Source organism: Ranitomeya variabilis, chromosome 4, assembly GCF_051348905.1.
Source record: "Ranitomeya variabilis isolate aRanVar5 chromosome 4, aRanVar5.hap1, whole genome shotgun sequence".
Classification (NCBI taxonomy): Eukaryota; Metazoa; Chordata; class Amphibia; order Anura; family Dendrobatidae; genus Ranitomeya; species Ranitomeya variabilis.
In genome coordinates, this window is record NC_135235.1 from 206,062,510 (window position 1) to 206,134,598 (window position 72,089).

Consider the following 72,089-nt stretch of genomic DNA (forward strand, 5'->3'; position numbering starts at 1 on the left):
GCATACAGATGAGCCATGCATACAGGGGGGGGGAATATGAGCCATGCATACGGGGGGGGGGAATATGGGCCATGCATACAGGGGGGGATATGAGCCATGCATACAGGGGGAATATGTGTGGTCATTATACAGTATGGAGCATCATGTGTGGCTATTATACAGTATGCAGCATCATGTGGACCCATTATACTGTATGGAGCATCATGTGTGGCCATTATACAGAATGGAGCATAATGTGGCCATTATACAGTATGGAGCATCATGTGTGGTCATTATACAGTATGGAGCATCATGTGCGGTCATTATACAATATGGAGCATCATGTGCGGTCATTATACAGTATTGAGCATCATGTGTGGCCATTATACAGTATTGAGTATCATGTGTGGCCACTATACAGTATGGAGCACTGTGTGGCCATATTTTTTGTTTATAATTATTGTATATGAAACAGTGTGATCAGCAGTGCTAAATGGGTGTGGTTGGGACGTGGATATGGGTGTGACTAATTATGAATGGGTGTGGTCAGAGGATGGCCTAAAATTTGCCACTTTGTCCCTCTTTCCCATCTTCAAAAGTTGGGAGGTGTGTAGAGTGCTATTAACTGCATAAAGTGTATGAGAACATGATGCAAGGAACCTGATTTTTTTTTTTTTTGGAATGGCCCACACAGGGATGGTTAAGTTAATGCATTGAGGCGGTAAGCCGGTCTGAACAAATGAGTTTTTAGGGCATGCTTAAAACTGTGGGGATTGGGGATTAATTGTATTAACCTAGGTAGTGCATTCCAAAGAATCGGCGCAGCACATGTAAAGTCTTGGAGACGGGAGTGGGAGGTTCTGATTATTGAGGATGCTAACCTCAGGTCATTAGCAGAGTGGAGGGCACGGGTAGGGTGGTAGACTGAGACCAGAGAGGAGATGTAGGGTGGTGCTGAGCCATGGAGTGCTTTGTGGATGAGGGTTGTAGTTTTGTACTGGATTCTGGAGTGGATGGGTAGCCAATGTAATGACTGGCACAAGGTAGAGGCATCGGTGTAACGGTTGGTGAGGAATATGATCCTGGCTGCAGCATTCAGCACAGATTGGAGCGGGGAGAGTTTGGTACGAGGGAGGCCGATTAGTAGAGAGTTACAATAGTCCAGACGAGAATGAATAAGTGAGACAGTAAGAGTTTTTGCAGAGTCGAAAGTAAGAAAAGGGCGAATTCTAGAAATGTTTTTGAGATGCAGATAAGAAGAGCGAGCCAGTGATCGGATGTGGGGGCTGAATGAAAGCTCGGAATCAAGGATGACCCCAAGGTAGTGGGCATGTTGCTTTGGAGTAATGGTGGAACCGCACATGGAGATGGCAATGTCAGGTAAAGGTAGGTTAGTAGAGGGAGAGAACACGAGGAGTTCAGTTTTTGACAGGTTCAGTTTCAGATAGAGGGAGGACATGATGTTAGAGACAGCGGTAAGACAATCACTGGTGTTTTCTATTTGGGTATTTTGAGAACACCGATTGCATTAACAATGAGGCAGACAAGGCAGCCCACGACCAGTCAGGCCCTACTGGCATTTGCCAGAATTGCCAGATTGCCAGTCCAGCACTGATATATGCCCTTCATCCTGGTATATATGTCCCTTATTCTGGGCCCCATCCTGATATATATATATATATATATATCCCCCATCCACGTAAATGTTCCACCCTGATATATATGTCTTTTATCCTGGTCCCATCCATATATATATATATATATATATATATATATATATATATATATATATATATATATATATATATATATATATATATATATATATATATATATATATATATATATATATATATATATATATTGTAGGGATTTCACTCACTCAGGTGCGATGGCTGACACTTCAGGAGGCACGTTCCTTTAAAAGTTCTTAGGTTTATTACATCATAAACCACGTGGCAAAATCACAGCAAACAAATAGCCTTTAGTTCAGGAAAAGGAAAAACAAAGTGTCCAGTCTTTCAGGCTCAGACCTGGAACTTTAACACACTCTGGAGGCTAGCAGCTCCACACATATCTCCTGTGTTAAGCATTAGCCTGTCTTATATAGAGCTAACCACACCCAGTAACCCATCACATGATTAGCCATGTGGTCTGACATCACCACAGGTCCTGACAGACATATAGGTAGCTATAGTTACATCACAGTGGCAAGCCATCTATGCGACACATATCTCCCATCGATTAGACACCCTTTAGCCACGCTACATACCTCCCCCCTCTGCCTAAAGCCATGGGGCTTGGCACTTTCCCCCACTAGACAAGGGATTCTTGACAGGGCATCAGCATTACCGTGCAGCTTTCCGGCCCTATGTTCCACATGGAAACAGAAGTCCTGCAGGGCTAAGAACCAACGGGTGACCCTAGCATTTCTACCCTTCAGTTCCCTCATCCACCTAAGTGGGGCATGGTCAGATATCAATCTAAATTTACGTCCCAGCAGATAGTACCTTAATGTGTCCACCGCCCATTTTATGGCCAAGCACTCCTTCTCAACGACTGAGTAGTTCTTTTCAGACGAGGACAATTTCCTACTCAGATAGAGGACAGGATGCTCCTCCCCATGTAGCTCTTGGGAAAGGACTGCTCCCACCCCGACATCTGAGGCATCTGTCTGAAAAATAAACTCTTTTTTGAAGTTTGGGGCCATCAGAACGGGTTGCTTACACAAAGCCTCTTTCATTTCTTGGAAGGCTGACTCTGTTTCTTCGGACCACTTAACCATTACTGATTTTGTCCCTTTTAGCAGGTCAGTCAGAGGCGCAGCCATCGTGGTGAAGTTTGGGATAAACCTCCTGTAATATCCCACGATTCCCAGGAAGGCTTTAACTTGCTTCTTGGAAACTGGTTTTGGCCATGTTTGAATTGCCTCCACTTTACTGATTTGGGGTTTTATTTCTCCACGACCCACTATGTATCCAAGGTACTTAGCTTCTTCTTTACCCAAGGCACACTTCTTCGGGTTTATTGTAAATCCGGCCTCTCTTATAGCATCAAACACCGCTTGGACCTTTTCCAGATGACTCTCCCAGTCCGGGCTAAAGATGACGATATCATCCAGGTACGCAGCAGCGTATGCCTTATGGGGTGCAAGGATTCTATCCATAGCCCTCTGGAAGGTCGCCGGAGCTCCCTGTAGGCCAAACGGCATCCGGACATACTGGAAACATCCATATGGTGTAGAAAACGCCGTCTTCTCCTTGGCTTCCTGTGCCATGGGGATCTGCCAATACCCCTTCATCAAATCCAAGGTGGTTATGTACCTGGCAGGTCCAAGCCTTTCGATGAGCTCATCAACGCGGGGCATGGGATAAGCGTCAAACTTGGAGACCTCATTCAACTTCCGATAGTCGTTGCAAAACCTCCACTCTCCATCAGGTTTTGGGACCAGGACAATTGGGCTCGACCAACCGCTCTTGGATTCCTCAATGACTCCAAGCTTCAACATACGCTCCACTTCCTTGGAGATAACTTCTCTACGAGCCTCAGGAATACGATAGGGCTTCACGTTCACCCGCACATGTGGCTCTGTTAAGACCTCGTGCGCTATGACCTTCGTGTGTCCTGGCAACTCTGAAAACAGGTCCCTGTTTTTCTGGAGTAACTCCCGGCACTGTTGTTTCTGGGTCTTCGATAGCGTCTCCGCTATAGTAACCGCTCCAACCTCACCTTCTGGGTTGCTTAACAATGATGGAGTTACTGTCGGCTCTCTATCTTGCCACGGCTTGATGAGGTTGACATGGTATACTTGGAATGGTTTCCGTCTTCCTGGTTGGTGAATTTTATAATTTACTTCACCAAGTTTCTCGACAACCTCATATGGCCCTTGCCATTTGGCCAAGAACTTGCTTTCCACCGTCGGAACTAACACAAGAACTCGGTCTCCCGGATTGAACTGCCTCACTCTTGCAGACCGGTTGTAGATTCTGGCCTGAGCTTCTTGTGCCTGGAGGAGGTGTTCTTTCACGATAGGCATCACCTTTGCAATCCTCTGCTGCATCAGGGCCACATGCTCAATGACGCTTCTGTGGGGCGTGGCTTCGGCTTCCCAGGTTTCCTTGGCTACATCCAGGAGTCCTCGCGGATGTCGGCCATATAGAAGCTCAAACGGTGAGTACCCTGTGGAGGCCTGTGGAACTTCAGGAATGGAAAACATCAGATAGGGTAAGAGACAATCCCAGTCTCTACCGTCTTTCTCTATAGCTTTTCTCAGCATGCTCTTCAGTGTCTTGTTAAATCTCTCAACAAGACCATCTGACTGGGGATGGTACACCGAGGTCCTCAACTGGGAGATTTTCAGGGCTTTGCATAACTCCCTCATCACCTTGCTCATGAAAGGTGTCCCCTGGTCAGTCAGGATCTCCTTCGGCAGACCTGTCCGGGAAAAGATATGGACCAACTCGCGGGCTATACTCTTCGAGGAAGAATTTCTCAAGGGAATTGCCTCAAGAGTGTGGCATAGTCCAGGATGACTAATATATACTGATGGCCCCGGGCTGATTTAACTAAGGGACCAACCAAGTCCATGGCAATTCTCTCGAACGGTACCTCAATAATGGGCAGTGGCACAAGGGGGTTCCGGAAATGAGAAGTGGGAGCAGTTAGCTGACATGTAGGGCAGGACCTGCAATAGTTCACTATTTCTCGGTGACACCCAGGCCAATAGAATCTCTGCACAACCCGTTCCTGCGTTTTTTCCACCCCTAGGTATCCACCCAAGATGTGTGAATGGGCCATGTCCAACACCTTCCGTCTATATGGACCCGGCACTACCAACTGCTTTACCAACTCCTCCCTTATTTTCGTGACCCGGTACAACAACTCCCCACTCATCAGAAAATGGGGAAACCTTGTGTCTGCCCCCAGCTCCTGTACCACCCCGTCAATAACTGTGACATTATTAAAGGCTTCCCTCAGAGTGGGGTCCCTATGTTGGGCAGTCCCAAAATTTTCACCGGTTACCTCTAACTCCATAGTGTCAGATGCAGGGGACACTTCCTCCTCATCCCCAACCAGCACACAAAAAGGAAACCTGTCTGTCTCTGGGTGTGGTGACACCATTCCAGGGTTCACTGGTTCCCTACTCTTGCTAGGGAGCTCAGAACCTTTTCCCCACAAATCCCAAAACAAACAGAAATCCCGGCCAATAATTATAGGGTGCAACAAGTCCTGCACGACGCCGACTATGTGGGACTCAGTGCCACATGCCGTTTCAATGTCCACCCTGGCCACAGGGTAGTCCTTTGCATCACCATGGATGCACCGCACTCCGACCTTCTTTCCCGTGAGCAGGTGGAGAGGAAAAGTGGCCCTCACCAGGGTCACTAGGCTCCCCGAGTCCAACAGTGCCGTTACTGCTCGACCATTCACCTTTACAGGACACGCTTGAGGTCCCTCGTTGGGCGGAGAGTTCACACTGCAGGCTGGATACGCATAGTATGAACAACGGCGTCCCATGCTGCAGTCCATCTGCTCAGTGGTCTGGGAACAACGGGCAGCTATATGTCCTGGCCCGTGGCACCTCCAACAAATAATATCACCCGTAGGGACCTTGGGCACCACCTCCCCCGCCCTTTGTGACCTTGGACGCACTACCCCTTTTTGGGACTCCGCTCCCTTCTGGGACCCCCAGTACGGCATGGGTTGTCTCCCGGAGGAGCCTTCCAACCCTTGGTATCTCTCGACCAGTCCGATCAGTTCATCGGCATTCTGGGGATCACCCTGGGCAACCCAAGTCTGTATGGACCTCGGGAGGGAATGCACAAACCGATCCATCATCACTCGTTCTACCATCTGTGCAGGCATAGAGGACTCTGGCTGCAGCCATTTCTGGACCAGGTGCAACAGGTCAAACATTTGGGAGCGAGGCAGTTTGTCCTGGTGATAAGCCCAGGAGTGAACTCGCTGTGCCCTAACAGTCAGTGTCACCCCCAAACGTGCTAGAACCTCGGATTTCAATTTGTGATACTCTTTGGCATCCTGCAAGGTCAAATCATAGTACACCTTCTGGGGTTCTCCCATCAGGTATGGCGCCAGTACCTCTGCCCACTGCTCTGGTGGGAGTTTTTCCCTCTCAGCGACCCTCTCAAACACCGTCAGGAAGGCCTCAACATCATCCCCGGGGGTCATTTTCTGTAATGCGCGTCTTACCGTCTTCCGGACGTGGGTGTCATCAGCCAAACCTGGGGTTGGGGCGCTCGTCTTGCCCTGGATGGCGGTTGCCAGAAGCTGCATCTGCTGCCGTTGCTCCTGCTGGTTCTGTTGCATCTGCTGCCGTTGCTCCTGCTGGCTCTGCCGTTGCTCCTGCTGGCTCTGTTGTATCTGCTGCATCAACAGCCTGTTGGTCTCTTGCTGCGACTGGATGAAGTGTTTCAGCAGGTCCTCCATTTTCCCCGGCAATGCTTGCTGACTTACAACAGACTTGACCCAGGACATCCAATAACAGACTCTTCGTTTCTGCTGGGAACGCTGCCCGCACGTCTACCACCAATTGTAGTGATTTCACTCACTCAGGTGCGATGGCTGACACTTCAGGAGGCACGTTCCTTTAAAAGTTCATAGGTTTATTACATCATAAACCACGTGGCAAAATCACAGCAAACAAATAGCCTGTAGTTCAGGAAAAGGAAAAACAAAGTGTCCAGTCTTTCAGGCTCAGACTTAGAACCTTAACACACTCTGGAGGCTAGCAGCTCCACACATATCTCCTGTGTTAAGCATAAGCCTGTCTTATATAGAGCTAACCACACCCCACCCAGTAATCCATCACATGATTAGCCATGTGGTCTGACATCACCACAGGTCCTGACAGACATATAGGTAGCTATAGTTACATCACAGCGGCAAGCCATCTATGCGACACATATCTCCCGTCGATTAGACACCCTTTAGCCACGCTACAATATATATATAATATATATATATATATGTAGCGCCCCCACTGCCGCAGGGCCGAGGGGTACCCGGTACCGGGCCTCTGAGTCTCTGTTCTGGGGTTGTCACGGTGGCTAGACCCGGCCCGTGACCCTGCTGAGGGGCGTACAATGAAGGTGGAGGTATGGTGATGATGTTATGATGTGGTGCAGGTCGCAGTAAATAACAAGGACACCAGGTTGCAGTCTCTTTACCTCTTTACTGAAGGCTTCAGGATCCTCAGTCTGGAATATGGTTAACCAGGCTGCGCAAGTCCGGCTGGTCCGATGGCACCTCCAGAGTTCCCTTTGCAGGTGGAAATCTGTGCCTACCTTCCTGCGCTTGTGTGTTGTGGTCCTCCCCTGCTGTGCTTACGGGATAGTCCCCACAACTGTTGTGTCTGTTTCTGAAGTTCCCTCACAACTCGATTATGATGTTCTGCTTCGTTCCCCAGATGATATGGCTAGGACGCACCCGTATGACGGGTAGGCTCGGAGGTCTTCCGGGACCCTAGAGTCGCCCCTCTCCAAATGTTGCCCCCTATGTCTTCTTAGGTGATTTGAGTGAGACAGCCCGCCTATAACTGACTGTCCTGCCGTAGGTTTGAAGTAAGGCCTGGAGCTTTATACTTCCTCGGCGTTCCGGCCACCGGCTACGCGCCTCAGTAGGATGTTGCCTCAACTTACAGCACGACTCCTACTGGTGTTTCTCCTTGTTGCGTTGATCTCGTTTCTCACTCAGCACAATAAACCTCGCTTCTTGTCCTTTCTTGGGGTACCGCCGCGATGAAGTGCAGACGCGGTCCCGTAACGTTCTCTCTGTTCGCTAGGCCTCTGTCAGGATCCCACCCCTGACAGGGACCCCCCTGAATCTTCCCCTGCAACACCCTCTGCCACAGGATGTTGCCTGGTTCCAACCCAGTCAGCTTCTAACTAACTTCCTACCTAACCCCCAGTTTTACCAGATTGTGAGGAGTGGCCTAATACATAGCACCCTTAGCTCCCCCTGGAGGCCAGACTGTGAAGTGTATTGGTGTCTGTGATACCTGGTCAGGTGAACTCCTTCAGTGCCATCAGATGTACCATAGCCCCCCTTAGCGGCGGAGCATCAGTACTGCAACGACCAGGACTCTGGGGCGCTGCATATACATCCCCCATCCTGGTATATATATATATATATATATATATGTACACTGTGTGCATAATTATTAGGCAAGTTGTATTTTGATCACATGATACTTTTTATACATGTTGTCCTACTCGAAGCTGTTCAGGCTTGAGGGCCAACTACCAATTAAGTAAATCAGATGATGTGCATCTCTGTAATGAGGAGGGGTGTTGTCTAATCACATCAGAACCCTATATAAGGTGTGCTTAATTATTAGGCAACTTCCTTTCCTTTGGCAAAATGGGTCAGAAGAGAGATTTGACGGGCTCTGAAAAGTCCAAAATTGTGAGATGTCTAGCAGAGGGATGCAGCAGTCTTGAAATTGCCAAACTTTTGAAGCGTGATCACTGAACAATCAAGCGTTTCATGGCAAATAGTAAACAGGGTCGCAAGAAGCGTGTTGGGCAAAAAAGGCGCAAAATAACTGCCCATGAATTGAGGAAAATCAAGCGTGAAGCCGCCAAGATGCCATTTGCCACCAGTTTTGCCATATTTCAGAGCTGCAACGTTACTGGAGTAACAAAAAGCACGAGGTGTGCGATACTCAGGGACATGGCCAAGGTAAGGAAGGCTGAAAAACGACCACCTCTGAACAAGAAACATAAAATAAAACATCAAGACTGGGCCAAGAAATATCTTAAGATTGACTTTTCAAAGGTTTTATGGACTGATGAGATAAGAGTGACTCTTGATGGGCCAGATGGATGGTCCAGAGGCTGGATCAGTAAGGGCAGAGAGCTCCACTCCGACTCAGACGCCTGCAAGGTGGAGGTGGGGTACTGGTATGGGCTGGTATCATCAAAGATGAACTTGTGGGACCTTTTCGAGTTGAGGATGGAGTGAAGCTCAACTCCCAGACCTACTGCCAGTTTCTGGAAGACAACTTCTTCAAGCAGTGGTACAGGAAGAAGTCGGTATCGTTCAAGAAAAACATGATTTTCATGCAGGACAATGCTCCATCACATGCCTCCAACTACTCCACAGCGTGGCTGGCCAGTAAAGGTCTCAAAGAAGAAAAAATAATGACATGGCCCCCTTGTTCACCTGATCTGAACCCCATAGAGACCCTGTGGTCCCTCATAAAATGTGAGATCTACAGGGAGGGAAAACAGTCCACCTCTCGGAACAGTGTCTGGGAGGCTGTGGTGGCTGCTGCACGCAATGTTGATCGTAAACAGATCAAGCAACTGACAGAATCTATGGATGGGAGGCTGTTAAGGTACCTTCACACTAAACGATATCGCTAGCGATCCGTGACGTTGCAGCGTCCTGGATAGCGATATCGTTGTGTTTGACACACAGCAGCGATCAGGATCCTGCTGTGACATCGTTGGTTGGAGAAGAAAGTCCAGAACTTTATTTCGTCGCTGGATCTCCCGCTGACATCGCTGAATCGGTGTGTGTGACACCGATCCAGCGATATCTTCACTGGTAACCAGGGTAAACATCGGGTTACTAAGCGCAGGGCCGCGCTTAGTAACCCGATGTTTACCCTGGTTACCAGCGTAAACGTTAAAAAAAAAAAACACATACTCACATTCCGGTGCCCGGCGTCCGCTTCCCTGCACTCCTCCTGCATCCTGTGTAAGTGCCGGCCGTAAAGCAGAGCGGTGACGTCACCGCTCTGCTCTGTGGGAGATGCCGGAGATGTTCGGCGCTGACACAGGATGCAGGAGGAGTGCAGGGAAGCGGACGCCGGGCACCGGAATGTATGTGTTTTTTTTTTTTTCCGTTTACGCTGGTAACCAGGGTAAACATCGGGTTACTAAGCGCGGCCCTGCGCTTAGTAACCCGATGTTTACCCTGGTTACCAGGGGACTTCGGCATCGTTGGTCGCTGGAGAGCCGTCTGTGTAACAGCTCTCCAGCGACCACACAACGACTAAACAGCGACGCTGCAGCGATCGGCATCGTTGTCTGTATCGCTGCAGCGTCGCTTAGTGTGAAGGTACCTTTAGTGTCATCATAAAGAAAGGTGGCTACATTGGTCACTAATTTTTTGGGGTTTTGTTTTTGCATGTCAGAAATGTTTATTTCTAAACTTTGTGCAGTGATATTGGTTTACCTGGTGAAAATAAACAAGTGAGATGGGAATATATTTGGTTTTTATTAAGTTGCCTAATAATTCTGCACAGTTACCTGCACAAACAGATATCCTCCTAAGATAGGAAAATGTAAAAAAAAAACCCCACTCCAACTTCCAAAAATATTAAGCTTTGATATTTATGAGTCTTTTGGGTTGATTGAGAACATAGTTGTTGATAAATAATAAAAAATAATCCTCTAAAATACAACTTGCCTAATAATTCTGCACACAGTGTATATCCCACATCCTGGTATATATGCCCCTTATCCTGGTCCCATCCTGGTATATATATATCCCCCATCCTGGTATATATATATATCCCCCATCCTGGTATATATGTCTTTTATCCTGGTCCCATCCTGGTATATAAATATATATAGATATATATATATATATATCCCCCATCCTCTTATAGATAGATAGATAGATAGATAGATAGATAGATAGATCTCCCATCCTCATAAATGTCCTATTCTGGTATATACAGTCATATGAAAAAGTTTGGGCACCCCTATTAATCTTAAGCTTAATGTTTTATAAAAATGGTTTATTTTGCAACAGCTATTTCAGTTTCATATATCTAATAACTGTTGGACACGGTAATGTTTCTGCCTTGAAATTAGGTTTATTGTACTAACAGAAAATGTGCAATCTGCATTCAAACAAAATTTGACAGGTGCATAAGTATGGGCACCCTTATCATTTTCTTGTTTTAAATACTCCTACCTACTTTTTACTGACTTACTAAAGCACTTTTTTTGGTTTTGTAACCTCATTGAGCTTTGAACTTCATAGCCAGGTGTATGCAATCATGAGAAAAGCTACTTAAAGTGGCCACTTGCAAGTTGTTCTGTTTGAATCTCCTCTGGAGAGTGGCATCATGAGCTCCTCAAAACAACTGTCAAATGATCTGAAAACAAAGATTATTCAACATAGTTGTTCAGGGAAAGGATACAAAAAGCTGTCTCAGAGATTTAACCTGTCAATTTCCACTGTGAGGAACATAGTAAGGAAATGGAAGAACACAGGTACAGTTCTTGTTAAGGCCAGAAGTGGCAGACCAAGAAAAACATCAGAAAGGCAGAGAAGAAGAATGGTGAGATCAGTCAAGGACAATCCTCAGACCATCTCCAGAGAGCTGCAGCATCAACTTGCTGCAGATGGTGTCACTGTGCATCGGTCAACTATACAACGCACTGTGTTTTTTTGCCGCCATGCATAACGCCTTTTTGTATTACCAAACAACTCAATCTTGGTTTCATGAGTCCACAGGACCTTCTTCCAAAAAGAAATTGGCTTCTCCAAATGTGCTTTTGCATACCTCAGCCGACTCTGTTTGTGGCGTGCTTGCAGAAACGGTTTCTTTCGCATCACTCTCCCATACAGCTTCTCCTTGTGCAAAATGCGTTGTATAGTTGACCGATGCACAGTGACACCATCTGCAGCAAGTTGATGCTGCAGCTCTCTGGAGATGGTCTGAGGATTGTCCTCGACTGATCTCACCATTCTTCTTCTCTGCCTTTCTGATGTTTTTCTTGGCCTGCCACTTCTGGCCTTAACAAGAACTGTACCTGTGTTCATCCATTTCCTTACTATGTTCCTCACAGTGGAAATTGACAGGTTAAATCTCTGAGACAGCTTTTTGTATCCTTCCCCTGAACAACTATGTTGAATAATCTTTGTTTTCAGATCATTTGACAGTTGTTTTGAGGAGCCCATGATGCCACTCTTCGGAGGAGATTCAAACAGGAGAACAACTTGCAAGTGGCCACTTTAAGTAGCTTTTCTCATGATTGCATACACCTGGCTATGAAGTTCAAAGCTCAATGAGGTTACAAAACCAAAAAAAGTGCTTTAGTAAGTCAGTAAAAAGTAGGTAGGAGTATTTAAAACAAGAAAATGATAAGGGTGCCCATACTTATGCACCTGTCAAATTTTGTTTGAATGCAGATTGCACATTTTCTGTTAGTACAATAAACCTCATTTCAAGGCAGAGACATTGCTGTGTCCAACAGTTATTAGATATATGAAACTGAAATAGCTGTAGCAAAAAAAAACATTTTTATAAAACATTAAGCTTAAGATTAATAGGGGTGCCCAAACTTTTTCATATGACTGTATGTCCCTTATCCTGGGCCCCATCCTGGTATATATATCCCCCATCCTGGTATATATGTCCCTTATCCTGGGCCCCATTCTGGTATATATCCCCCATCCTGGTGTATATGTCCCTTATCCTGGTCCCATCCTGGTATATATATCCCCCATCCTGGTGTATATGTCCCTTATCCTGGGCCCCATTCTGGTATATATCCCCCTTCCTGGTATATATGTCCCTTATCCTGGGCCCCATCCTGGTATATATATCCCCCATCCTGGTGTATATGTCCCTTATCCTGGTCCCATCCTGGTATATATGTCCCTTATCCTGGTATATATATCCCCCATCCTGGTATATATGTCCCTTATCCTGGTATATATATCCCCCATCCTGGTATATATGTCCCTTATCCTGGTATATATATCCCCCATCCTCGTAAATGTCCCTTATCCTGGTCCCGTCCTGGTATACAGTATATGACTCTATATATGCATCCGAGAACGCACATCCAGTTGAAGTTTGTGCGGGCATCAGCTGGCCCCTGACCCGTGCGGACCTTGTTGCGACCTCTGTGACTGCGGCCCTTACACCCGACTCTCAGCAACACAAGTCCCCAGGGAAGTTTGCAAGTCAAAGTATCAATGTAGAAGTGGTCAAGAGCTGGGAGACATATGATGTGTGATACAGTCACCAGTGACACCTTTCTCCCCATTGTCCCTGATCCAGCGAGGTATCCTTTGATTTGGGAAGTTTTCCCTTGAGGTCTTGTGTATGTCACAGTAAGGTTTCCCTAGCGGTTGCATCTTTTCACATTTATGGCATTTGTGCTGCACTGTCTGTTTCTGGGTTCACAATGAGTGAACTGAGAATCCATCAGTGAGAGCGTTCTGTCTTTTTCTGAGCTCCTCTCAGTTGATTTCTGACAGACCACCTCAAAGTTAATCGTGTAGGGTCTGTAAAAGCCAAGAGGTGCAACATTTTTTATGAAACCCAATTGCAAACATGATTTTTAACCCCCAAATACAGGCAACAAGGTTAACAATCCCTTGAAGTCTAATTCATATTGATAACTAGGAGCTGGATTAATGGACTGGAGTGAAGGAATGCAAGTGTCTCTGATCAGTGACCATTCAGGTGTCACAGCCCTGTAACTAAATCTCACGTCAAAGACAAAAAAAAGGACACCTCAGCGCTCCAGAGTGACACACGGCTAAGTTTAGGGTGAGGACTCATCCTCCAATAAGATTTGGCTGATGCAATACTGTGCGGGTGAGCGGGCGCCATCTTTCTGGAGACCTCAGAGCACAGCGTGCAATGGGAATGTGCACAACAAAATGGCGGCAGCACTGGAGACAAAACTGCGCGCGGTCCTCTAGTGTTTGTGGTGAACCTTCCACGCGTGTTCGGCTCTAGTGACATTTATTCTGCAGGTCCTGCGGGTTTTATAATCATCTCTGCTAATAATAACGGTATGTATCCTGCTGGTACAGACGGACAGGGGCGGGAGAAACCGAGGGCAGATACTGACAAGAGGGGAACTGTCAGAACCGACTGTCATAGAAAGCACGTGGAGGCGGGGACAGAGCTGACGGGGAAAGCAGCAATGCCGAAGGTTTATAAAAAGAGTCTCAATGAAAAAATATCTTTCTTGACAAAAGTAACCAATCACAGTGCGGCTTATATATTTGCAGAGACGAATTCTCAATGAAAGCTGCGCCGTGATTGGTTGCTAGGGGGCAATAAGGATTTGTTATTTGTTGCTAGGGGCAATAATGGCAGCTTTTCTGTTTTTCGGTCACTTTTTGGGTTATATGACATTTTTGTGATTGAGTAATGCAGGTGTCACTGTACGAATGGTCACTTGTCTCAGAGCGCCGCTGTCGCTAAGCTACGAGCTGTCGCTAAGGCGCGTAATAGCGTTATTACGTCATGTTCAATATGCAGTAAAAAAAATAATATGTCAGCAAGATTATACAGGTCCGTATCCTGGCAGGATCCCGAAATTGTGGCTTTTTTAATTTAGTGGTTAAAAAAATGTAGTTTTTATCACTAATTTCCAAGACCAGTGATGTTTTTATTTTTCCGTCGCTGGATCTTTGTGAGGCTTTGTGTTTCGTATGCGATTTTGACATTTTTATTGATACTATTTTGGGATTCATACAACTTTTTGTTGTTTTTTTGGTCTCCCCCAAATATGTAATGTCTGGCATTTTTTTCCTCTCTTTTCAGAATTTTACTTACAGTTTAATTATATTTTTAGAATTTTATATATTTTTTTCTTTAGTTTTTAACGTACAGTTTAATTTTATATATTTTTAGAATTTTATATATTCTCTTTTCAGTATTTTATGTACAGTTTTATTTTTTTTAGATATATATATTTTTATTTTATTATTATTTTTTTTTCCCTCTATTTAATGAACATTTTCATTATTTTTTTAGAATTTTATATAGTTTTTTTCTCTGTATTTGACGTACAGTTTTATTTTTTTAGAATTTTTTTATATTTTTTCTGTATTTAACACTCAGGTTATTTTTTTAAGAGCTTTATATATTTTTTTCTTTTACTTTACGATTTGACGGTATCGAATATGTTTATTTTTTTTTTTTTTAATTATATCTTCGAACTGGGAAAAGGAAAGTGATTTAAAGGGGTTTTTCTCAAGTTTGTAAATTGCCCAGTATTCATGAGATGGGGAATAACTTCATGACTGGTGGTTGCCGTGTGAATGGAGTGGCGATCAATCATGCGCACTGACATGTAGCATTACTGTTGCTTATACAGTGCCTTTCAGGGAATGCTGGGAGTTGTAGTTTTTCAACAGCTTCGTTATTATGATTCCAGCAAACGATAGGAACCTCTATTTCCATCCCAACATCCTGCCGCCGTCCATGGTCGACAAGCATAACAGAGGCAGTTTTTTAGTTCAGGACGAGTAAATCTTGCATAATGCATTCTCCTAAGAGAAAGGATGTTCCGGATCCTATAGTGCTGGCAGAACTAACACAGTGTGCGGTTATGGCTGGTTTTTATTTGGATCCTGATGCTTAATATACACCAAAATCTTGGAAAAAGCTCCACTTGATCACACCCTTAGAAGTACCATATGTTATGGTTCTCAATGGCAAGAGAACATAGCCCAGCAAACATACGAACTAGCTCTTGGAAGGATGGAAACTAAACTGACCATGAACTAAACCTGCCGCACAACTAACAGTAGCCGGGTAGCGTAGCCTGCGTTTTATCCCTAGACGCCCAGCGCCGGCCGGAGGACTAACTAATCCTGGCAGAGGAAAATATAGTCCTGGCTCACCTCTAGAGAAATTTCCCCGAAAGGCAGACAGAGGCCCCCACAAATATTGGCGGTGATTTTAGATGAAATGACAAACGTAGTATGAAAATAGGTTTAGCAAAATTGAGGTCCGCTTACTAGATAGCAGGAAGACAGAAAGGGCACTTTCATGGTCAGCTGAAAACCCTATCAAAATACCATCCTGAAATTACTTTAAGACTCTAGTATTAACTCATAACATCAGAGTGGCAATTTCAGATCACAAGAGCTTTCCAGACACAGAAATGCAAAAACAAACAAGGACAAAGTCCAACTTAGCTGGGAGTTGTCTAGCAGCAGGAACATGCACAGAAAGGCTTCTGATTACAATGTTGACCGGCATGGAAGTGACAGAGGAGCAAGGCTAAATAGCGACTCCCACATCCTGATGGAAACAGGTGAACAGAGGGGATGATGCACACCAGTTCAATTCCACCAGTGGCCACCGGGGGAGCCCAAAATCCAATTTCACAACAACCATAACTTTAGGAGTTATTCTCGCCCCGCTGATATTTGGCAGCCTGTATGACAGACCGGGAAGCGAAATAGCAGCTTAGGTTACGGCTTTGATCCGTAATGACCAGGTCTGGACGGCAAATATGTAGTTGGTGTGTGCGCCTCTCAGATTACTGACCGTCTCTTGCCGCCCGCATTTTTCATCCATTTATAACAGGATTATTTTTTATCTCTTTTGAATAATTTAGCAAAGTTCAGTGCTTTCCATGTGACCACCCGGCACTTTCATGCATTTGTATAAAAGGCTAATAGTTTTAATAGGAATTGTGCAATACATCATTTACCCTGTCTTGGCGCTGGTGGGATAGAAACTTTTGCGTCATCGTCCCTCCAACACCCTGTGATCATCCTATAGTCCAGGAACCTGTCTGACAAAGCGGAGAGCCCCTTTCCACATCAGTAGGCATAGGCAGGTTCTTTCCGTAGTATTTTAATGATTAGGTGGTTCCGGCTGCCCCCAGGGGTGTTGTGTCTTAGGCAAACAAAATATTTTGTACTGTTGGAAACAGCGACACGCGCTCTACTCTTCTTTCTCAAGGAGAACTGTAGGGAATGTATGGAGCAGGGGATCGAGGAGACCTCTGCTCCGATCAAGCTGCATGGATAGATTGTCATGATGAGTGAGGGTCCCAGCGGTCGGACCACCAGCGATCTGTACTATGGATAGGGAATAATTTACTATTTTTGGGAATAGCCTGTCATCTAAGTCATGCTGCTCGAATAAAGACAGCATAAATCAAGTGTGTTTTACAGAAAATATGCTTTAAAAAATGGTCAGATTCTCCCCGCACCTTAGATGGACAGGTCTCTCCCTATGGGTGCGGGACGGGTTCGGGCAGCATGAATCCGATGACCAGATTTCTTTCCAGGCCTTACCGTCCGGCTTTGTGATTCGGCACAGTGACTTTTATATTACCACTCAAGGAGCCTCTTAGGACCCTGTTTGGAGTAACGGGGGGGGGGGAGGCCGTCGGGTATCTTCTACCGTAATCTCGCGCCTGTATTTGGGATTACGTTGCCCCCTCTGTCTTACATCTCGCGTTATATAATCTCCACCGCTGTGCCGTGGGCAAATTCTCTGTAAATTATCGTTCACAAGGACGGCGTAAATCGCTGCAGATAATGATATTCCGCATTGTACGCGGATTACAGACTTCATGCCGGCAGCGGACGTGTTGTAACTCGCCGAAGGAGAGGACGGATCAGTCCCGGTGGAATTCTATACGTTCAGGCTCAGGTTGGATTTTTAGTTTGTGTTTCCTAAAAATGCAAATAATTTGCTATTTTTTTTCCTATTTTTTTAAACCTCTCCATGGGTGGTCTCAGCCATTCATTTAGACATTTAAAAGAAGATCTGTAGATGTTTAAAGGGAACCTGTCACCTGAATTTGGCGGGACCTGTTTTGGGTCATATGGGCGGGGTTTTCGGGTGTTTGATTCACCCTTTCCTTACCCGCTGGCTGGATGCTGGCCGCAATATTGGATTGAAGCTCATTCTCTGTCCTCCGGAGTACACGCCAGCGCAAGGCAATATTGCCTTGCACAGGCGTGTACTCCGGAGGACAGAGAATGAACTTCAATCCAATATTGCGGCCAGCATGCAGCCAGCGGGTAAGGAAAGGGTGAAGCTAACACCCGAAAACCCCGCCCATATGACCCAAAACAGATCCCGTCAAATTCAGGTGACAGGTTCCCTTTAAGATCATTCCCAGCAAGGCCCCTTCCTTCGTACGGGGCGAAGACTTTTGTATCCTCGTGGATATTCGTTGGCCTCCGCTTTGTGATCACCGCGCCCGAATCGTAGAGATGCATCGAGTGGACGGGAATCCCTGGAGGACCCAAAACATCCATCCTATTTGATTTCCATAGGTACCATGCAAAGCTTAATTTCCCCTCTGGGGCGCTGTAGGGAAATTGAGCACGGATTTATGATACTCATTTTGGAGGAACCTTCTTAAAATGTGCAGACCATATCAGGAAGGAAACGTCTGCGTCTGTAATCCTCAGGAAATGTGTGGCCACATACAGGAGGTGTAATAATGTGCCTGCCGGGCGCACGCTTCTCCATTCACGGAGCTGTCTGGGGTTGGTACTTTTCAGATGTCAAACAATTGATATCACCCTCCGCCTGCATGGGTCTCCTTTTCTGGGTAACCTGCCGTCCCCGTTCCTTCATTTCCTCTTTTTTTTTGCATGTGAAATCCTCTGTCTCTTTCTTTGTCACGTGGGGCGACCATGCTTTTATCAGAAAGCGGGAAATCGAGAGCGTCCGCACCGGAGGAATCCAGAGAGTGGTAGTCCTGGATCTAACAGGCCTGGCAAGTACCAGTCTCACTATATGCTATGTCATAATGACTAGAGGGTATAATGTGGCATTTTGGGGGTTGCATGCACCTCTCCAAAGTGAAACTTGCAGCAAATTTGCAAAAACTCTGATTTTAATAATTCTCTTTTTTTGCATCCACGTGTACAATATACAGCTTTTATTTATTTATTTTATTTTACTATTTATTTATTTTTTTGGATACTTTTTGTATTTGAAATCTAGACATCTCTTAAAAGAAAACACTTTTTGGGATTGTTGTCCAAATAGAATATAAGTGTAAATGTTTGCAATTTACCAGTCTTCTTGTATTAAGCACGGCAAGCCTACCTGAGAGACCGTTTTCTGGCATCCGTGCAGCGCGTGAAGGGGGCTGGCTTTTCATTTCAACAGTTAAAGGTTTTTTTTTCCCATCTTTATAGAGGGGTATTGTCGGATAGGGCTTGTAAATACGGATAAATTTGCAATTTGCCGCTTGTTAAAACTTGCAGCCGTTCTTAAGATATTGACACTTTTCTTTTTTGTTTATCGCTCATTGCCTTGGAAACCGACCACTGCTGCTAGATAGCAGAACATGCACAGCGCTTACAAGCTGCTCTCTTAAGCTTTGTAAGCGCTGGCCAGGATCACTCTTACCTCCTAATCCCCTCGGCTAGCCTCTTACAAGCTAGACAGCAGCGGTGGTCGGGTCTCCTAGGCGACGAGCCGTAAAGAAAAGATTTTTATTAGGTAATTTCATAGCGAGGCCACAAAATCCTGCAAGTATTGAACCTGACGTCTTCCTCTCAGTGTGGAGATCAAGGACTGTAAGACAGAAGACTAGTAGAGAGGGACCCGCGAGGAGTACGAGGTAAATGCGGAGGAGGCCATAACTTCTAAGGAGGCTTCACTCCTCCAGACGTTGGAGATCTGAACCATCCACCGGCTACCGATTCAACAGCAAATCCTCCTCAAAAAAGATGGAAGTCGTTTCGACACTACGGCGCACATGCTAATTCTAATATTGAGCAAAAGTGGTTGGATAAGGTGTTATCTGAGCATGCTCGAGTGCTAACCGGGGGTCTTCGGCGTGCTCGAATAATATGTTTGAGTCCCCGCAGCTGCATGTCTTTTGTATTCAATGTCATTTAGAAGGTAAAGGGGTTAAATTGACGGAAAATGTTCTGTCTAGTATTTCCATGGAGGCGTGGGCACACACACCTCCCGAGACGCGGAGCTGGTTTGCTCAGATGCACAGAGGAGGGGTTACAGCTTGTCTGGAGTCACCGGCCGAGGAGAAGGTAGGGTTAGGACAGCGTGGCGGCTGGGACTGCTGAATGCCGTCCTGTATGTGGCCGGGACAGGGGGGAAAGATGGTGCAGCCGTCACCGGTTGTATTGGTCCGTGGCGTCGTGTCTGGAGCAGGCGGCGGATTTCCCCTCCGTGTAGTCGCGTGGGATTATTGGGGTGCGAGTCAGTGGGTAGTAGCCAAAAATGGTCGGATCTGATGCGGTTGTCACTATTCCTCCCCCCATACAGAAGAGTATTAAAGTTGGAAGACAAGTTTTGTCTATTACTTTTTGCTCACTGGTTCGGGCCAAGCAAGATAATGAGGGTTTAGTTTCCCCCTTTAAATTGCGTGGAGTGGTGGTCCCACTGATTACAGGTGGGACATAAATGGCCAGGTACAGTGCTCGCTATCATCGTGCACCGTAGAGGAGGACGTGGGACCCATGCCGCCGCTAAAGTTAACACATGCCCCCCATTCTGTGGGTACAGTAAATATATTGATAGATGGAGTACCCTTTTAACCACTACCCAACTTCTGGTGGCCGGGGTGCTTGCAGGGGGACCCCACCACCATTGTGCCCCTACGAAGCTTCCTAGGAAATCGTCATTTCGTCTATTTACTGGATATAGAAGAAGAAATCAAATCATCGAATGTTCAAAAACGAAGTGCAAGGTAAAAAAAATAATGTAAAAAAATAAAAAAATCCCACAAGTTTGACTCACCCCCCCCCCCCGCTTAAGAACAGAGAAAATAAAAATAAAATAATTTACGGGACCGCTGCGTCCCTCCGACCTATCAAAATGTAAAACTATTTAATCTGCACGATAAACTCCGCAAAACAATAAGAAAGACAGAATTGCTATTTTTCAACACTGTAACAAATAGATAAATGGCAGAATTGCTTTTTTACACAATTTCGGCGCACAGTTTTTTTTTCCATTGCTCTTTATGGTAAAATAAACGGGGTAATTCAAAAGGCTCTTCTTGCAGAAAACGAGCCCTGGTACCGACCAGGTCTATAGAAAAATATAAAGTTCTGGCTTTTAGATTAAGGGGAGGAAAAAGAAAACAAACCTGAAAGATTGGCCGCGTCAGAAAGTGGTTAAGTAATCGCAGTATTTTTCAGGCTTTTTTTTTACCATTGTTCAATGACCATCCGATAATCCAGAATATCTGATAGTCCAGCAAATTTCCTGTGACATTAGGCAATTTTCTGTATTTTGTTTCCCTAATATTTGGCTTTACAGCACTTGTGTTATGAGCGGAGAATAAGGCACTGCCAGACTTTGAGAACAAAAGGATGGGGCATGAAAATTCAACATGCCCCATCTTTGTGTTTTTTCCAACATGATCTGTCATTCAGGGGAGATTTTTTTTATTTTTTAATCTAATTGCAAGAATAGTCCTTGTTCTCCTGGACTTGTCATCTCCATTTACGTCAGAACTGGAAGAAGCCTCCGGGAGATTTGGCTGCTGAGACTTTTGGACTGGTTTCCGCATATAAAACACCGTAGTTGCGTCACAATTAATAGACTCACCAGGGGCTGAGTGTGATAATACCGCACCTAATATACCACTGCAATACCTACGGCAAGGTTTTATGCTAATGGCACCTTTGTCATCTTGCAATAAACCAGTAAATGTGACTGTAAGGAAACTTGGCCAATATCCTTCTGCTTCTATTGAGCAAGAAAATTCTCTCTCACTTTTTTTAAAGTTTTGTAGCATTAATGCTCATAGATTTTTTCCCTCTTATTTTTCTTATATTTTTTTATCCCTTTTTCCTTTTATATTTCTTATATTTTTTATCCTTTTTTTCTTTTATATTTCTTATTTTTTTTATCCTTTTTTCCCCTTTTATATTTCTTATATTTTTTTATCCTTTTTTCCCCTTTTATATTTCTTATATTTTTTTTATCCTTTTTTTTTCTTTTATATTTATTATATTTTTTTATCCTCTTTTATATTTATTATAAAAGGGAAAAAAGGATGAAAAAAATATAAGAAATATAAAAGGGGAAAAAAAAGGATAAAAATAATATTTCTTATTTTATCCTTTTTTCAATTATGTTTTATTTTAGCTAAATAATTGCACACTTGGCTCTGGCATGGGCACTGAGCTGAGATCCCAAGAACCACAGTCAGAAAGATAAAAGGAGTAGAGCGAAGAAACACGCTGATGCAAGGAGTTAAGTTGGTAAATTAGGAAACGCCTCTCAAAATGCCAGAAATGTTGCTTTATGGCTGACGGGCAGTAATGAGTGTAGTTGTACTTTTCAGTTTTGCATTTCATCATAATTTAAATATCATCCCCAAAAACGAATAGTCCGCAGCTCCTCTGCACATCTAAGTGTCTCCATGGTAACAGACAACAAGCAAGCACTGCTTATTTAGACCCTACGGTCACGCTCCTGCTTCTTGCTGATCTGTTCCATCTTTTTCATGTGATACATTTGCAATCTGACTACATTGGGTTATTTGTAGTCTGTTACCGTGGAAACACAAGTTTGAATAGTTGATACAATGAGACCAGAGTTCTAGTAGAGCACAGAACGACTTTCCTTTGTTCTTTTCTCTTTTTTTTTTCACAGGGTTCTTTATGGGACCTCGCTACAGGTGACGGATGAGTGAAAAAAATGTATGTGTGTTTTTAACAATTTTTAATTTTTATTTTTTTCAGGTTTTGAAGCGACAGACCCTGTAACGCCATTACCAAACACTACATTATAGTGACACCACCCAATGGAAAAATCCTTAAATGAATTAGAGGGCAGCGTCGCAGGGGAATCCAGCCGTGATCTGCTACCGGAGCCCACCTCCCGCCCCACGTGGGGCAGTAAAGTGCAGTACATCCTCGCCCAGGTCGGCTTCTCTGTGGGTTTAGGAAATGTCTGGCGGTTTCCTTACCTGTGTCACCAGAATGGAGGAGGTAAGATGTGCAACATTTTCTATGGTCCATCTCGCAGCCCAGTCTCAAAAATGCCTTACTAGAGAAGTCGTCCGGACCCAATGGTACCAGCCGACCACCTGCTGTGTAAGGGGGCCTCCCGAATCTCCCCCAAAGGTTCGGACCCTCAGAATTCAAGGGAGAGGTGTGACTTTAATTTACAGTAAACTGCCAGGAAGGTTTTATTTTAAGCAGCACCACACGCACACACACACACGAGATGTCAGCTGACTGATTGCTTGGCTGAAGGGTATCTCCCCCAAATTCCCCACACACAAGCACGTGGGATCTAGTAAGGAGCAGGCTGTCCTCCGCCTGTACACTCCTTTATTGGCTCACACTATCTGGGACACCCCTCCCGGGCGTTTTTGCCATGTGAGTCGATCATGGCTGTATAATGGAGAGGCTACACGCTTTCTTGGCTATATTGCTTCCCTCGTACCCTTAGCTGGAACAATATATATATATATATATATATATATATATATATATATATATATATATATATATATATATATATATATAGCGGACTTACAGTCTACGGGATAATGGGGAAGAGACAGAAGGTTGGGGGTGCAGCAGCTCTGGTGGTGAGGCAGTAGCTCTGGTGGTGGTGAGGCGGCAGCTCTGGTGGTGGTGAGGCGGCAGCTCTGGTGGTGGTGAGGCGGCAGCTCTGGTGGTGGAGAGGCGGCAGCTGTGGTGGTGGAGAGGCGGCAGCTGTGGTGGTGGAGAGGCGGCAGCTGTGGTGGTGGAGAGGCGGCAGCTGTGGTGGTGGAGAGGCGGCAGCTCGGGTGGTGAAGAGGCGGCAGCTCGGGTGGTGAGGCGGCAGCTCGGGTGGTTAGTGAGGCAGCAGAATGGTTATTGGAGGCTGGGGGCTGTAGGCTTTCCTGAAGAGATGGGTTTTCAGGTTCGGTCTGAAGGATCCGAGGTTGGTGGATAATCGGACGTGGGGCGTGGAATTCCAGAGGATGGGGGGTATTCGGGAGATATCTTGGAGGCGGTTGTGTGAGGAACGAATAAGTGTGGAGGAGTGTAGGAGGTCTTGGGAGGATCGGAGATTACGTGAGGGAAGGTAGTGGGAGATTAGTTCAGAGATATAGGGACGGGAGAGGTTGTGGATGGCTTTGAAGATCAGTGTTAGTAGTTTGAACTGGATTTGTTGGGGAATTGGGAGCCAGTGGAGGATTTGCAGAGGGGAGAAGCAGGGGAGTAGCGAAGAGAGAGGTGGATTAGCCGGGCAGCAGAGTTGAGGACAGACTGGAGTGGTGCAAGAGAGTTAGCGGGGAGGCCACAGAGGAGGGTGTTGCAGTAATTGAGGCGGGAGATGATCAGGGCATGCACAAGAGTTTTAGTAGATTGTGGGCTGAGGAAGGGACGGATTCTGGCAATATTTTTGAGTTGGAGGTGACAGGAGGTGGCAAGAGTTTCGACGTGCGGTTTGAAGGACAAGGCAGAGTCGAGAGTTACTCCGAGGCAATGGATTTCAGTTGCGGGAGAGAGCGTGATGCCGTTTACCATAATAGATAGATCGGGTAGGGGGGATACACGAGATGGGGGAAAGATGATGAGTTCGGTTGAAGAAGGAGGATATGGTTGACAGACACTTCGGGACTCTGGACAAAAGAGAGGCGACATCTGAGCCAGAGAGGTAGATCTGAGTGTCGTCCGCATACAGGTGGTACTAGAAGCCATGGGACTTTGAGTTGTACTAGGCCAAGGGTATAGATGGAAAAAAGTAGGGGCCCCAGGACAGAGCCTTGAGGGACACCAACAGAGAGATAGCGGGATGAGGTAGTGTGGGAGTGGGAAACGCTAAATGTGCAGTCGGAAAGGTATGAGGCAATCCAGGACAGAGCAAGGTCTTTGATGCCAAGGGAAGAAAGAATCTGTAGCAGTGGTTGACTGTGTCGAAGGCAGAGGACAGGTTGAGAATGAGGAGGATGGAGAACTGTCTGTTGGCTTTGGCTGTAAGTCATTAGTAATTTTGATCAGGGCAGTTTCGGTGGAGTGATGGGGCGGAAGCCAGATTGGAGGTTGTCAAGGAGAGAGTTAGATGAGAGGCGGGAGGAAAGTTGAGCATGGGCATGCTGCTCAAGGAGTTGTGAAGCAAGCGGGAGCAGTGATATGGGGCGATAGCTGGGCATAGCAGTTGGGTCAAAGTTAGTTTTTTTGAGGATGGGTGTACTGGTGGCATGTTTGAAGGCAGAGGGGAAGGTACCAGAAGATAGCGATAGGTTGAAGAGATGGGTTAGTGCTGGAATGAGCGTGTTAGTGAGGTTGGGGTGCAGGTGGGAAGGGATGGGGTCAAGTGCACAGGTGGTGAGGTGTGATTTGGAAAGGCGGTGAGTAAGTTCTCCTTCAGTGATGTTGGAGAGGGAAGTTATTGGGGAAGGGCAGAGGTCTGGTATATGGAGTGGTTGGGGTGGTGGAACAGTAAAGGTTTGCCTTGTTTGGTCGATCTTGTTTTTGAAGTAGGTGGCAAAGTCCTCGGAAGAGATGAGGAGAGTTGGAGGTGGCAGTGCAGGTTGGAGGAGAGAGCTGAATGTGCTGAACAGTTGTTTTGGGTTGTAGGATAATGAAGATACAAAGTTTCTGAAATAGGTCTGTTTAGTAGAAGTGAGGGCTAGTTTGAAGGCAAGTGTAGCTTGTTTGAAAGTAGTGAAGTCATCTGGCAGGCATGTTTTCTTCCAACGCCGCTCCGCGACCCTGGATGCTTGTCGAAGTTTTTTGGTGAGATTGTTGTGCCAGGGTTGCCTATTGATTTGTCACACTTTGCCATGCATAAGAGGGGCGACTGAGTCTATGGCTGATGTGAGGGTGGAGTTATAGAACGCGGTGGCTGTGGAGTGAACATATGGAGGACAGGGGTAGAAGAGAGTCTGTGACTGTCTAGGTGTGCAAGGTTTCTGCGAGGATAAGGTAGTGGCTGGACGTGGGGGTGGGTGAGGAGGACAAGGGTGAGAAGGTGAGTAGATGGTGGTCAGATAGGGGGAAGGGAGAGGTTGTGAGATTAGATAAGGAACAGAGGAGGGTGAAGACCAGGTCTAGTGTGTGTCCATCTGTGTGGGTGGCTGTGGAGGACCACTGAGTAAGTCCAAAGGATGAAGTAAGGGCCAGGAGCTTGGAGGCTGCTGGCTGGCGGGTGTCAGTAAGGATATTAAAGTCACCCATGATGATGGTGGGTATGTCAGCAGAGAGAAAGTGAAGAAGCCAGGTGGAGAATTGGTCAATGAATTCAGTGGCTGAGCCCGGTGGTCGGTATATGACAGCCATTTGGAGATTAGAGGGAGAGTAGATACGGACAGAGTGGACCTGGAAAGAAGGGAGGATAAGGGAGGGTGGGGGTTGGATAGGGTTGAAGCAACAGTTTTTAGAAAGAAGGATACCCACTCCCCCGCCATGTCTGTTGCCAGAGCGAGGAGTGTGGGTAAAGTGGAGGCCACCGTAACTCAGCACAGCAGGGGAGGCGTGTCATCGGGCATCAGCCAGGTCTCGGTGAGGGCCAGGAAGGAAAGGTTGTGGGAAGTAAAGAGATAGTGGATCACGTGGAGCTTGTTGCAATACATATTTTTTTATTGCATATACATACATCTAATATACTGTATATTTACATATATACAGTACAGACTAAAGGTTTGGACACACCTTCTCATTTAAAGATTTTTCTGTATTTTCATGACTATGAAAATTGTACATTCACACTGAAGGCATCAAAACTATGAATTAACACATGTGGAATTATATACTTAACAAAAAAGTGTGAAACAACTGAAATTATGTCTTATATTCTAGGTTCTTCAAAATAGCCACCTTTTGCTTTGATGACTGCTTTGCACACTCTTGGCATTCTCTTGATGAGCTTCAAGAGGTAGTCACCGGGAATGGTCTTCCAAAAATCTTTAAGGAGTTCCCAGAGATGCTTAGCACTTGTTGGCCCTTTTGCCTTCACTCTGCGGTCCAGCTCACCCCAAACCATCTCGATTGAGTTCAGCTCTGGTGACTGTGGAGACCAGGTCATCTGGCGTAGCACCCCATCACTCTCCTTCTTGGTCAAATAGCCCTTACACAGCCTGGAGGTGTGTTTGGGGTCATTGTCCTGTTGAAAAATAAATGATGGTCCAACTAAACGCAAACCGGATGGAATAGCATGCCGCTGCAAGATGCTGTGGTAGCCATGCTGGTTCAGTATGCCTTCAATTTTGAATAAATCCCCAACAGTGTCACCAGCAAAGCACCCCCACACCATCACACCTCCTCCTCCATGCTTCACGGTGGGAACCAGGCATGTAGAGTCCATGCGTTCACTTTTTCTGCGTCGCACAAAGACACGGTGGTTGGAACCAAAGATCTAAAATTTGGACTCACCAGACCAAAGCACGGATTTCCACTGGTCTAATGTCCATTCCTTGTGTTATTTAGCCCAAACAAGTCTCTTCTGCTTGTTGCCTGTCCTTAGCAGTGGTTTCCTAGCAGCTATTTTACCATGAAGGCCTGCTGCACAAAGTCTCCTCCTAACAGTTGCTGTAGAGATGTGTCTGCTGCTAGAACTGTGTGTGGCATTGACCTGGTCTCTAATCTGAGCTGCTGTTAACCTAATTTCTGAGGCTGGTGACTCGGATAAACTTATCCTCAGAAGCAGAGGTGACTCTTGGTCTTCCTTTCTTGGGGCGGTCCTCATGTGAACCAGTTTCTTTGTAGCCTTTGATGGTTTTTGCCACTGCACTTGGGGACACTTTCAAAGTTTGCCCAATTTTTCGGACTGACTGACCTTCATTTCTTAAAGTAATGATGGCCACTCGTTTTTCTTTACTTAGCTGCTTTTTTCTTGCCATAATACAAATTCTAACAGTCTATTCAGTAGGACTATCAGCTGTGTATCCACCAGACATCTGCACAACACAACTGATGGTCCCAACACCATTTATAAGGCAAGAAATCCCACTTATTAAACCTGACAGGGCACACCTGTGAAGTGAACACCATTCCTGGTGACTACCTCTTGAAGCTCATCAAGAGAATGCCAACAGTGTGCAAAGCAGTCATCAAAGCAAAAGGTGGCTACTTTGAAGAACCTAGAATATAAGACATAATTTCAGTTGTTTCACACTTTTTTGTTAAGTATATAATTCCACATGTGTTAATTCATAGTTTTGATGCCTTCAGTGTGAATGTACAATTTTCATAGTCATGAAAATACAGAAAAATCTTTAAATGAGGTGTGTCCAAACTTTTGGTCTGTACTGTGTGTGTGTGTGTGTGTGTGTGTGTGTGTGTGTGTGTGTGTGTGTGTGTGTGTGTGTGTGTGTGTGTGTGTGTGTGTGTGCATGTGAATAAATATAAATAAGTAAATATATAAAGTATAAATTCAAAATATGTGTAGAAATATTTCTTTTTTATATATACATACACATATATGTATATTTACACCTATTTAAAGGTAAATATATATTACGATATATGTATGTAAATGAATAAAATCTATGTATTTTTTTTTTTTTTTTTTTTTTTTTACACATTAATTTACATATATATATATAATATATACACACATACATTATTTATCTTTTTTTTGTTTTACTTAGATGCTTGTATTTGTGGCTAAAGATCATTTTGGCACATGGGTGTTATTAAAAAAAAATTGCACCGTTTTGGTTTTGCAGCCTCGATATTTTCCGCCACATTCAACTTTGATGTGGTCGTGAATCAGCTGAGAAAAGATAGATCTGAGTTATTCACTCCCTTCCAGATTGTGATAGCGAGCTCACTGATAGATCCTCAGTTAACTCATTCTTCAGCAACCACCGACTGCAGCACAGAGGCTAGAGAAGGCAATCTGTGCAACATTTTTAATGAAACCCAATTGCAGAAATTATTTTTAGCCCCAAATACATGCATTTAAGAAAAAAAAAAGTCACTCGAAGGTGGACAATTCCTTTAAGGATGGTCTGATGACTGATGTTTTGCTGTGATGATGACATTGTGTCCTTGTCTTGCAGGCGCCTTCTTATTGCTGTACTTCCTGTTACTCCTCCTCATCGGCATCCCCCTCTTCTTCTTGGAGTTGGCTGCCGGGCAGAGTATTCGTCAGGGAAGCATCGGGGTCTGGAAGCACATTAACCCACGGTTAGCTGGGATTGGCTTTGCTAGCTGTGTGGTAAGTCACAGCCATAAAAATGTCATCAATTCTGGATCCATCTGTGGTTCAGAAGACCACGATTCTGACCCCAGACATCTCCTCTGATTAGTCACACTTCAGCACTCTACTTATTGACAACCAATGCAGCGCCACCTGGAGGGGAAATGTGATATTACATGATGGCTGTTCAACTGAATGCAATGCATAGAAGAGACGGGTCCGCCATGTTAGTAACGCATAGAACTGTTGGGGCATTATGATAATCACCTAATGAGTATGGGGGTCCCCAACGTGTCTTCAGCAGCGGATGTTACAATTCAACATTGTGAAATGCCCGATTGTTTGCTTCCACGAGAGGTAAGGGAGTCTGGCAGCGACATATCCCAGTTTAAGCCCAAACACACATCCCGATCCAGGGGCGGCCATCCTATAGCCAGTGCTGTCTGACATGGTGTCGATCACCTACAATGAAGGATAGCGTATAGATAACTGCCCTCGTCGTCCTCTCTTTTCTTAGGTTTGTTCCTTCGTGGCCCTTTACTACAACGTCATCATCGGATGGAGTCTGTTCTACATGTTCAATTCTTTCCAGTACCCGCTGCCATGGGAAAAATGCCCGTCCCTGGCCAACGAAACACTCGCAGGTACGTACTGTTAGGAGGGAGTACCGGGAGTCCAAAGTTTATTTTTAGAGGTTGCTCAATTTCCGGTCAAAATTTTTCTACAACCCTCATTGACCGCAGACATTAAACTCCACACTTTCAAATTTTGTAGGAATAAGGATGCTGGCGGAAACGTTCTTACCCATGCGGCACTTCTCTGGCTGCCTCCCCGCCTTTGTCTACCTGAGCAAGTGCTAAAAAAAGGGTATTTTGTTGCCTATACCTATGTATGCAAGAAACATCGCTTTAGTTAGGTTTGAGAGGAGCAAATATGTTTGCAGGACCCTGGCCTGTATTCCGTGGCTAATGTCATGTGTGATGATGTTAACGTCACGCCATCCGACTTAGCAGAATTTGAGAATACCCCCCATTAGTTGTTACAGAATAGCGCCATCTGCTGTTCATAGAAAAAATAATGCTGTAAAAGAAATCCAATGAGCAATGGTTCTGCCTGGTGTAGGAGCGTCCAGCATACATGACCAGACCCCACAGATCCAGATATTGAGGGTAGTGGGAGATCAGAGTCTTGACTTTCATGTTTTTGGTTGATATCCAAGAAGTATCGTTTCTCCTTGCGGAGATTGACATGCTAAGCATGCCGAGATGAGGAGACTTAAAGCTGCAATGCTCCTCTGGGAAATTGCATCTCCCAACACTTGAGGATATAACCTTCTCACTGTGTATGTCATTATCTCTTGTAGAACCCGAGTGTGCCAAGAGTTCGGCCACCACGTACTTCTGGTACCGGAAGGCTCTGGACGTCACCGACTCTATAGGGGCCTCCGAAATGAACTGGCCGATGACCGGATGTCTGTTCTGTGCATGGTTTCTCGTGTGCGGAGGGATGATCAAAGGAATCAAGTCTTCTGGGAAAGTAAGAAGAGAGATCTGCTCAGATTCTGGGTGTAGTGAAAATGTAACCCTTTCACATGAGGTACATGCACGCCATCATGGGCCTTTAACAGCCACGGGTGGAGTGGACCTCCTCCAGTGGCTGTTAACGGCATCATTTAGCACACCTCGGCAGGGGGACGCATCATTCCACACACCCAACATCGAGCCCATGGTGTGGTCACGGGGTGCTGATGAGTGGCCATGACAGCCAGGTACAGTTCTATGAAAAAGTTTGGGCACCCCTATTAATCTTAAGCTTAATGTTTTATAAAAATTGTTGTTTTTTTTGCAACAGCTATTTCAGTTTCATATATCTAATAACTGTTGGACACAGTAAGGTTTCTGCCTTGAAATGAGGTTTATTGTACTAACAGAAAATGTGCAATCTGCATTCAAACAAAATTTGACAGGTGCATAAGTATGGACACCTCACCAGAAAAGTGACTTTAATATTTAGTAGATCCTCCTTTTGCAAAAATAACAGCCTCTAGTCGCTTCCTGTAGCTTTTAATGAGTTCCTGGATCCTGGATGAAGGTATTTTTGAACATTCCTTTTTACAAAACAATTCCAGTTCAGTTAAGTTTGATGGTCGCCGAGCACGGACAGCCCTCTTCAAATGATCCCACAGATGTTCAATGATATTCAGGTCTGGGGACTGGGATGGCCATTCCAGAACAGTGTAATTGTTCCTCTGCATAAATGCCTGAGTAGATTTGGAGCGGTGTTTTGGATCATTGTCTTGCTGAAAGATCCATCCCCTGCGTAACTTCAACTTTGTCACTGATTCATGAACATTATTGTCAAGAATCTGCTGATACTGAGAGGAATCCAGGCGTCCCTCAACTTTAACAAGATTCCCGGTGCCAGCATTGGCCACACAGCCCCAAAGCATGATGGAACCTCCACCAAATTTTACTGTGGGTAGCAAGTGTTTTTCTTGGAATGCTGTGTTTTTTGGACGCCATGCATAACGCCTTTTGGATGACGAAACAACTCAATCTTGGTTTCATCAGTCCACAGGACCTTCTTCCAAAAAGAAATTGGCTTCTCCAAATGTGCTTTTGCATACCTCAGCCGACTCTGTTTGTGGCGTGCTTGCAGAAACGGCTTCTTTTGCATCACTCTCCCATACAGCTTCTCCTTGTGCAAAGTGCGTTGTATCGTTGACCGATGCACAGTGACACCATCTGCAGCAAGTTACTAATGGAGAATAGAGAGTCAAAAACTGGCCAAAAAAGTAACGTTAAAACATGTTTATTAAAAATTCAACTTTCATATAAAAACACACATATCATATATGGAAAAAAACATGTTACAAATAGTGAGTTGTGACTATGTCCATAAGTGCAACCAGTGCACCAGGTTCACAGATCGGGACAAAAGCACAATGATAGTATAAATTAAATGTCGCGGCAGCAAGTACTTATAATCTCTGCATATGTACAAATAGGTCTAATGTATGATAGCTAAAGTAAGTACTACCGTGGCATAATAGTACTGACCATACCCCGCTTCATACATAAATGCCCAGCAACATATAAAGTGTAAGTAAAGAGTCAAGAAGGTTAATTACCCATGAATGTCCAAAAAAGGAACGTCCGGATCCTGGATATGTACCCCAACGCGCGTTTCGCGTTCGCGTGTCACCGCTTCCTCAGGGGGCATGGCTAATAAGGGATCTCAGTCCAGTATATATAATGACCTAATCCGGTCACGTGACCAACAAGTGCGCGAGCGTGGAACGCAGAAAGACGTCATGGCTGTATCCCAAGCCTCAAATCCAGCTAACAGGTCCCGGTCATGTGAGCGGGTCGGCGCCACGCCCACACCACACAACACGGGATCGTCACCAGAAGATAGGCAAGGGACAGCAGAAGACGTGTTCCGGCGTATAAAGTGACAAGGTGCTTATGCAATAATTGGTTCCATACGGTAACCAATGAAATAATAAAAACCAAAACTTGCTTATACTTAAATACAATAGTGCGCATGCGTGGACCGCAAATACTTAAAAAAGTGCATCTAAGCCCAAATCATTCCTATACCTGACCGGCATCCACAAAGTCCGATCTATGAGCACCATCGGGGGAAGAAAATATATATAGGGCTGACAGAATACAATGATTATATACATTAATAGCAAAAATAAGTGTAAAAAAAAAAAGTGACTAGTGAATAACTTGCTTGCTACACCATATATGGTATGACCCATTACAGCAAAACACATGTTCCACATACGCACAAAAAAGAAGGAACCAAATACACATAAAATATACTAAGGTCATAAACATTGTGAGCCTACATGGGGACCAAAAATAAGTAAATGGGCATATCAATGTCATGCAGATCAATATCAAATAGATATAAAAACAAACAATCAATCGCATACATCAACAAAGTACATTTAGATAGATATCCAACCAACGGAGAGAAACATAGATTATATTTTGTATGGGTGAAACAGTCCATTTTAATTCATTAATCTTCTCCTCTCCCAAGTAGTTGGTAAAGTTCTTCATTCTTGTATTTTCCCTCATGTGTCCTCGCAACATTAGTAGTCACATAAATATGACCAGAAGTATGAGCACACTAAAATATCAAACAGAACAGAGATTCCAAATTAAAAACTGATGAGTATGTGACAGAGACAAACGGATGAACAATCACCCCGGACATTTAGATTAAAGAAAGGAGGAGAATCCATGTGCCTCATTCAGGCCCCTAGGCATCATGGTACCGAGAGTGTTAATCCAGCGACACTCTCGTTGTGCCAACATGCGCTTGACATCACCACCTCTGATGCTGCAACGGATCTGATCAATCCCACGTGCCATAAAGGATTTGGGGTCACAATCATGAAACTGTCTATAGTGGCGTGGTATGGTTTTTAATTTTGATGGTTCCATCTCATTTTTAGCCGCCATTATATCACGCAAGTGTTCACGTATACGCGTGCCCAATCGGCGAGAAGTGAGCCCAACATATACTTTGGGGCAACTACACACGGCATAATATATAACCTGCGTGGTATTGCAGGTTATATGGTGGTTAATTGTAAAAGTCCTTCCACTATCGACAGAATCAAAGGTGGCAGTGCGACTGATGTTGGGGCATGAGACGCAACTGCCACACGGAAAGCAACCCCTTGGTGGTCCACCAGATCCAAAATTGTACCCCATGGGTTTAGGGACGTAGTGGCTGGACACCAATAAGTCCTTCAAATTTTTGCTCCTTCTAGCAGTCATTGAAGGATATTCTTTAAGGCACTTGGAAAATAATGGATCACTTCTGAGGATGCCCCAATGTTTTTGGAGACAACTCCTCATTGTGGCCCATTCACCATTAAAGGTGGAGATGAAACGTACTGTGCTTTGTTGTTCAGACACTTTTTTAAGATTACTTCTAGGGCACAACAGTTCATCACATGACGTGAATTTTTCTCTAAGGTACCCCTTTCTTATATTTCTATTGCTATATCCCCTAGTTTGGAACCTGACCCTAAGGTCCGCTGCCTGTGCCTCAAACTTAGTGGCTGAGGAGCAGATCCGCTTCATCCTAAGATGCTGACCAACTGGGATGGCTGAGATGGTACTATAAGGGTGACCCGAATCAGCATGAAGCAAAGAGTTGACCGATGTGGATTTTCTAAAAACATCAGTCTGCAGATAAAGTTCACTGTCGACTTGAATTTTGATGTCAAGAAAATCCACCTCGGTCTTACTCATCTGATAAGTCAATTTAATATTGAGTGTATTATTGTTCAATTGCTTCATGAATTCATGTAAAGTGCCATCGGACCCCTGCCATATAATGAACAGGTCATCAATGTAGTGCAGCCAGCACTGCACATGGTCCGCGGCCTGCGGCCCACCTCCACCAAAAATACCCCTCTCCCAGAAACCCAGGAAAAGGTTGGCAAAGGAGGGCGCACAGGCCGCGCGCATGGCAGTGCCGCGCTGCTGCAAATAAAAAATGTCCTTAAATACAAAAATTTTTTTTGTCAATATGAAAGTCAACAGTTCCATGATCAGGTCACAAATGGCACCATCCCAGTTGCTGGCATCCAGGAAAAAGCGGACCGCCTCCAAGCCATCATTATGGCCAATACAGGTATACAGAGATTGTATGTCTGCAGTGACAAGACACATATTTTCCTCCAATTGTATCCCATTGATCCGACGGAGGACGTCCGACGTGTCTCTGGCATAGGAGGGGAGCGACTCAACCAATGGTTTCAAGTAGTAATCCACAAATTTACATATGGGGTCATTCAAACCTCCCATGCCAGAGACAATCGGACGGCCTGGTGGGTCAATGGGATTTTTGTGAATCTTAGGGATAAAATAAAGTGTTGGAACCTTAGGGAATTTTGTGAGTAGGCCATCCAATACATGTTTGGGTATAACACCCCTATCATGGGCATCAGTCAAAATACTCTCCAACTCAAGAGAGAATTTTTTAACCAGATTAGAATCCAGTTTTTTGTACGTCTCTTTATCTCTAAGATGTTTAGATGCCTCTTTCTCATAGAGGGCACAAGGCCAAAGAACCACGTTTCCCCCCTTGTCCGCTGGTTTTATTACCAAATCATCATAGCTCCTAAGTTGTTCAAGGGCTAGTCTTTGCTTAGCTGTTAAATTATCATGTTTACGTCTAGTAGATATATTTTGAAAGTCTTGAATCACCATTCTGGTAAAAATCTCCACTGCTGGACATAGGGACAAGGAGGGAAACGTGGTAGACCTAGGTCGGCAGTCCCGTGGAAAAGTACTTACCATACCAGATGTCTGTTCGTCCAGGAGATCCTCCAACGCCATCAATGCCTCCTTTTCTATATCATCACTAATTGGTTCCTGGCCACCTTTCTCAAACAATTTCTTAAGGATTAGTTTCCTTGAGAACAAGTATAGGTCCTTAGTGGCTGTGAAAAGATCAAATCTATTAGTGGGGGAAAACGTTAAACCCCTCTGAAGCACATCCAACTGATCAGCCGTGAGGACATGATGGGAAAGGTTGATGCTGCAGCTCTCCGGAGGTGGTCTGAGGATTGTCCTTGACTGATCTCACCATTCTTCTCTGCCTTTCTGATGTTTTTCTTGGCCTGCCACTTCTGGCCTTAACAAGAACTGTACCTGTGTTCTTCCATTTCCTATGTTCCTCACAGTGGAAATTGACAGGTTAAATCTCTGAGACAGCTTTTTGTATCCTTCCCCTGAACAACTATGTTGAATAATCTTTGTTTTCTAATCATTTGACAGTTGTTTTGAGGAGCCCATGATGCCACTCTTCAGAGGAGATTCAAACAGGAGAACAACTTGCAAGTGGCCACTTTAAGTAGCTTTTCTCATGATTGCATACACCTAGCTATGAAGTTCAAAGCTCAATGAGGTTACAAAACCAAAAAAAGTGCTTTAGTAAGTCAGTAAAAAGTAGGTAGGAGTATTTAAAACAAGAAAATAAGGGTGCCCATACTTATGCACCTGTCAAATTTTGTTTGAATGCAGATTGCACATTTTCTGTTGGTACAATAAACCTCATTTCAAGGCAAAAACATTACTGTGTCCAACAGTTATTAGATATATGAAACTGAAATAGCTGTTGCAAAAAAAATCAATTTTTATAAAACATTAAGCTTAAGATTAATAGGGGTGCCCAGACTTTTTCATATAACTGTATATATAGTATAGGTATATAGTATAAATGTAATATATTACATTACATTTATTATTACTTATTTTGCTTGTGTGCGTGTTCACTGTTCTTTAAGTTCCCCTCGAGGGACTTTGAACCTGTGAGTGCTCTTGCTATATACACCAATACTGCCATATTTCAGTTTATAGCTAAAATCTTGGTCTTTTATAAAGCTTCTCAGGTGGCCAATATGGGAGCCATGGGGCCCCTAGCCATAGTGGCATCACATCTGTGGGGAGGGTGTATGTGCATGTTTCCCCGGTCAATATCATCTTTGTGGACAACCACTTGAACCACGTCCTGACACAGGACATACTGGAGCTGAGCCCATACCATACCCCTCAGATGTTGTCTGTGCTACACAGCCGCCATCCCGCAGAGCATCTCCTATTATTAGGATACACATAGATTATACGCACTGATGGACATTTCAGTTTGCCCTTTGTATGTTTTCCAGGTGATGTACTTCAGCTCAATCTTTCCCTACGTTGTCCTGGTCTGCTTCCTCGTCCGCGGACTCCTTCTGGACGGTGCCCTGGACGGGATCCGAATCATGTTTACACCAAAGGTGCGCCACTCCAGCGGCTACTTAAAAAAAGAACAAGGCAGACCCCTTTCTTCTTAATTTGTAAAGTGTAAATTCACTTTATTCTTTTTTTTTTTCTTAGCTGGAAATCTGGGGAAACATACAAGTTTGGCGACAAGCGGCCACCCAGGTCTTCTTTGCTTTAGGCCTCGGATTTGGCAGCGTGATCGCCTACTCCAGCTACAACGACCGACAGAACAACTGCCACTTCGATGCCATCCTGGTGTCTTTTATCAACTTCATGACCTCCATACTGGCGACGTTGGTCGTCTTCGCCGTCCTGGGATTCCGCGCAAATGATATCGCCGAGCAATGTTTTTTGGAGTAAGTGGTCTTATTCTGAACCTGTCAATCTCAGCTGGACCTGCTAAGGCATATGTTCTCTCATTTTTCAGAAACCAAGAGAAGATCAGAGATTTAATGAAGGTCGGCGTTTTCTTTGACTTTTCCGTACCGTTGGAGAACCTGACCAGCGCGGAATACAGCGACTGGTACACGAGGGTGGACAACGTGACCGGCCTGGCACAGTACGGCCTCACGAATTGCCGGGTAGAAGATGAGATGAACAAGGTGTCGGACCTCTCCGTGTAGGATCCCTTATCGATAGTTTCCTTTTTTTCTTCTTTATATAAACTTTCCATACTTTTTCTTTTTCGTTGCAGGGTGTAGAAGGGACCGGCCTGGCGTTCATCGCCTTCACCGAAGCAATGACCCGTTTTCCCGCCTCCCCATTTTGGTCGTTATTGTTTTTCCTCATGTTACTGAACTTGGGTCTAAGCACCATGTTTGGAAACATGCAAGGAATAATCACCCCGCTGCTCGACAACTTCTCATGTTTACGCAAGAGGAAAACACTATTCACAAGTGAGAACATTATTTATGTTGCTTCATCGGTACGGAGATCGTCGCCATTCACATGCTCAGGGGGGTTATGCATCCATATTATACCCCTGAGACCTCTACAAATCACTACACCCGTCCCCTTTACTTACTCTTAATAATAAAATGATTATTCGGGTTTGTGACAGCAGTTTGATTTCCAAGTAACGTGTTTCGAGGAGCTCGGAGTTCAAAACGTCTTTTTTTTTTGGCGATCAATTTAAAAAAAGCAGTTGAATCCCAACAGTGAAGATTTGGAGCATGGCTCTTTAAGGGTGAGAAGTAGTTGTCCTTCATTTTGAGGATTGGTCAGAGGTCCCAGCATTCGGACCAGCACAGTCACATAATACAGAGCTTTGACCTAATTATAGCCAACCATTGACCTAGAGAGATATCAGAAGTTGCCCTTTGCGGTGGTCCTGTAACTGAGACCCCCCCTATATGGGACACCCTTTGTATAACCCATAAATTCAGTTCTTCCCTTCATTTTCTTTGTGTTTCTTGACTCTTTTCAGTTTTCTGCTGTGTATGCGGTTTCCTGATCGGACTGATCTTCGTCCAGCGATCCGGCTCCTATTTCGTCTCCATGTTCGACGACTATTCAGCCACCCTGCCTCTCATCCTTGTGGTGATCGCTGAGAACGTGGCCGTGGCCTGGGTGTACGGGGCGGACAGGTACCCTTTCTTTATCCTAAGATCGCTCATTTTGGACCGTATGTTACTCGTATTCCCGGGATCCCTTCGTCGCTCATCGAGGCTGAGTGGCTGCTGATCAATAATGGCCCCTGTAAAAAGCTAAAATTGTGATGCCACAACCTTACCTGTAACCTATAGCTGCTCTCCAGTTCCTCTTACCTGCCTGTAGATTAGCACTTGGCCACCAGGTGGCGACTTTTTAATTTGTAAATACCAAAACTGAGCATAGTCCGGACAGCATTTTCCCCATTTATCTCATCAGTCATAACTCCCCCTTATGTTAAATATTGTAAGATCGAGGGGAGTATTTTATAGTTTTTTACTTTTTTATTTATAATTTTTCACCGTTTGTCGGCTATAGCCGCAGCATTACGCTTTATATTGGCGGCTGCAGAATGAGGTGACAGGGTTGTTCACTAGAACATGTCCATCAGTCTCCTCCAATAGAAAAGCAGTTTTCTCACGCGAGGTTTTCAATTGGGCAAGACTGGTCACATGCTACACCATCGGCAGACATTTTTGGACTGGAGATCTGTAAAGGCAATAAGCAGTGCAATACAGCGGCTATAGGAGGCAAACAATGCAACATTTTTAATAACATCCAATTGAAAAAATGATTTATAGCCCCAATTACATGCATTTAAAGGGAACCTGTCACCACGTTTTTGGAAGATGGGATAAAAATAGCGTTAAATAGGGGCAGAGGTGGGCGTTACATTAGTGTGTGTGTTATGCGTTTATTACCCACCTAAGTTGCCGAAATAACTTTGCAAAGTCTCCGTTTTCGCCTGTCAATCAGGCTGGTCAGGTCGCATGGGCGTTGTCTTCCCCCAGATTTGGCGTAGTTTTCCGTTGGTGGCGTAGTGGTGTGCGCATGCCCAAAGTCCGGAATCCTCTTCCAGGGGATTTAAAATAGCGCGGTGTTCGTTATTGCATTGGTGATCGGTGGGCGCGGCCATCTTCCTTTGGCCGCGCGTGCGCAGAAGCGGCGCTCTGCTGGCCGCGGCTTCAGGAAAATGGCCGCCGCGATATCCATCTGCGCACGCGCGGCATCCCGCGGCCATTTTCCTGAAGCCGCGGCCAGCAGAGCGCCGCTTCTGCGCACGCGCGGCCAAAGGAAGATGGCCGCGCCCACCGATCACCAATGCAATAACGAACACCGCGCTATTTTAAATCCCCTGGAAGAGGATTCCGGACTTTGGGCATGCGCACACCACTACGCCACCAACGGAAAACTACGCCAAATCTGGGTGAAGACACCACGCCCATGTGACCTGACCAGCCTGATTGACAGGCGAAAACGGAGACTTTGCAAAGTTATTTCGGCAACTTAGGTGGGTAATAAACGCATAACACACACACTAATGTAACGCCCACCTCTGCCCCTATTTAACGCTATTTTTATCCCATCTTCCAAAAACGTGGTGACAGGTTCCCTTTAAGTAAAAAGAGAAAAGTCCACAAACACCCTTTAACCTCTTTCCGATGTTGGGCGTAATAGCACGCCCACATCGGAATTCCTCCCTTTGGTGCGGGCTCTGGCACTGAGCCCACATCTTTCCCGGCACATGTCCGCTGTTTTGAACAACTGACATGTGCCTCTAACAGCCACGGGTGGAATCGTGATCCACCCGCGGCTGTTAACCTGTTAAATGCTGCTGTCAATCTCTGACAGCGGCATTTAACTCGTGCTTACCAGAAGTGCGCCCATCGATGACCCCGTCACGTGATCGCGGGTCAGCGATGGGTTGGCATGGCAACCAGAGGTCTCCAGAAGACCTCTATGGTTGTCATAGCCAGATTGCTGTGAGCGCCACCCAGTGGTCGACTCTCATAGCAATGATCTGATCATCGCCTGTATGTAGCAGAGGCGATCGAACTATTGCAGCTTCTAGTCTCCCATGAAGACTATTGAAGCGTGCAAAAAGTTTAAAAAAAATGTTTTTAAAAATATATATATATAAAAAAATATGTAAACATTCAAATCGCCTCCCTTTCACCCCATTCAAAATAAAGCAATAAAAAAAATCAAACATACACATATTTGGTATCGCCGCGTTCAGAATCGCCCAATCTATCAATAGAAAAAAAAAGAATTAACCCGATCGCAAAATGACATAATGAGAAAAAAATTTGAAACAACAGAATTACGTTTTTTGGTCTCCACTTCTCCAACTACATTGCGATGAAAAGAACGTATCTGCATCAAAATGGTATAATTAGAAACATCAACTCGGCGCTCAAAAAAAATAAGCCCTCACCCAACCCAAGATCACGAAAAATGGAGACGCTACGGGTATCGGAAAATGGCTCAATTTCTTTCTTTCTTTTTTTAACCAAAGTGTGGATTTTTTTTCACCACTTAGATAAAAAAGAACCTAGACATGTTTGGTGTCTATGAACTAGTAATGACCTGGAGAATCATAATGGCTGGTCAGTTTTAGCATTTAGTGAACCTAGCAAAAAAGCCAAGCAAAAAACAAGTGTGGGATTGCACTTTTTTTTGCAATTTCACCGCACTTGGAATTTTTTTCCCATTTTCCAGTACACAATATGTTAAAACCAATGGTGTCGCTCAAAGGTACAACTCCTCCCACAAGAAACAAGCCCTCATACGGCCGTACTGACCGAAAAATAAAATAGTTATGGCTCTGAGAAGAAGGGGAGCGAAAAACAAAAGCGCAAAAAAGAAAAAAAGCTTCGGTCATGAAAGGGTAAAGGCATGTATTTTAGCTTAAAAAAAATGTTACCAGGGAGACAGAATTTTACCATTTCACTCATTGTTAGGGATTTAGATTCCTGTTACAAGAAAATGTAAAGATGAAGAATATTGCAACCTCTTAGATAATAAACAAGGTGCGGCTGAAGGGCAGGCATTCACATGGACGTTTTTTTCCATCTGTGTTCAGGTTTATGGATGACATTGAGGGAATGCTGGGCTACCGTCCTTGGCGGCTGTATAAGTACATGTGGCAGTATTTCAGCATCCTGGCCATGATCGGTCTCCTACTCGCCAGTTTGATCAGGATGTGTATCGAATACCCCAAGTACCAGGCCTGGAACATGGAGAAGGTACGATGACCGTGCTGTGGCGTCTTGATCCACCTCGTCATGCTTTCCACTATTCGGCCCCTTCTCATTCCCATTCATGACCTTTCGGAAAGGCAAATGGCAGATGACATCCCACCCGAAGGCCAGAGGTGTATCTAGGCTTTCCGGCACCCGGGGCAAGAATTCAGTTTGGTACCCCCCCACCAAGCGGTTTGAGTAGTCTTCATGTGATCAATCATTAATATGAGATTTGCACACTTAGTCACGTGACGACGAGCTGCTCTCCCTAATTTTTCCACGAATATCTGCTCGGCACATGACAACATATATATGCAAATCGCGTACTTGCGGTTTCGTGACCGCCCACTCTCACTGCCGGCACCAGAGAATCCTGACAGTGTGCAGTACGCACTGTGAGAATTCAGAAGTCTGCAGTCACATAGAATGACTGCAGATTAATCACAAACTTGGACAACCTCCATAATGCTTCTAGCATAACTAAAACATAGTAACTCTTTAACTTGTTGGACGGCACAACACTTTATTAACATAGTCATGTATCATAATCTTACAAGTTATGGATTGTTACATGTGCACAACATCAAAACCAATAACAGCACAAGAATTCATCACCAGAACCATCATTAGTACAGAAATACATCCATATAACCGCTATCAGTACAGAAATACAGCATCACAACCCTCATCAGTACAGAAATTAATCATCAACCACCAGCAGTACAGAAGTTCATCTGTATAACTCCCATCAGTACAGAAACACAGCATCAAAACCCACATCAGTACAAGAGTACATCACCATGACCACCATCAGTATATGAATTCAGCACCAGAACCACCATCAGTACATGGTACATCAATTGTAATGTCATTTGTATTGCGTGAACCTACAACGTCCGCTATGTCCTTAACAATGGTAAGTAGATACTGGGAATTGTTGCTATCAGTCATCTTCAGGCTGGGGACGATACAGGAACCACAGTACTCATGAGAGTAAGGGTACCGTCACACAGTGCCATTTTCATCGCTACGACGGCAGGATTCGTGACGTTGCAGCGTCGTATAAGTATCGCTCCAGCGTCGTATACTGCGGTCACACGTTGCAATACACGGCGCTGGAGCGATAATTTCATGACGTATTTGCGATGTAGAAGCCGTTGGTTACTGTGCGCACATCGTATACAACCTGTGTCACACAATGCAATCATGCCGCCACAGCGGGACACTAGACGACGAAAGAAAGTTTCAAACGATCTGCTACGACGTACGATTCTCAGCGGGGATCCGGATCGCAGTAGCGTGTCAGACACAGCGATATCGTAAATGCATCGCTGGAACGTCACGAATCGTGCCGTCGTAGCGATCAAAATTGCACTGTGTGACGGTACCCTTAGTCAGTATCACAAAATACATTTCCATCCAGGTACCTGATAGATGATGTTGTCTCTGGAGGCATTCTCTTTCTTTTCTTCATCTTGTCAAGATGCCATGATGACTTCTCACAGCCACAGCTCATCTCTGCAGACTTCTATCTTCTCCGGTCTTCTGCAGCACATCCCAACATGATGCCCTTAAAGATAGCAGTGTCATTATAATGCTCCTGAATAAACATATCGGCCCTACACTGAGCCCCTGAATAAATTACTGCCCCTTACTATATTTCCTGCTCAAAATATGACCCCCACATTGTCCCTCTTATAGTACATACTCTCAACACTGCCCCCTCCTTTCCATTCTGGGCCCCCTCTTCACACTGTTCTATCACACTATGTCCCACTAATAAGTCCCAGTCTCTAACTCTATACTGTGCCCTTTCATCACCATCCCCTCTCCTTGGCTTACGTACCCTCACACTTTTCTACTCCCGTACTGTCTCCTCACACATTTACATCTCTTTCCTCATACTGTTTTTTTCTCACATCTCCCCTGCTTCTCATTGTGTGTCTTCATACATTCCCCCCTCGCTCCTCATACTGTGTCTTCAGCTCCACTGGAGCACTTACCACCATCGTTGTTTGCGCCTCTGCAGCGTTGGCAAGTGACATCAGCAGTGTGATCTAGCTGCTGACGCCGCCATGACCCGGCAGTCAGAGCTTCAATTGTCCTAGATTCTGAAAGTTGCGAGAACAATTGATCACTGGGTGGCGGCTCATTGCACTTTCTCTGAAAGCCGGTTCAAAGAACGGCCAACTCCCAGTCCGGGGGGCGGCCAGATGCAGCTGCCGGTGACACTCCTCGGATCGCCAATCAGGTGACCCAACAGTGCCGCGCTGCCCTGGGCATGTGCCCCTACCCCAGATTTTCCTCTGCGAAGGACCAGGACCATTATATGACCAAAGTTGGAGCTTGTATTTTTGGATCAAGAAATGTATTCTCTTTTTTTTTTTTTTATGGACTGAAAACAGCCGGTGTTGGAGATGATGCTGGTCCCAGCTGTTTAACTTCTTTGATGCTCCGGACATTGGCCACCATGCATCTAAGTGGTTAGACAGAGGGAAGGGGCTTTCTTCAGCCACCTTGGATGTCACATGACTGCTGTGGATTGGTGTCCAAAGCCATTATTTATGATTTTTTTTGTTTGTTTGTAGGCGGCTGAAGAGAAGTTGGAGTATCCCCCATGGGCGCTAGGCATGCTGATCAGCTTGATGATATTGGCTTCCTTGCCCATCCCATGGGTGCTCCTGAATCAATCGGTACAAGACTGGTTAAAGAGGAGGAGGTCAAAGACGTACGAGCAGTGTGAGTACGCACCAGGCTGCACAGTCGACGAAGGGCTGGAAACTATCACAGAGGACACACCAAGGTGCGTCAACGGCTACCTACACGTGGAGATGGAAGATTTGGCCGAGAGTGGCCAGCTGCTGGCTGACGGAGACGAGGAGGACAATAACAACGTAACGGGCTAAACACACCGCAAAGGCAGGGAAACAATGGGAATTAGGACTTATATCATGATCACGGAAGCACCTTTACATGATTTCCAATCATTGAAGTGGTGACCGGCGGACAAGCCAGCTTTGTCCACCCCGGGGGGTTATCGATCAAAGTCTCCCGCAGGGGAAATCGGTGCCACGTCGAACATCAGACTGTGCCAATCACCCAGAGGTCGGCTCCCGCTCGGCCTCAGCTGCTGGCGTCGGTATTTGCAGTTCCTACACCTCTCTCCCAAGATTAGATCCGGGGAACGGGATGTTACTATATGAAGTGGCGAACACTCAGCACTTTTCACTTGCCAATCATCCGATCGGAGAAGCTTTTGCGGATCTAATCTAGTGATTTTTTTTTTTTTTCATTTTATCTCGTTAATGCGGTCGGAGCTATTTTTTTTAATGTTACTGATCCTACGAGGAAGGGACCTCCCTGTTACAACATCTTGTATTGCACCGTATGTCATATATATATATATTTTTTTAAAGAATTGGCAAAAGAAGTGACAATATTAATTTTATTATTATTAATTTTTTTTTTTTTTTTTAAATGCTTGAAAGACAATACTGCAGAACAAACGGATTACAGATACTTGCCGAACCGGAAGATTGCGGTACCGAAGCGTTCGGATGGACCTGTAGATATTATTATTTATGGCTTTTAGGAGTAAATAATGTGTCCTTTTTTTTATCATGGTGAAAGATTTTATTATTTTATTCGTCTTGAAGTCCTCCCTGTCACGTACAACGCTCGCTGTCTCGGACGAGCGCGCACCCAGGTCTGTATTGTATAAGCGGGATCCTCAGTCCTAAGAGACGCCATCGTCTGCTAAGCTAAGGAGCCCGTGTGCTTAGTAATGTGTCCGGTCCGTACTTCGGGGGTCCATGGAGATCTATAAAATGCGCACATGACGTCTTCCAATCTCCTCATCGAGGAAAATGCATTAATGCTGTATTCGCATGTGGCAGATTTTCTCCCGATCAGTTATACTGATGGATGCTGACATTTCTGCAGTAAGTTTGCCGTGTGTGAATTTACCCCAGGGAATGGGGACGTCCTCTTTTTTTCAGCAACTCGTTGCATTCCTAAAGGTGCCAAGTCTGTGGGACCAGTGGACACGTCGCTGCGCCCATTACTGTAACCTGTCCACATATGACGGAAGTGTAACTTGCGACTGGACGTAATGTGCATTTTTTTTTTTAAATAAATAATTGTGTTTTGAAGATTTTGTTGAGTCGCTGTATAGCAGATCTATAAATTCCCTAAAACATATAATTGTACATGAAGTTTTGGAAGACTTTCACATCCGATTTTTCCATGTGCGAGAAAAACGGACAGTTTGGTCCGTTTTTCTCATACGTGGAGAAATTAAAAAATAAAGTTTCTCCACCTTCTCCATTCTGACAGTCTGTGAAAATCAGACCACAATCGCTGTCTGATTTATTATTTTTTTTTTTATTACAGGACGACTTGTAGTTTTCAATGACGCCATTCACTTCACCATATAATATACTACAACACTTGAAAAAAAATTCCATAAAGGGTGAAAAAAAAAAACGCAACTTCAACTTTTTTTTTTCTTTTTTTTATGATTTGTTTTTATACTTTTTTTATTGTACACACAAAAGCAACCCGATTCAGCCATTGTTTTGTTTTTACGGCATTCATTGTACAGTAAAAAATTCCCCCGCAATGTGATCCTTCAGGATAGTACAATTTCGGCAATACCAAATAGGATTTAAAAGGCATAAAGAGGGAAAAAAAAGAAGTCAAACCTCCATAATTGCGAGTTTTTGGGTCACCACACTTCCCTAAAAAGAAATTTGCAATGTTCTGATTTATTCTTGTTGTACTCTACATTGTATCGTTAAAAACAAGCCCTGACACGGCCAGCAATATTACGGGTCTTGGAAAATGGCAAAATTAGCATCTTGTTTTTTGTTTTTGTTTTTTTTTTAGAAACTTGAAAAAATTTTCACCACTTTAATTGAAAAAAAAAAAAAGTTTGGTATCGCCAGACTCACTGAGCTGGAAATTCATATTGCTAGGTTATTTTTATCGTACAATGAATCCTGTAAAAAAATTGCATTTTATTCCACGTTTTCATCACACTTTTTATTTCCCCCCCCCAGTTTTGCAGTACATTGACATCATTCATTTGATCATACAATCAAAACTATAACTTGTCCCTGCAAAACATCGTGCCATTAAACGGCTGTGTCGATGGAAGAACAATCATTTTGACCTTTGTGCAGCTTTTGCAGGTTATCGCAACATTATTTAATCTGCAGGAAGTCATTGTCTCACAGCACCAGCTATAAAACTCCCTCCGGGCAACGGATGTGCTCTATAAAAGTAGGAATGGGAAGGTTAACACAATTTAATAATCAGATCAGTGGAGGAAATTCGTCACAAAGGGAACTTTTGAAGTTCGTTTTCCTTGCGGCTGCCTTTCCTCTATTGGCGTTAGAATTCATGTCTCCATGATGTTGGATAAAATATTCGGGAGCGACATTTCGTTCTCATCGACCATGGCTTGGAGATGTATCGCGGAGAGCAGACGGTGACTGATCCGCTTATGACTTTCGGAAAGGGATCCCCTATTCTTGGATGAAGACATTTAGCGGAGCTCTGTAAGGTGAGAGCTTGGTCATCCTAGAGAGGCGTCTGTTCTCTGGAAGTTTTTTGGAGCTTGAGAAATGTTAGCTCAATGTCCAGCCATCGTTGCGTCCAGGGCAAAAGCGGGACTGGTCGCTGAAGAGGATAGACCTCCATTCCGGCCTCTGGTCTCCATTTGGAGACCACTTGAAAAACAACATGAAGAGGTGAACCTCACACCGATCCTACTCCCGGTATGAGATGGCATAATGTACATAACCGGACCCCTCTAGTCTTCATTGTTGGAACCAGTAGTGTGGCCATTTCTCCAATGTGTCCCAGAAACCATTTATCGATACGACAACCCCCGGCCGCATGTTGCTGGCGTTACTTGCGAGCAGCCTGTGTGTCCTACATGTGCTCCCATGGCTGCAGCATCTCCAGACTTGTCTTCCATCGAGACGTCGTTGGTCTGGGATTACACCTGCCAGCAGAGGATCTTGATGATTTGCTCAAATGGATTCAGTGGTAGAACCTTCCTCATACGACCATTAATGACCTCACTGATAGCAGCCAAGGCTGTAAGTGCTCATACTCCAAGACTGAATAAATCGAGAAGTTTTGGCCATGCACAAGTCTATTTATTCTGTGATTTCCATGACTTTTCCTTCATGTTACGATCTCAATGTTGAGAAGTGAATTGAATAATGTTGCTTTTAATGTGATGGGAGGTCTCATCAGTTGCTAGAGTAGTCTGGAAAGTTGTGTCCCGATATTGATCGGTCACGGACTGTGACCATTTCTGGAGCACGGCGTCGCCATCTGGGGTCTGACATGAACAGTGACCAGAGAGCACATGTCATACCGATTGTATTGTATAGACTGCCCACAGCCGTGTCACCGTGCTCGCCTCCATGTGCAGGTTACTGGAATCAGCAGTTTCTATATGTAGAAAAGTTTCTATATGTTGTTCTTCTCTACACTGAGCATTTCTGATAAGTGGCACGGTCTCCTGTGTATTCGGTTTCTGCACGAAACCACATACTTGTTTTCTACACCTTGTATGTTGCCTATCAGGAAGGAGAATAATGGTATGACTCATCGTCAGACTCATACATTACATTTGCACCTTTTTTTGGTCTATTTTTTGGTGTTTGTCACCTGTTGTTTTTTCATTTGCTCCTTTTTTTACTTATAATTTGCACTTTGCATATGTTCACTTTTTTTCGTTTACGTTCGTCGTCGTGTTTGAGATTTGACGGCTGATTCATCAATTGCGACTTTTCAAAAATTTTCTACATTTTTGGACCAAGTGTTCGCCTGTCACCCCCCCTAGTCTGATTTTATGTACGTCTGACTTTTTTTATTTTCAAATTTCAGCAAAAAATTAAGTTAAGAAGGTCCGTGACGTGGACATTTTTTATTTTTGGGGGTTTGTAGATGTCTTCAGCTAATTCATACATTGCAACTTTTTACAAAGTTTCTACATTTTTTGACCAAGCCCCCTAGAGCGATTTTATGTACGTCTGAATTTTGCCACGGTAATGGCAAAATCGGAGCATTTTTGAGATTTCGGGTTTTACAGATGTTCTTGGCTGATTCACCACTTTTTAAAAAGTTCCTACATTTTTTGACCAAGTGTTCTCCTGTCACCCCCAAGATTGATTTTTATGTACATCTGACTTTTTTTTTCCTCAATTCCAGCAGAACATGCAACTTTTTTCTGCCCAAAAATGTTTCCAAATTAACAACAAAAATACAAAGAATTTTTGATTTTTGTGCAGCATTCATGAACTACATGCACCATTTGGAAGGATTTGGCACCAAATACCTCGGTGACTACTACCAGACAAAAATAGTGACTTTAAAAAAATAAAATAAAAAATGCAAATGTTAAATGGACCCTAAAAATAAAAAAACACAACTTAGGAGTTTGGTGCATTTCTCACGAGGTCCTTAGATGTACGTCGTCATGCGGGCTATGACACCTCGTTGGCCCCTTCTTGTTTTTTTGAAGTGCCCAGGTTGGCGATTTCATGGTGGAAAAAGTCAAGTACAGTAGCAAAATTTTGCATCTCTACTGCCCTAGGTCATGTCCTTGTTTGCTGCCCTGCATCTTTACACAAGGGTTCCATCCAAAAGATGAAACGTCCCGGAGCGATGTGCAGAGACCCTTCTGGAAGTGCTTGTCTTTTGGGTAAAAATTCTGCCGAAAAATGGAAATTCCCAACTACTGGGGGATGTGGGATTTTATTTTTTCCCCATTGAAAGTCCCCCAAATTTTTGCCTTCCAAATAATTGCATAAAGAAAAATGAAAAGTATTCATCTCGCGTTACTGGCGTTAATTTATAATCATGTCGGGTGAGCAGCTGATTTGCTATTTTTATGTAGGGAGGAGACGGTTAATGCATTTTTCAGAACATTTTTTACGTTCCCTTGTATAACTGTCAATCAGGAAGGCAAGCCCGGACGGTAGCGGCTGTATATATAGCTTCTTATGGATCTAATTCACCGCTCGCTATGTTTATAGGCCGTGCAGCTGTTGGTATGCAGACTCAAGTGTGACGCGGATAAAAATCTCAGAGGTCGGTCTGTTTACGAAGCTTCCACAACCGCTCACTTGTTTTGCCTTCTCTATAGGATACACATATAAAATTTCTTTTAATAAGGCATCTTATGGTCCAGAAAATCTAATAATCCTGGACTTTTTTTGAAGCGAAGAACTTCATGAAAAAAAGTAACCGTGGCCATACTCTTCACAAAGTAGACTATTAAGATAGAAACAAGGTCCCGGAAAACTCAAAAAAAAAAAAAAAAAAGGCCCTCAAACTATTTATAAACTTATTTCAATAACATCAAAAGGCGGCTAAAGGGTCCAATGGGATCAGATAGCATTACAAAGGGGAAGGGAAGTGGGGCTAGCCCTATGTCAGTCTCACCCATGTGCCCTACCTTGCCGCGGAGGTTGGCACCCTAGTATTGCGATGTTCTGCCCCGCTCCTTGTCGGCTCTCCTTCTCTGACCCTATTATACCCTAAGTGTAAACACTCAAAAATTGTGTGATGAAGGGATCATAATAGTGAAAGAAGACAGGCCGCGCTCTGGGCAATGTCCTGCTCGAAACCTTAGGTCCTCGCTTTACGCGTGCGTGACACGTACCTCATTTTTGTGCAGACCAAGCACCTGTCATGATCCGGTCCAGGATATAATCCGGTCTACCCTTTTTCCGGGCAGATCATGTCAAGGGTTAACTTTGCTGTCATTCTGGGTTCAGGTGTGCTATTTAACATCCTGCTGGCGGTGTCAGCTATAGTTCTGCCTTCGGCGTGTGAACCTGACTCTGGTAGCTCTTGATCTGTCCTGCTGTGATCCCTGACTTGCCCCATGTCTGTTGACTCCCTCTGTCTGCCCTTTTCCCAGTGTTTCCCTGTTTTTTGGCTTAATTCTCTGGTTTTTGACTTGGCTCGTATTCGGACTCGCTTCTGCCTTCTGTCTTTGTCTTATCTGCTTGTTTCTGACCACGTATACTGCTGCTACTATTGGTACTTCTGCTTCTAACGTTTTTTTGACTCTGCTTGTCTGACCACTCTCTCGCCACTTGCTGGTGTCTGTGCTGCTGCTCTGTGTGTGCAGTCTTACTTTCCTCTCATGCTCCCCTGGTGGAGGTTGCACTATATTACACTGCAGCAGCATGACAGCACCCCTCTTTATGGCAGCGGAAGTGCCCTCTTTCAACAAGATAATGCCTTTTGCCATATTCCAAAAATTGTCCAGGCATGGAGTGAGGAACAAGACGAGTTCGAGGTGATGACTTGACTCTTACAATAGACGACTTTGCATAGATACCAACCACTGCTTACCAGGAACACCCCAGATGGGCCGTTTTGGAGATACTCTGAACCCAGATCCTTATACTTACCCATTTATCTCCAATTTCCTGACTTTTTTTTAATATATACCGTATCTTTTCCCTTATTCATTGGATTATGTGTCATTCTTATGTAACAGGACCTAGATTAGCTGTGGGGCAATAGTATCATGCAGCGGAGGAAAATAAATTCTTCGTCGCTTGTGAATGACATAACGTCTTGGGTCTCTGTTATTCAGATGAGTTTCTGCCGATGCGTCATGTATCATTCCTGAATAATCTATAGGGATGAGAAAAAATGACTCCTCTCGTAGTGCACACGGGGCACGATCATAAAAAAAAAAAAATAATTATTTCTCACTTTTTTAATTGTAAACCATGATTTTATACAAAAGCGAAACCTAGAGAGTGCTAAATTTGGGAAAAAATTAGCAAAAAAAATTGCAATGGAACAGAAGGGAAGAAAACTCCACAAAAAGTGCATTGTTGTGCATTTTACATATTGACAGAAGCCCCCCCCCCCATAAATAGCCGTCTGCCAAACCATTGCTCCCCAACAGCTATCACTTCTGAGTCCCCCATTAAACCGGAACGTTCAGCCCCGGCGAGCGCTCCTGTGTCTCCTATGAAAGAGATGCTGCTAGACGGCTTATGTCGCGGAGAACTAAAGGATCAACCATTGGAAATCCAGCGTGCTGGATCCTTCTCCGGAACGGGAGGCCACCCCATACACATGACATGCAGGAGGAAGAATGCTGCAAGAAAAAATAAATGCTGAATTTTGGAAAAAAATTCAATTTGCGAAACCACCATTTTTCTCCATTTTTGCAATGTTTCCACAGCGTGCCCCTGCACCGTCTGTTACTGTCCAATCAGGTCTGCGAGTTGCCGGTGCGAAACAAATGGATTCTCTTTTAGTCTTTAGTCTTTTAGTCTCTGAATCTACGGACACGATTCATTATTGAATTTCAGCTATTTTTTCAAGTTTTTGGTGTTTTTCTTTTAGCCTGTTTTTGATTTTTTTTTTTTTTTTTAAAAAGGCGATTTTAACTGTGTTTGCTCTTTTGATTCTTTTTATATTTACCAATTTGGGGGTGTTTTTTTTATTTCCAAATATTTACTGCTGATTCGTGTCAATTGCACCTTTTTAAAAAGTCACTAATTTTTGGGCCAAATTTTATGTACGCCTGTTTTTTTCTTTTATTTGTGCAGAAATTTTGGCGAAGCCAGACACCGTGGCACTGAGCCTGTAGGCACTGAGCCTGTAGATACCGCAGCACTGAGCTCGTAGGCACCGCAGCACTGAGCCTGTAGATACCGCGGCCCTGAGCCCCTGGCACTTCGGCAATGGGCTCATAGATACTACGGCACTGAGTTCGTAGGCACCGCGGCACTGAGCTCCTGGCACCGCGGCAATAGACTCGTAGATACTATGGCAATAAGCTTGTAGGCACCACGGCCCTGAGCTCATGGGCACCGCAGCATTGATCCCATAGATACCACGGCCCTAAGCTCGTAGGCACCGCGGCACTGAGCTTGTAGATACCATGGCACTAAGCTCCTGGCACCGCGGCAATGGACTCGTAGATACTATGGCAATAAGCTTGTAGGCACCCCGGCACTGAGCCCGTAGATACCGCGGCCCTGAGCTCGTAGGCACCGCAGCATTGATCCCGTAGTTACTGCGGCCCTGAGCTCGTAGGCCCCGTGGCACTGAGCCCGTAGATACTGTGGCCCTGAGCTGGTAGGCACCGCAACATTGAGCCCGTAGATACCACGGCCCTGAGCTCGTAGGCACCGTGGCACTGAGCCCATAGTTACCACGGCCCTGAGCTTGTAGGCACCGTGGCACTGAGCCCGTAATTACCGCGGCCCTGAGCTCGTAGGCACTGCAGCATTGAGCCCGTAGATACCACGGCCCTGAGCTCGTAGGCACCGTGGCACTGAGCCCGTAGTTACCGCGGCCCTGAGCTTGTAGGCACCGTGGCACTGAGCCCGTAGTTACCACGGCCCTGAGCTTGTAGGCACCGTGGCACTGAGCCCGTAGATACTGCAGCCCTGAGCTCGTAGGCACCGCAGCATTGAGCCCGTAAATACCACGGCCCTGAGCTCATAGGCACTGCAGCATTGAGCCCGTAGATACCACGGCCCTGAGCTCGTAGGCACCGTGGCACTGAGCCCGTAGGAACAGCTGATGATAGAGTAGCATCCAATCCAACATTACTGGTGCTGTTTCAGCAAATCGTAGTAACACCCTTGCTCTGCTGGACAAGCCACTGGTCATCCAGCTAAGTATATTGGTTTTATTGGGGATTATAACCAGACTTCCGGATTATCAGATTGCAACATATGGGATGTTTACTGCTTGATTCATATTACAATTAGTGAGATGTAGAATTGGTAAAGTGTAAGGGTTTGTCAGGGCTCAAAAAGCCTCCCTCAGACAGACTTGGCAGAAGCCATTGCATTTAGCGGGTCCTGGACGCCCCCTGCTCTTCACCCTTTAACCCCAAACAGTGATCTAGACTTACAACAGGGCCATCGGTGTTGCATCCACAGAGTAGCTGCTGCCCATAAGAGCGAGCTGCAGGTACGAGTGGCTGGGTCATCAACTCGAGTATCAAAAACAGATAAAGACAGGATCACACAGATATAGGAGGTACAATAATATCCAGTAAGTCTCAGCAGATGGCAGGGAGTTTAAATGGGGTGTGGTGCTGCCATATTGGTCACATCAGGAGATTGAGTATGGCAGAAAGACAAACAACCAGGCTGGGTGGATCCACAATCACAAACACCAGAAATACAGATACTTAGATGGCCTGATGCTACTACTGACTGCCAAGATGGCACCTATATCGTCTAACAATGCTGCCATCGCTGCCTTCTTTACCGACAGCTGCTCTCACAGACAGTGCGGTGGGGTACGGTGATAGAGGCAGGGTCAGGTACAGTCTCCCATACACAGTTGATAATCTATCCTATGTGTAAGGGGGCCCAATCGCTTGACAGAAGACTTCAGGGAAAAGAACGGTTGGGCATGTTGAATTTTACATGCCTGATCTTTTTGTTCTTGTCTGTTAACAGCTTTTTCCTCTCCTGCCGTGGAGAACACACGCACTCTTGTCTAAACTTGTATTTGTAGGGTGGCGGAGTATGGGAAGTAGGGATGAAATCAATGTAAGACCAGTATGGGTGGAAGTCACTTGCAGTGGACAGTGACCGCAATGGGATGGCCAATCAGGGAAATCAACCCTAACAGTCCTCAAGTTATCTGAGAACAATCCAATCACTGGGCTGTACCCTCCTACTGTTGCTGGGCCTCACTGACACTGGAGAGACCAAGTATATTTCGCATTGACTACTCGTTGCCGTTCCCTCCGGTATATTCCTTTGTGGCCTTTGGCTACGCTACTGGTAACAACTGGTCACAAATAACAAGCAGTAGTAACCAATAAAACGTATGATATCTATGAACGGGAAACTTGTCGGACAGGTTTTGGGCACGCACAGCACCCCCGCCGTCTCCTCCGCAGCTTGTCTGTTCACTTCTTGGCTCTAGAGAAAACTATAGAAGACTGGAAAGGATATAAAAAGTAATAAGATGGAGAATATTGGGGTTGTGGGGGTTTAAGAGCTCTGATAATGACCCAGATTCAAGCTCGGGGTCCTTGGGTGACAGATTCGCAGTGGGCTTCTTAAAGGACTGTTCTTCCTCTGTTCACTCAACTAACCTTGTATGTTTTAACGGGTTATTCCCATATTTAAGAGTTACCTAAATGTTAGGAGTCCGACTGTAGGGACCCCCACCAATCCTGAGATCATGGATTTGCAGTGCATTGGCACCACCACTACATTCATTCTATATGGGGCTGCTGGAAAAAAGCCACACACCGCGTTATCTCATAGAGGAGCGGTGGTCCACTTTTCTGGCCAACGCTCCATTTAGACAGAACCTCGTTCTCGACATCAGTGGGAATCCCAGTGGTTAGAACCCACCCATTAAGTAATAAATTCTAGAGATGGCGAATACTGTTTATTTACCCACTGTATACCTCATTTTAATTAAATTTGGGTCATCAATACAGACAGGGCTATGCTGGATGTGACAAATGATGTCATGACCCCAGCCTTACACTGTGCATGTGATCAACCTCATCAGATTGAAGCCATAATTTCCATTGTGAGCTTGCAATGGGATACCTTAGTGGGCTCAGCATTTGCGGACCCTAGATTCATTTAAAGGCTATGATCACCTTGGTCAAGAAAAAAAAAACTATTTTTACACTTTAGCTTTTACCTTTACTTAATAAAATTGCACTAAATTTCAGTCTAATATGCATTTTGCAGCCTGATCCAAGTTTCAGATTTTTCTCTTGTGGGAGTGTCTCCCAGTAATATAGGCTGGATGTGAGCTCTGAGTGTCTCTCCCAGTAATATAGGCTGGATGTGAGCTCTGTGTGTGTCTCTCCCAGTAATATAGGCTGGATGTGAGCTCTGAGTGTCTCTCCAAGTAATATAGGCTGGATGTTAGATGTGTGTCTCTCCCAGTAATATAGGTTGGATTTGAGCTGTGTGCCGCTCCCTGTAAAATAGGCTGGTTGTGGGGCCTGTGTGTCTTTCTCAGTAATATACCATTGTGTGAAAAAGTGTTTGCCCCCTTCCTGATTTCCTGTTCTTTTGAATGTTTGTCACACTTAAATGTTTCAGATCACTAAGCAAAATTAAATATTAAGGAAAGATAACACACGTAATCACAAAATGCAGTTTTTAAATGAAGATCTTTACTATTAATGGAAAAAAATACAAACCTACAAAGCCCTGTGTGAAAATGTGACTGCCCCTCTCTTCCCCCCTTAAAACATAAAGTAACTGTGATTTATCACATCTTTGGGAAGTTGAGTTCAAATACCCTAGTCGCACCCAGGTCTGATTACTGCCACACCTGTTCTCAATCAAGAAATCACTTAAATAGGATCTGCCTGACAAAGTGAAGTAGACAAAAAGATTTTCAAAAGCCTAGACATCATGCCACAATCCAAAGAAATTCTGGAACAAATGAGAAACAAAGTAGTTGTGATCTATCAGTCTGGAAGAGGTTATAAAGCCACTTCTAAATCTTTGGGACTCCAGCGAACCATAGTGAAAGCCATCATTCACAAATGGCAAAAACATGGAACAGTGGTGAACCTTCTCAGGAGTGGCCGGATAACCAAAATTACTGCAAGAGCACAGTGATGACTCATCCAAGAGGTCACAAAAGACCCCACAAGAACATCCAAAGAGCTGCAGGCATCACTTGTCTCAGTTAAGGTCAGTGTTCGTGACTCCACCATAAGAGACTGGGCAAAATAGGCTGCATAGCAGAGTTCCAAGACAAAAATCACTGCTGAGCAACAAGAACATAAAGGCTCACCTCACTTTTGCCAGAAAACATCTTGATGATCCCCAAGACTTTTGGGAGAATACTCTGTGGACAAAAGTTCAAATTTTGTAAGGTTTATGTCCCTTTGCATCTGGCGTAAAAGTAACAGTGCATTAGAAAAGGAACATCATACCAACAGTAAAATATGGTGGTGATAGTGTGATGGTATGGGGCTGTTTTGCTGCTTCAGGACCTGGAAGACTTGCTGTGGTTAATGAAACCATAAATTCTACTGTCTACCAGAAATATTCGGAAGGAGAAACACTTTTTCACACCACTGTATGCTGGATGTAAGCTCTGTGTGTCTCTCCCAGTAATATAGGCTGGATGTGAGCTGTGTGCATCTCCCAGTAATAGAGGTTGGATATGAGCTGTGTGTCTCTCCCAGTAATATAGGCTGGATGTAAGCTGTGTGTCTCTCCCAGTAATATAGGCTGGATGTGAGTATTGTGTGCCTCTTCCAGTAATATTGACTGGATGTGAGCTGTGTGTCTACCAGTAATATAGGCTGGATGTGAGCTGTGTGTCTCTCCCAGTAATATAGGCTGGATGTGAGCCCTATGTGCCTCTCCCAGTAATATAGGCTGATGTAAGCTGTGTGCCTTTCCCAGTAATATAGGCTGAATGTAGGCTGGATGTGAGCTGTGTGTCTCTCCCAGTAATACAGGTTGGATGTAAGCTGTGTGCCTCTCCAAGTAATATAGGCTGGATGTGAGCTGTGTGCCTCTCCCAGTAATACAGATAGGATGTGAGCTGTGTGCCTCTCCCAGTAATATAGGCTGGATGTGAGCTGTGTGTCTCTCCCAGTAATATAGGCTGGATGTGAGCTGTGTGTCTTTCCCAGTATTACAGGTTGGATATGAGCTGTGTGTCTCTCCCAGTAATATATGTAGGATAGCTGCAGAGACACCATCACATGTTTCTCAACGCAAGCAGTGAATAGCCAGACCTTTCCCCGGGAAGGAACAACCACGGGAAGGGCAGCATCCAGTAAAGGAAAACATCCAATACAGGAAAACCACCTATGCCAAGCATGGTATCCATCCACAGACAGCTGTTTCGGGGTATTTGCCCCTCATCAGTGTGGAGTAGGAAACTGGCTATTCGGAGCAGTACCTAGTGAAAAGACTATAAGCATCCAGAACACTGCCCCCATCCCTAAAGGGAAATATGCAAATGCATGTAGAAAAGCCGCTGAGACACCATCACGTGTTTCTCAACACAAGCAATGAATAGCCAGGTCTTTCACCTGGATCACTGCGTTGAGAAACACGTGATGGTGTCTCCGCAGTGTTGGATGTTTTGATCTCCCCGAGGTCATTCATCCTTATGCTTATAGTCTTTTCACTAGGCACTGCTCCTAATAGCCAGTTTCCTACTCCACATTGATGAGGGGCAAATACCCAGAAACAGCTGTCTGTGGATGGATACCATGTTTTGGCATAGGTGGTTTTCCTTTATTGGATGCTGCCCTTCCCGTGGTTGTTCCTTCCCGGTGAAAGACCTGGCTATTCATTGCTTGCGTTGTGAAAAACACGTGTGTAATAATTATAGGGGATAACTCAGGAGACTCTTTGCGTGGAACAAGACAACTACAGGACACAGTTTTATAAGTGGTAAAGTCTTTATTATCACACGGTGATTCAAACAGGTGCAGAGAGCAACTCCAGTCCACAACACTTGGTGCCAATATTCTTGAGGATACTTGACACGAATAAGTCCTTGCTTAGTCCAAAACACAGATAGATATGCTTATAAGGCAGTTCAAATAATATCTTAGCTCAACCAGGGAGGTCTGGGTAATAGTCTCAGGTTCTTGCAGAGCAGAAACAGCTTACATGTTCAGCAAATGCAGATGGAAGTAAACACGAGCAGCAGATGAAGGAGGATTACTGGAACTGGTGTATGCAGCAGGAACTCAGAGCAGAGTAGCAGGATAACCCCACAGGTTCACAGGAGCAGGTATATAGCCAGGGAGTCACCAGAGGTCAGAAGCTGGATGCAAGGCAGAATACTCTAGCACAGACTGAAGGCTGGGGTGGAGTTTTATAGCAGGAAGACACAGTGCACATGAGACCAAAGACGCCATCTTGGAAAAGGGCAGTAATGCACAAAAAGGTAATAAAAAATGTTCAGAGTCCTGACATTACTCCCTCCTTAGAAGCGGCCTCAGGACGATCCTGGACCTGGTTTCTCAGGGAATCTCTGATGAAAACGAGAAATCTCCTGTTGGGCATTGATGTTTTCCACAGGTTCCCAAGAGTCTTCCTCAGGGGGGATATTGGAGCCGATTCCTGCGAATCCTGGAATCAACAATTTCCTCCACCACAAATTGTTCTTGCCCATCAGTCACCACAGGCTGCGGAGGTGGCACAACACATCCCTGGAAGGTATTAGGAGATACAGGCTTTAGTAAAGATACATGAAAAACTGGCTGTACCTTCATAGTCCTAGGCAGCTTCAGCAGGCAAGCCACAGAGCTCACAATACCGTTGATCTTGAAAGGGCCAATGAATTTCTGTCCAAGTTTTTGTGAAGGAACGTTTAACTTCAGATTCTTAATTGCTAACCACATGGAATCTCCTACCTTGAACATGGGTGCAGGTTTACGGAATCTATCAGCCGATCTCTTATAACGTTCTTGAGCTGTGGTCAGGGATTCCTTCAGAACCTCCACATTTTGCCTCATCGCAGTCAGCCTTTCCTCCACTGCCGGAACAGGAGAATTAATTGGAGACCTAGGTAAGATACACGGATGATAATCCAGATTGGCAACGAAAGGTGTAAATTTAGTGGAGACGCTCTGAGAATTGTTAGATGAAAATTCGGCTAACGGCAGCAACTCCAACCAATCATCCTGGAGATGGCTGACATAGCATCTTAGATATTATTCCAGTGTCTGGTTGGTACGCTCAGTCTGACCATTTGTCTGGGGATGGTAAGCGGAAGAGAGACAGACATTAATATTGAGTGCAGAGCAAAACCCCTTCCAGAATCTTGAAGTGAACTGCACTCCACGGTCAGAGATGATCTCATCCGGAACCCCATGCAACCGAAAGACATTCTGTATAACCAAGTTCACTGTATCTTTAGCTGAGGGGAGGCCGGTGCATGGAACAAAATGAGCAGCTTTAGTCAGGCGATCAACTACCACCATGATTGTATTCATGCCCCCCGATGTAGGCAGCTCCACAATAAAGTCCATTGATATAGACCCCCAAGGGCAGGACGGAACAGGTAATGGTTGTAGAAGACCCGTAGGTGCCACATGAGGAGTCTTGTAACGAGCACACACCTCGCAAGGGAGAATATAGTCTTTGGTATCCTTCAGGCAAGTTGGCCACAAGAAGAATCGGCTCAGGAACTCTTGTGTCTTCTGTACCACCCTGTGACCAGCCAACTTGGAGTCATGTACCAACTTGAGGATCTGCAGACGGACGACCTCAGGGACGTAGATACGTCGATCTCTGAACCACATGCCACCCTTAAAGACAAGATTAATATCCACAGGTGGGTTGGCCCGAAATACATCACCGTCATAGGCCTCCCTGCACTCCTTCCACAAGTCCTGATCGTGGATAACTCCGATGAAATTGGCATCAGATAGAATTGTCTTGGATGGGGCTCCAGGTACGGAATCTGCAGCATGGATTCGGGATAAAGCATCAGCCTTCCCATTACGAGAACCTGGACGGTACGAGATAACAAAGTTAAATTGATTTAAAAAGAAGTTCCAATGAGCCTGCTGAGGAGAAAGACATCTAGCGGATCTAAGGAACTCTAAATTGCGATGGTCAGTTAGCACTATGATCTGTTGTGCCGCTCCTTGCAGATGATGCCTCCATTCTTTGAAAGCTGCAATAATAGCCAGCAAGTCCTTGTCTCCCACGTCGTAATTCTTCTCTGCTGAGGTTAGTCTACGGGAAAAGAAAGCACAAGGATGTAGCAGACCCTTCTCTCCAGTTCTTTGGGAGAGAATAGCCCCCAAAGCATTATCAGAAGCGTCCACCTCCACAATGAAAGAAAGTGTTGGATCTAGGTGTATCAACAGCGGTGCTGATGTGAAACAGATCTTAAGCCAATCAAAAGCTTGTTGAGCCTGTGATGACTACTTAAAGGGCTTTTCCTTCTTTGTCAAGGAAGTAATGGGACGGACAATATCAGAAAAATTTCGAATGAAGCGTCTGTAGAAATGTGCAAAACCAATAAAACGTTGGACCTCCTTAACGTTCTTGGGTACCGGCCAGTCAAGGATAGTCTGAATCTTACCAGATTCCATGTTCAGCCCCTGGGGAGAGATGATATAACCTAAGAACTGTATCTCAGAACGATGGAACTCGCATTTCTCCGGCTTAATATACAGATGGTTCTCTTTCAGACGTCTTAAAACAGTCTTGACATGTTCTTCATGTTCCTGTAGAGAGTCAGAAAACATTAGTATATCGTCCAAATAGATCACTACAAACTGGTCCAACAAATCTCTGAAAATGTCATTAGCAAGGTGTTGAAACGTTGCAGGGGCGTTACAAAGCCCGAAGGGCATCACAAGAGATTCAAAGTGTCCATACCGGCATCTGAATGCTGTCTTCCACTCATCCCCTGGACGAATACGCACCAAATTATAAGCCCCACGAAGATCCAGTTTAGAGAACACCTTAGCATGGCGGACTCTTTCCAGTAATTCGGGAATCAGAGGCAAAGGGTAATGGTTTCGTACGGTTACCTTATTGAGTTCCCGATAGTCAACACAGGGTCTCAGGGTCCCATCCTTCTTCTTTACAAAAAAGATAGGTGCCCCTGCTGGTGAGGAAGAAGGACGTATGAAGCCTTTGGCCAGATTTTCATCAATATACTCCTTTAAGGCTTGAAGCTCAGGTGCCACCAAAGGGTATACGTTACCAAAAGGAATAGCTGCCCCAGGAAGCAACTCAATGGGACAGTCATAATGCCTGTGTGGAGGAAGCTGATCTGCATTCTTCTTGTCACAGATGTCAGAGAACTTTTTATATGCTGGAGGTAAAGAAAATACCTGTACATGTGGTTCCGTAGCCGTGGACTCAGGGAAAGCTTCTTTTAACGCTGAGTTGCTCCTTGTTGGAAAGATAATCTGCTTGGTCTCCCAGCTGATAATTGGGTTCTGAGAACGCAACCAAGGAATGCCTGAAATCACAGGAAAATGAGGAGAAGAAATTAGCAAGAAAGAAAGTTGCTCCTGATGATTAGGCTCCAACAAAATTTCAAGGGGTACGGTCTCCTGATCCACAGGCCCAGAGATTAAAGGTGACCCATCCACTGTTTCCATGGTAATTGGAGAGGCTCTTTGCTGAATTTCAATACCATGTTCCTTGGCAAATGTGATATTCATGAAATTGCCACCTGCACCAGAGTCAGTCATAGCTGCACTGGAAATCCACTGTCCTGAACACAGGATCTTAATAGGGAGAGAACAGTGAGAGTTCTTTTCCTTAAGCTCCATGGGGGGGTGAAGTCATAGAAAGTGAATGGAATACAGCGTTTAAAGGCAGGCTACATTCAGAGATGTCAGATTCATCATCACAGTTGTCATACTCCCCTACTGCTGCTAGCACCTTGTTAGGCCGTCTAGGACTCTTAGGACAATTGATCAAGAAGTGGTCAGACTGGCCGCAGTAGAAACATAGACTTAGGAGATGCTCCCGGCGCTCATTGATCTCGCGCCTCTGAAAGGAATCAATTTGCATGGGCACCTCCTCCACCTCCCGAGATGTTTTACCTGCAGGCTCTTTGGAAGGAAGGGAAAAGTTAGAAATACGGTTATATGCAGCAAACTTCTCCTGCCTACGCTCAGTAAGGCGAATGTCAATGCGCACACAGTGCTGTATAAATGTCTCTAGCTCTTGTGGTGACTCAGAGCGAGTTAGTTCATCTTTTACAATACTAGACAGACCCCTTTTAAAAATAGGCAATTGTGCATAACTGTCCTAATTGGTATCTACCGCTAATCTCCTGAATTCAGTAGCATACTCAATAACAGAACGTTTAGCCTGGCATAAAGACAGTAAAGCAGATTCAGCGGTTGCACGGCGATTAGGATCATCAAACATTAATGCCATAGCGGCCAAGAAATCATCCAAGTTATTTAACCATGGGTCACGAGACTCAATCATCGGATTCGCCTAGGCGAGCGTTCGTGCGGTTAGCAGCATTATTACACACAATACTTTGGATCTATCATTAGGAAAACGGTCAGCATGCACATCAAAATATAGCATATATTGATTCACAAAGCCACGAAATGTGTCGTGATCACCATTAAATCTGAATGGGGGCAACTTAGGTGGGCTAGCTGGTGGCGGTTGCCCAGAGAGAAAAGTCGCTTGTGCAGCTATTTGCATGCTTATGTCCTTAAAACCCCGTCCATACTGGTACTCTATGCCAGCAAGTTTGTTTTCCTGGGCTGCCATGCGGGTGCTTAAGTCCTGCAAAGTCTGCTCAAACACTTGTTGATTGTGTTCAAAGCTTCCAAACTTCTTTTGCAGACCTTCCACATCTTTCTGCAGTGATCTAATTATGGAAAACACCTGCTCTAGTCTGCTTTCTGCAGTCACTGTTCCAGCAGTCTCCCTTTTTTTTTTTTTTAGGCTAGAGTATCCTGTAATATTTATAGGGGATAACTCAGGAGACTCTTTGCGTGGAACAAGACAGCTACAGGACACAGTTTTATAAGTGGTAAAGTCTATATTATCACACGGTGATTCAAACAGGTGCAGAGAGAAACTCAAGTCCACAACACTTGTTGCCAATATCAAATGCAGCTCAGCAGTCTATAGGAAACTTCAGAGGAAAAAGCAATCACGCAGAAAGTCTATGAAGCACAATTATTCTTGAGGATACTTGACACGAATAAGTCCTTGCTTAGTCCAAAACACAGATAGATATGCTTATAAGGCAGTTCAAATAATATCTTAGCTCAACCAGGGAGGTCTGGGTAACAGTCTCAGGTTCTTGCAGAGCAGAAACAGCTTACATGTTCAGCAAATGCAGATGGAAGTAAACACGAGCAGCAGATGGAGGATTACTGGAACTGGTGTATGCAGCAGGAACTCAGAGCAGAGTAGCAGGATAACCCCACAGGTTCACAGGAGCAGGTAAATAGCCAGGTAGTCACCAGAGGTCAGGAGCTGGATGCAAGGCAGAATACTCTAGCACAGACTGAAGGCTGGGGTGGAGTTTTATAGCAGGAAGACACAGTGCACATGAGACCAAAGACGCCATCTTGGAAAAGGGCAGTAATGCACAAAAAGTTAATAAAAAATGTTCAGAGTCCTGACAACGTGATGGTGTCTCCGCGGCTTTTTTACATGCATTTGCATATTTCCCTTTAGGGATGGGGCAGTGTTCTGGATCACTGCGTTGAGAAACACGTGATGGTGTCTCCGTAATGTTGGATGTTTTGATTTCCCCGAGGTCATTCATCCTTATGCTTATAGTCTTTTCACTAGGCACTGCTCCTAATAGCCAGTTTCCTACTCCACACTGATGAGGGGCAAATACCCCGAATCAGCTGTCTGTGGGTGGGATTGCTCCTCGGCCTTTTGGCTGCGATCTTGTGTCGCGGTCCGAGGGTGCGAGTATTTCTTGGCAGCGTGCTGCTAATTTTTGTCTGCGGTATTTGTATTGGCAGTGACGACTGAAGATGTTTATCAAGAATATGATTTGTGTGGTGGTGAAAGGTGGTGCCTGAAACAACGTGGTGTATGTGGTTCGTGACCTGCTGGAGGGAAAGGCTGGAGCTCATCGGACTGATATCTTCAGTGTGAACGAGTTTCACAACCAGGGTACATATGATGTTACCTTTGTGAGTGAGCCTTGCTGTCTGTTTTTGAGTGGTTCAGAAGCCATGATGGTGACCCATGCCTGGAGGGAGTGCGAGTGGAGCCTCTGTTTGGGCTCATGGAGAAAGTAGTGACTGTTACCGTGTACAATCCTTACACAGAAGTAAGGCTGCTGGAGCAGTTCCTGGCTCGGTACTGCGAATATGTGAAGGGTGGAGAGAAACAGAGAAATTGTTTGGGCATTTTTAATTGTAAATATGTGTTTCGTGTGAAACTGAGGAAAGACCCAAGTTGTTTGGGAGGTTTCACCCATCCCCAGGCGAACTTTTCAGTGGCGGGTCATAGGGGCTTTCTGTCGTATGCAGGGCAGCCTCTATACTGCAGGAAGTGTTTCCAATTTGGGCACTTACAGAACACGTGTGAAAAGAGCATGGCTTGTCATAACTGTAAGCAAGAAGGCCATGCGGCGGCTCAGTGTCCGATGCCACGTGAATGTGACCAGTGTGGTAATACAGGGCACCTGTATAAGGACTGTCCATATGGTTGGCCAGGGAGGCCAACTAGAGAGAAGGAGAGGCGGGAGGAGGAAGAAAAGAAACGTGAGGAGGAGCGGAGGCAGGAGGAGAAAAAAAAGAGAGAGGAGGAGGTCAAGAAACGGGAGGAGAGGAAGCGGGAGGAAAGCGAGGCATCTGCGCAGCAAAGCGCTGAGATAAATCCACCCTCTATGATTGAGAGATGGCGGGATAAACGGCAGGAGGACAAGGAGGCTGAAAGGAGGAAGGAGGAGCTGGAGGACAAGTTATTCTGGAGAGCCGCAAAGCGTGAAGAGCGTGCTATGGTTAAAAAAAAAAAAAAGGAGGCCCCAGTTACCAAAGCTGAGGAGTTGGGTGTTTTGATGGATTTTGACACTTCTGGGGCGGAGGAGATGGCTGCGTCGTTGATTCTTGATTCTGATCCAGGAAGCATTGGCGTTTTTTCCTCAGAAGAGGAGCCTGGAGTTCGAAAGTGTCCCAGGGAGGGTGGTGGGGAAATCTGTGACTCTGAGGTTCGTGAAGGTGGAGGGCCCCAGAGGAAGGCTGGGCAGAAGAAGACGCAAGTGGAGGAGTGTATGGAGCTCTCAAAGCTGCTCAGCGCAGATGGTGGAGGAGGACAGTGACGGTGCTGTGTAGTTATATGCTATTATTTCAGTAGCTAGGTGGTTTTGTATATAGCATTTGCCTTTAAAAATGTTTTTTGTTTTTTGTGTTTTTCATGTAAGTGTCATGGTTCTCAATGGCAAGAGAACGTAGTAAGGCATACAAAAAGGACTAGCTCTTGGAAGATGGGAACTCGAGCTGACTGTGAGCTAAACCTACCGCACAAATAACAGTGGCCGGGTAGCGTGCCTACGTTTTATCCCTAGACGCCCAGCGCCAGCCGGAGAACTGACTGACCCTAGCAGAGGAAAATACAGACCTGGCTTACCTCTAGAGAAATTTTCCCCAAAAGGCAGACAGTAGCCCCCACATATATTGTTGGTGATTTCAGAGGAAATTGACATACGAAGTATGAAGATAGGTTTAGCAAATTGAGGTCCGCTCACTAGACAGTAGGAAGACAGAAAAGGGAACTTCACAGTCAGCTGAAAACCCTATCAAAACACCATCCAGAAATTACTTTAAGACTCTAATATCAACTCATGACACCAGAGTGGCAATTTCAGTTCACAAGAGCTTCCAGCCTCAGAAAATAACAATCACAGAGAACTGGAACAAAAATGCAAAACAAACTTAGGACTACAAGTCCAACTTAGCTGATAGTAGTCTAGGAGCAGGAACATGCAACAGAAAGGCTTCTGGTAACATTGTTGGCCGGCATAGAAATGACTGAGGAGCAAGGCTAAATAGACAACTCCCACATCCTGATGGAAACAGGTGAACAGAGGCGATGAAGCACACAAGTTCAGTACCACCAGTGACCACCGGGGGAGCCCAGAAACCAAATTCACAACAGTACCCCCCCCCTCAAGGAGGGGGCACCGAACCCTCACCAGAACCACCAGGGCTATCAGGATGAGCCCTATGAAAGGCACGGACCAAATCGGAGGCATGAACATCAGAGGCAGTCACCCAAGAATTATCCTCCTGACCGTAGCCCTTCCACTTGACCAGATACTGAAGTCTCCGTCTGGAAACACGGGAGTCCAAGATCTTCTCGACAACGTACTCCAACTCACCCTCAACCAACACCGGAGCAGGAGGCTCAACGGAAGGCACAACCGGTACCTCATACCTGCGCAACAATGACCGATGGAAGACATTATGAATAGAAAAAGATGCAGGGAGGTCCAAACGAAAGGACACAGGGTTAAGAATCTCCAATATCTTGTACGGGCCGATGAACCGAGGCTTAAACTTAGGAGAAGAAACCTTCATAGGGACAAAACGAGAAGACAACCACACCAAGTCCCCAACACAAAGACGAGGACCAACACGACGACGGCGGTTGGCAAAATGCTGAGTCTTCTCCTGGGACAACTTCAAATTGTCCACCACATGCCCCCAAATCTGATGCAACCTCTCCACCACAGCATCCACTCCAGGACAATCCGAAGACTCCACCTGACCGGAAGAGAAACGAGGATGAAACCCCGAATTACAGAAGAAAGGAGAAACCAAGGTGGCAGAACTAGCCCGATTATTGAGGGCAAACTCCGCCAAGGGCAAAAAGGCAACCCAATCATCCTGATCCGCAGACACAAAACACCTCAAATAAGTCTCCAAGGTCTGATTAGTTCGCTCGGTCTGGCCATTAGTCTGAGGATGGAAAGCAGACGAAAAAGACAAATCAATGCCCATCCTAGCACAGAACGCTCGCCAAAATCTAGACACGAATTGGGTTCCCCTGTCAGACACAATATTCTCCGGAATACCATGCAAGCGAACCACATTTTGAAAAAACAGAGGAACCAGCTCGGATGAGGAAGGCAATTTAGGCAAGGGGACCAAATGGACCATCTTAGAGAAACGGTCACACACCACCCAGATGACAGACATCTTCTGAGAAACAGGGAGATCAGAAATAAAATCCATGGAGATGTGAGTCCAAGGCCTCTTTGGAATAGGCAAAGATAACAACAATCCACTAGCCCGAGAACAACAAGGCTTGGCCCGAGCACAAACATCACAAGACTGCACAAAACCTCGCACATCTCGCGACAGGGAAGGCCACCAGAAGGACCTAGCCACCAAATCCCTGGTACCAAAGATTCCAGGATGACCAGCTAACGCAGAAGAATGGACCTCCGAGATGACTCTACTGGTCCAATCATCAGGAACAAACATTCTACCAGGCGGGCAACGATCAGGTCTATCCGCCTGAAACTCCTGCAAGACCCGTCGCAAGTCTGGGGAAACAGCAGATAATATCACTCCATCCTTAAGGATACCTGTAGGTTCAGAATTACCAGGGGAATCAGGCTCAAAACTCCTAGAAAGGGCATCCGCCTTCACATTTTTAGAACCCGGTAGGTAAGAAACCACAAAATTAAACCGAGAGAAAAATAACGACCAGCGCGCCTGTCTAGGATTCAGGCGCCTGGCAGACTCAAGATAAATCAAATTCTTGTGGTCAGTCAATACCACCACCTGATGTCTAGCCCCCTCAAGCCAATGACGCCACTCCTCAAAAGCCCACTTCATAGCCAAGAGCTCCCGATTACCAATATCATAATTTCGCTCAGCGGGCGAAAATTTACGAGAAAAGAACGCGCAAGGTCTCATCACGGAGCAGTCGGAACTTTTCTGCGACAAAACCGCCCCAGCTCCGATTTCTGAAGCGTCGACCTCAACCTGAAAAGGAAGAGTAACATCAGGCTGACGCAATACAGGGGCGGAAGAAAAGCGGCGCTTAAGCTCCTGAAAGGCCTCCACAGCAGCAGGGGACCAATCAGCAACATCAGCACCCTTCTTAGTCAAATCAGTCAACGGTTTAGCAACATCAGAAAAACCAGTTATAAATCGACGATAAAAATTAGCAAAGCCCAAAAACTTCTGAAGGCTCTTAAGAGAAGAGGGTTGCGTCCAATCACAAATAGCCTGAACCTTGACAGGGTCCATCTCAATGGAAGAGGGGGAAAAAATGTACCCCAAAAACGAAATCTTTTGAACCCCAAAAACGCACTTAGAACCCTTTACACACAAGGAATTAGAGCGCAAAACCTGAAAAACCCTCCTGACCTGTTGGACATGAGAGTCCCAGTCATCCGAAAAAATCAAAATATCATCCAGATACACAATCATAAATTTATCCAAATATTCACGGAAAATGTCATGCATAAAAGACTGAAAGACTGAAGGGGCATTTGAAAGACCAAAAGGCATTACTAAATACTCAAAATGGCCCTCAGGCGTATTAAATGCGGTTTTCCACTCATCCCCCTGCTTAATTCGCACTAAATTATACGCCCCACGAAGATCAATCTTAGAGAACCACTTGGCCCCCTTTATTCGAGCAAACAAATCAGTAAGCAGTGGCAAAGGATACTGATATTTAACCGTGATTTTATTCAAAAGCCGATAATCAATACACGGCCTCAAAGAGCCATCTTTTTTAGATACAAAGAAAAAACCGGCTCCTAAGGGAGATGACGAAGGACGAATATGTCCCTTTTCCAAGGACTCCTTAATATATTCCCGCATAGCAGCGTGTTCAGGCACAGATAGATTAAATAAACGACCCTTTGGAAACTTACTGCCCGGAATCAGATCTATTGTACAATCGCAATCTCTGTGCGGAGGTAGTGAACCAAGTTTAGGCTCCTCAAAAACGTCACGATAATCAGATAAAAATTCCGGAATCTCAGAGGGAATAGATGACGAAATGGAAACCAAAGGTACGTCCCCATGAGTCCCCTGACATCCCCAGCTTAACACAGACATTGCTTTCCAGTCGAGGACTGGGTTATGAGATTGCAGCCATGGCAATCCAAGCACCAACACATCATGTAGATTATACAACACAAGGAAGCGAATAATCTCCTGGTGATCCGGATTAATACGCATAGTTACTTGTGTCCAGTATTGTGGTTTATTACTAGCCAATGGCGTGGAGTCAATACCCTTCAGAGGTATAGGAACTTCCAGAGGCTCTAAATTAAACCCACAGCGTTTGGCAAAGGACCAATCCATAAGACTCAAAGCGGCGCCAGAGTCGACATAGGCGTCCGCGGTAATAGACGATAAAGAGCAAATCAGGGTCACAGATAGAATAAACTTGGACTGTAAAGTACCAATTGAAACAGACTTATCAACCTTCTTAGTACGTTTAGAGCATGCTGATATAACATGAGTTGAATCGCCACAATAGAAGCATAACCCATTTTTTCGCCTAAAATTCTGTCGTTCGCTTCTGGACAGAATTCTATCACATTGCATAATCTCTGGCGCCTTCTCAGTAGACACCGCCAAATGGTGCACAGGTTTGCGCTCCCGCAAACGCCGATCAATCTGAATAGCCATTGTCATGGACTCATTCAGACCTGCAGGCACAGGGAACCCCACCATAACATCTTTAATGGCATCAGAGAGACCCTCTCTGAAATTCGCCGCCAGGGCGCACTCATTCCACTGAGTAAGCACAGACCACTTACGAAATTTTTGGCAGTATATTTCAGCCTCATCTTGCCCTTGAAACAGGGCCATCAAGGCTTTTTCAGCCTGAATCTCTAAATGAGGTTCCTCATAAAGCAACCCCAAAGCCAGGAAAAACGCATCCACATTGAGCAACGCAGGATCCCCTGGTGCCAAAGCAAATGCCCAATCCTGAGGGTCGCCCCGGAGCAAGGAAATTACAATCCTGACCTGCTGTGCAGGATCTCCAGCGGAGCGAGATCTCAGAGACAAAAATAATTTACAATTATGTTTGAAATTCTGGAAGCGAGATCTATCCCCGGAGAAAAATTCAGGCAAAGGTACTCTAGGTTCAGATATAGGAGCATGAATTACAAAATCCTGTAAACTTTGAACCTTCATAGCGAGATTGTTCAGACCTGTAGCTAAACTCTGAGGATCCATTTTCATCAGGTGAAATCAGAACCATTCAAGGATTAGAAGGAGAGAGAGACGAAGGCTGCAGTAAGCAGAGATGCTAGTGAATCAACTAATGAGCAAACTCAGGAAAAAAAAAAAAAAAAAAATTCTCTGCAGACTTCTTTTCTCTCCTTTCTTCTGCCAATAATTTTAACTCTTGGCCGGCCAAACTGTCATGGTTCTCAATGGCAAGAGAACGTAGTAAGGCATACAAAAAGGACTAGCTCTTGGAAGATGGGAACTCGAGCTGACTGTGAGCTAAACCTACCGCACAAATAACAGTGGCCGGGTAGCGTGCCTACGTTTTATCCCTAGACGCCCAGCGCCAGCCGGAGAACTGACTGACCCTAGCAGAGGAAAATACAGACCTGGCTTACCTCTAGAGAAATTTTCCCCAAAAGGCAGACAGTAGCCCTCACATATATTGTCGGTGATTTCAGAGGAAATTGACATACGAAGTATGAAGATAGGTTTAGCAAATTGAGGTCCGCTCACTAGACAGTAGGAAGACAGAAAAGGGAACTTCACAGTCAGCTGAAAACCCTATCAAAACACCATCCAGAAATTACTTTAAGACTCTAATATCAACTCATGACACCAGAGTGGCAATTTCAGTTCACAAGAGCTTCCAGCCTCAGAAAATAACAATCACAGAGAACTGGAACAAAAATGCAAAACAAACTTAGGACTACAAGTCCAACTTAGCTGATAGTAGTCTAGGAGCAGGAACATGCAACAGAAAGGCTTCTGGTAACATTGTTGGCCGGCATAGAAATGACTGAGGAGCAAGGCTAAATAGACAACTCCCACATCCTGATGGAAACAGGTGAACAGAGGCGATGAAGCACACAAGTTCAGTACCACCAGTGACCACCGGGGGAGCCCAGAAACCAAATTCACAACAGTAAGTTGAGTAATGTCATGTTCGTAGGTTGTTTTTTTAGTATTTTTTTGTGTGTATGTGATGGGTTTTGTAATCTTGTGATTGGTCGCGGCCGCCCATGTGACCGCTCACGCGACCAATCACAAGCCGTGACGTCAACTAAGGCCCTTCACGCGCTCATTCTTAAGAAGGAAGGCTGCCAGAAAGAAGCAGGGCGCGTCCGAGGGTGAGTATATACCTAATAGGAATATACTCACCCTCGGCTTCTTTCCGGCAGCTTTCCTTCCTAAGAATGAGCGCGTGAAGGGCCTTAGATGACGTCACGGCTTGTGATTGGTCGCGGCCGCCCATGTGACCGCTCACGCGACCAATCACAAGCCGTGACGTCACCGCAGGTCATTCACGTGCTCATTCTTAGGAAGGAAGGCTGCCAGTTAGTACCAGGGCGCGTCCGAGGGTGAGTATATCAATATTTTTTATTTTTATTCTTTATTTTACACTTAAATATGGATCCCAGGGCCTGAAGGAGAGTTTCCTCTCCTTCAGACCCTGGGAACCATAGTATCCCATTGCACTGCATTGGGTTTCGTGTTTCGGCCGACCCCGACCCCGACTTTTTTATAGGATCGGCCGATTTCACTCGACCCGACTTTTGAGAAAGTCGGGTTTCGTGAAACCCGACCCGATCCTATAAAAATAAAAGTCACTCAACCCTACTCTTGAGGTGTTTTTTTGGTTGTAAATAAAAATTTTGTTGTGTTTTCCAATGATGATAGGAATAGCGGGTGCAATGAGTATGTGGCACGCTGTTTTAGGAGATGAGTTCCTTATAGTTTTGGTTACCTGACTGTGGAACGTCCCATCTGAGGGAAAAAAAAGCTGTCTGTGGATGGATACCATGTTTTAGCATAGGTGGTTTTCCTTTATTGGATGCTGCCCTTCCCGTGGTTGTTCCTTCCCGGTGAAAGACCTGGCTATTCATTGCTTGCGTTGAGAAACACGTGATGGTGTCTCCGCGGCTTTTCTACATGCATTTGCATATTTCCCTTTAGGGATGGGGGCAGTGTTCTGGATCACTGCGTTGAGAAACACGTGATGGTGTCTCCGCGGTGTTGGATGTTTTAATCTCCCCGAGGTCATTCATCCTTATGCTTATAGTCTCCCAGTAATATAGGCTGGATGTGAGCGCTGTGTGACT

The 72,089-nt window shown here is 45.1% G+C and overlaps 1 protein-coding gene across 4 annotated transcripts; it reads left to right on the forward strand.

Annotated features, from left to right (window-relative positions):
* The first annotated feature begins 13,626 nt into the window (after window positions 1-13,626).
* On the forward strand, window positions 13,627-45,457 carry LOC143770279 (sodium-dependent neutral amino acid transporter B(0)AT2-like). Of its 4 annotated transcripts, none has more exons than XM_077259749.1 (12): window positions 13,627-13,773; window positions 22,426-22,674; window positions 28,689-28,846; window positions 29,346-29,472; window positions 30,192-30,364; window positions 36,534-36,644; window positions 36,745-36,986; window positions 37,058-37,232; window positions 37,325-37,526; window positions 38,057-38,216; window positions 41,147-41,309; window positions 43,895-45,457. In XM_077259749.1, the coding sequence occupies exons 2-12, from the start codon at window positions 22,488-22,490 to the stop codon at window positions 44,210-44,212; spliced, it is 2,016 nt and encodes a 671-aa protein (XP_077115864.1). In that variant the 5' UTR covers window positions 13,627-13,773; window positions 22,426-22,487; the 3' UTR covers window positions 44,213-45,457. The 4 variants fall into 4 exon arrangements, with proteins under 4 accessions (XP_077115864.1, XP_077115865.1, XP_077115866.1 ...); XM_077259750.1 differs by having other exon boundaries at window positions 13,773-13,916; XM_077259751.1 differs by lacking the exon at window positions 13,627-13,773 and adding an exon at window positions 19,731-19,755.
* The last annotated feature ends 26,632 nt before the right edge of the window (window positions 45,458-72,089 follow it).

Excerpts from the sequence above, each read along its gene's own strand:
- LOC143770279 (XM_077259749.1), top strand. The coding sequence starts at position 22,488 with ATGGAAAAATCCTTAAATGAATTAGAGGGCAGCGTCGCAGGGGAATCC. Across the intron at positions 22,675-28,688 it reads GTGTCACCAGAATGGAGGAG|GCGCCTTCTTATTGCTGTAC; the intron begins GTAAGATGTGCA and ends CTTGTCTTGCAG. Across the intron at positions 30,365-36,533 it reads GAATCAAGTCTTCTGGGAAA|GTGATGTACTTCAGCTCAAT; the intron begins GTAAGAAGAGAG and ends TATGTTTTCCAG.